Genomic DNA, 69,355 nt, shown 5'->3' on the forward strand with positions numbered 1-69,355 from the left:
TATGATTTCAATTTTGACTATACTTTAATAACAATAAAGTTATTTCCGTTATTTTTCGTACTCACTCATTTGAGTACATTTGATTCCGTTTTTTTTTTTAGTGCAGTGCTGTCGAGCACAACCAAGTTCAAAAGATTTTTTCAATCCAGCACGTTTACAAGTTTTAACGCCTGGGTGTATGCAACGTATTTCGCAAAAAGAATTGTTAGTGAACCGACTTGCATACAATAAAGCTGTGAATTCACCCATAGCAAGCTGTCGTTAGCAGGTGTTAGCCAAAGCTGTACCAAACGGCACACATACACACTTACATATAGTGGTAGAGGTACATATGTAAGTAGTATGTATGTATGTAAAATGCGCTGTTGCTTTGTAAGAATTGCTGTGCACTACATATTTCTTTATTGTTACTATTGGTGGCGAAAGCACGTGTATGCTAGCAATTGTTATTGGAAAAAAATCTTAACAATATGTATGAAAAAATCAGTTAAGCAAACCGCAAAACAGTTTGCAATTCGAATTAGTGGCAAAGCAAAGAAAAGCATGTAAACCGCATAAAAATTTACTCTTGCATGAAGAATATATGCGAGATGTGAGTGAAAAGTGTACAAAAAAAAAAAGAAACAAATGCAGAACGAATAAAAAAGTTGCTCTGGTGGGAGGTTGCGGGGCAGCCACATTTGCTTGGGAATATTTTGCATATAAAGTGAAGTTGTTGCTGTTGCTTTAGTGTTCTTTTTTCAGCGACGTTTAACCAAAAGTTGCTGATGTGCGTGCGTGTGTTTTTGTTGTTGTTTTTTTTGTCCATAAACATGTGCAGAGCGGAAGTACTAAACGGAAGTTGTTTGTGCACAGGAAAAGGAAGAAAAAACTTTGGTAGACCGCAAACACCGCGGTGTTACTGCACAGTTGAGCAGTCTAAGTGAGAATAACTGCATTTTTGTGCAAAATAAATAAAAACAAATTTTGGTATAATAGAAAAATAATTGAAAAAGTAAATAAATTAATTTTAAATTTGTATGAATTAAAAATGTCAAAAAAATATATTTGCATATATTTAATTTATAATATAACTCACGTATGCAGTGTTGCTATAAAAATTATATAATTATGCACATAATTTTTATTTATAAGAGAATCAAAAGGGTGTACAGCCAGTTTTTTTTAAATAAAATTCCGAAATATTAATTATGTTGCGAAAAATCTCCAAAACTTTTATAAAAGATTTAAAAATGTCAAATATTTTCCAAATGTCATTAACTCAGAAAATATTTTTTTCAAAACAATTTTTCCAAAAATCTTGCGAGCTTATATTTAACAATAAATAAATTCTTCATTCGCAAACACTTCGCTATCTAAGCACGTTTAATATATTTTTTTTAATTTTTATTTTGCATACACAAAAATATTTTGCCTTTTTTTTATAAAAGCAAAAGCATTCAAATTTCAGCTTGAAAGTGCCACAGTAATGGTAACAATGCCAAGAAAAGAAATGCTAGCAGCAACAGCATGTGCAACATTGTGGCAAGCTTGTCAAGTTGCAAATGAGTTTGAGCTGCAAAATTCCCATTTCTCCAAAGATTTGTGTAACAACTGATTTTTTTTTTTATTATTTGTTAGCATTTTTTCGCTCACTACATGTTTTTACCTCAAACACTTTTCTTTTTTACTTTTTCGTACAAGTGCAAATCTTTTCGTTGCAACCTCTTTTTTTAATCCTAACTGCTATTTTTCTTATTCTTCTTCTTATACCATCGCATTTTCGCAATTCTAACAAGCTTTTATATGGCTTTCCATTTCTTCTTTGTGTATCTCATGCTAACCATCCAATGTGTGCTGTCTGTTGGAAAAAAGCGCTGTCAGTCAGTCAAATTCAAATGTGCACACACACAAACACCCATATTTATGCCCATGTGTGCCCATATATTCGGTAGAATTCTTATCACATAGTTTTTTTTGTTTTTTTTTTTGCTAACCGAACATATTTTTCTAATTTGCTTGCCAACCATTTTGTGCACCTAAAATTTTATATGCAAAGGTGAATTGCAGTCGTGTGCATCTAAAATTCGTATTGAACGCTGGAGAATATGTTACAACACGATAGCTGGTTGTGGTTTATCAATCAGTGTGTATTTGGGTCTGTGATAATTTTCGAATTTTGCTTGACTCATATTTTATTTAATTTATGAAGGATTTTGGTTTGTTTACTTATTCTTATACTTAGAGAGATACTGAAGCACAGATAGTTGAAAATCTAATTCTTACAACGTAGAGATGTGACGGAAATGAGATGTCTCTGTCGAGGGTTTCGGATTTCGGTTGTTGTTGTTGTTGTTGTAACGATTATCTATTCCTGCCGGAACGGAAAGCATAAATCTAGTTGTAGAGGTCATCTAATGGGAGGCCCAGGAAACATGCTGTTTCGACGGGGTCGGATCAAAGGGAAAGGGGTGTTAGATGAGTAGGGTTCGTTGGGCATGCAAAAAGGTGGCTAGTGTCATGCGGGGATGTATTTTGTATGTCGGGGTTCAGTCCGGATAAGTTGGAGTTTAACCTACTACAATATCCAGATCGAAGTTGCGCAAGGGTCACTCTGGTTTCACGCGGCAACTCGACCTCTTCGTCTGCTAAAGGTGGTGGTTTGGTTCCAAGGACGCCATTCACTGGAAGGGAGTCAAGGAAGGTATTAATAGCTCCACTGTGAATGGCGTTTAGAGAGTGTCTGAAACTTTCTGCGTCCGCAGTTTCGTCGGTTATCGCGGTCGTGTGTGGATTGAAGAAGTGTAGACTGTCAAATGTGACACCCAAAATCTTGGGATTATTCACAGTCGGTATTGGTGTGCCATCGACTTGAATATTAAGATTTAGTCTGTACTCCTTCGTCCAGTTGGTAAAGAGGGTCGCCGTGGATTTAGCGGGTGCGAGTGCCAGGCTCCTCGCAGAGAAGAAGCGAGAAAGTTCGAGGAGCTAGTTGTTCACTTTCAAACACATGTCATCGATGCCAGTGCCCGACGTCATTATCGTACAATCATCTGCGTAGAGTTCGGACTTCGGTCAAAGAGAGTCATAGCATTATTGTTTTCTATATATTGAGCCACATAGAAATCATAGATTGAGAAAAAAAATTATGAATTCTATAAATTAGGTTTATTTGACTGACTTATAATTTCCCTCTTCTCCCAAGTATATCTGCTAAAAAGTTAGGTTATAACATTTCTTGATCAGAAAACGCCGTTTATTACCTATTATAATTTGCAGACCTTCCAATATTTGTCTTGCCTATGCTTCTCTTATAAAATTTTTGAAAATTCTAACCTCGAAATCCCATATGTGTGGAACGCTGGTATAGCTTAAATATAGTATCAAGTATTTAGAGTGGAATTATGATTGTAATTTACTTCGTGTTACGATCAAAATCAATGCGTTTTTAATGATTCATCAATCAAGCAACATGTGCGTGTTCCTAATTACATTCCCCGAACCAACTAAATATTTCCAATTGAAACAAAAAATATAAATAAATAAGAGCTAAATATATTTCACGCTTTATCTACCTAAATACATACATATGTATTTACATGAAAACATATGTACAAAAACAAATAAAACTGTTAGGTGTGCCATTTTCACTTCATTATCACTGTCACGCCATTGTTGTTAGCATGTTCAACCATAATGGGCAGGCACACTTGTTACCATAATTACTGGTTCTTTTATTTGTTATTATTGTTGGGATTATAATAGATCCGTGTTACTCGGAAATTCAACAATATCCTTATACTGTCATATATATGGATGAGTGCTTTGTAAGAAACAGGCACACTTCTTAATACGTAATTATATAGCAATTAATGCTAGAATTGACAATTATTAAAAGTGTTCCGTCAATTGGGCTAATGACAATAATTGTGTAACAGCTGGCTTTCATACGCGTTACCAGAACTTTTCTCTTGCGAATGACAGCACACATTTCAAATATTACAGTATCAGCTGTTATTTCTATGAGTGCTCTAATGGTTTGTTCTGTATATGGTAAAAGCAACTGGTTGCAAATACAAATGTGTACTCAAATGTTTGCAGAGTAGTGCCTGTGTCTTCTAAAGGGGTTTTAAAAAGAGCGCTTTTTTTAAATAAAACCAAAACGATATCAATGAAATTCTTTATTCCTGTGTAAGTACATTCGATGCCATTATGTATTGAACTCGATTTCTTTTGCATGGCTACTACGGACACGCTTGCAGAAGTCAACGGTTTTCAAGCATAAATATGCCGTTACTGCCGTAATTTCACGTTTGATATTTGTACGAAGTTCATCAATTGTCGCTGGCATGGACCACAGACTTGACGTAGCCCCCACAGGAAATAGTCTAACCGCGTCAAATCGCCGAGGCGATCAATTGACTGGGTTATTTCGTGAGATAAGACGTTCACCAAATTTGCTTTTCAATAGATCGCGTGTGACTTGTGGCGCCGTCCTGTCGGAACCACATATTGTCCAAGTCCAAAACATCCAATTCGGGCCAAAAATATTCGGTTATCATTGAGCGGTAGCGATTCCCATTCACAGTAAAGTGCCGGTCTTGATCAGCATGGAAGAAGTACGGCCCATAAACCGAACCAAATCATAATTTTTTCGGGATGCAATGGTGACTCATGGAGTACGTGTGGATTGCTGCTTGATCAATAGCGCATATTTTGCTTATTGACGTAGGCATTCAGCCTGAAATTAGTCTCATCGCTGAAGATGATTTTTCAATGAAAATCCTAATCATTTTCAAGTTGTTGCTCAGCCCAATTCACGAACATACAACGATTATGGTGGTCAAGCGGCTTCAGTACTTGCGTCAATCTGATCTTGTAAGGACGTAGGCCAAGATCTTTTCGCAAAAATCGCCACAGCGACGTTACAGAGATGCCCAACGCTTGAGAATGACGTGTGAGAGACTGATTTGGATCTTCCTCAATTAATGCGCTAGCGGCAGCAATATCGTCGACACTACGGGCACTCCTTAGTGTCACTGCCACGGGAACATTTTGTACTGTGCCTGTGGATTCAAATTTTTCCACTAGACGCTCAATTGTTGATCTGACAGCGCTCTAAAAGTTGAGGCCACTGACTCCGAATTTCGGTAGTAAATTTTCATAATTTCGACTCGTTGTTGGCTTGTATATGTTTCTATTATGAAATGGAGAGAAATGTCAAAATAGCGGGGAAAATATGGCATCGTTTTCTGTTCTTATTGGTCTACTTTTGTAGCGTACCTTTTGAAAAACCCTTAACTTCTTTAACTGCATTCATTTCTTTAACTCGAAAATTAGCTTCAGTTCGAAATATCGATATATTGTTATTAGAAAGTCACCATTTAGTAGTATTCCGCAATCTCTCTAAGTATAAGAATATACAGTATTGAAACGGTTAGGGAAATGAAGAGTTGAGACCTATTTGGGGTGCAATTATATATTCATAAGTGTTTCATAGACTCTTTCTCTTTAATTCTTTGAGAACAATTTCGTTGTGTGTTGTCGTCGTCGAAGATTAATAATTAGCTATTAATTTAAGACTGATATGTATAAAAAAAACAACTCTAACAGTCCCCAAGTACTTCCTCTAAGTAAAAATGCTTTAAAAGAAATCTGTGATAGTGCTCTCTGGTAATTAACGTATGATTTAACTGATTGTTGATAATGAGAACTGAATGAGAAAATAGGTATGTACTTCATGATTAGCATTAATTGACAAGTACAGAAACGAAATTCAGATAAAAATGTATTTATATGCAATCTCAAGTATACTACAGCGAGCCACTAATCCTTTCAAAGAAGAATGGAAAAAAAATTATGCTCATGATTTTCCGCTAATTACAGTGACAACAGACAACACAAGTACTAATGTTATATAGTTCATTTCACAGCCATTATCACGTACAAACCTTTAATTGTAATTAAATGGCTGCAATTATTTGTTTGCCAATTTACGTTAAATGCATGGTCAAGCAAATTTCATTCCCATTCAATTACGAATTCTCAAATAAATTACCAAGCAAATACACAAATGCTCACATACAAATGAGTACAAATCATATATTGAATTTTGCATTCAAAATCGAAATTGAAATTATTGCCTTATTAAAAGCTTATGTACCGATACAAGCTTACATATATAATATCGTCATACATGTATGTATGTGTGTTGTAGTTGAATATCACTGCCGGTAATAATCAATTCAATTGTGACAATATTCCTAAGCTTACTACAATTCAACAGTAGTAAATATAATGCGGATATATTTGAGTGTATTAATGTGCGTATTGAGACTTACATACATATATACGTAAGTATATACGTATATTTACATGTGCGACTGTGCAGTTGTAAACTGCAATATAGTAGTTACTAAGTAGCAATCATGGCTTTGAATGGCTCTAATGGTAATTGCCCAAAATGCTCTGATGATTTGCCCTACATGAAGCATTTGAACAAACATGTATGTATATATACATATTTACATCTATAAAGCACTATAAATGCAACTACATATATACATACATATATTTGCTATTACTTTTGCAACTGCTCATGGTGCTTGTGTATATGTATGTGTGCATACACCCTTTTATATTTCACTTGGCATCTGAGTTTTAATGCTCTTACCACTGCAGTCGTACGATTATATACTTGTATTTCCATTTGATAAGATTGAAGTTACAAATTGACAACAATCAAATAGAATACTTTCAATAACTTCAGAAATGTTACTTGTCTATAAGAAACAAAATGAAAAGAGAATTTAAAATAATTGAAAATTGAGTTTACGATACTGTTCCATAATGCGCATGATTGATGCATTTTATAAGAAGACAAGCCTGATGGAAAACAGCATTTTTTATTGCAAAAAAAAGTTTAACACCACTTGGGTCTTCATTCCTGAATTCCTAAAAAAGATAAACTCATTTTTCTTTCCCTGTCAAATTCTTTTAACATATGTATATATATATATAAATTTGGCGTAGAAACCGCTTAGTCGGCTATTGCCGAATCCACCAGAACTCCTTCAAACTTTTACGAGCCAGCCAACGGAGTGGAGGTCTTCCTCTTCCGAAGCTTCTACCAGAGAGTACTGCATTGAGCACTTTCAAAGCTTACGTGTTTTCGTTCATTCGGACAACATGATCTAACCAGCGCAGCCTCTCTCTGAACTATGTCCATGTCGTCGTATAACTCGTACTGCTGATCGCTCCATCGTCTGCGGTATTCGCCGTTGTCAATGTTCTGACGACCAGAAATCTTGCGCAATATTTTCCTCTCGAAAATTTCTAGTCTAATCGGATGTTGACATCGCCCATGTATGGGTTCCAATCCCGTCTGAGACTAAAATTTCAATTATAGGCTCGATAGATAATATCAAACCAGTGTAGCCGCTGTCTCTTTATTCGTACAGCTCATTCTATCTTTCCATCGTCTGCGGTATTCGCCGTTGCCAATGCTCCTAGAACCACAAATCTTTCGCAAAATCTTTGTTTCGAAAACTCCTAGGGTCAACTCATCGGATGTTGTCATCGTTCACGCTTCTGCGCCCTACATCAGGACGAGAATAATGAGCGACTTGTTGAGTTTGATTTTGGTTCGTCGAGAGAGGACTTTACTATTCAATTGCCTACTTAGTCCTGTTGGCAGGAGTGATTCTGCATTGGATTTTGAGGCTGACATTGTTTGTGTTGCTAATGTTCTTTTAATACGTCAAGAAAATCAAGAACAAGCAAATTTTGACAAACAAAAGTGCTTAACAGATTTGACAGATCTGCCGCTATGAAATTCTATAACTCGAAAAAATACAGTTTTTTTTTTCTAAACTAGCCATACTTACAATTTTGCTCTTCAATTTTCACCTTTAAACAGATGCTAACAAAACAATGTGAATTCCCTTGCTGTTGCCAATTTGTTGAACAACCGTTATTTTTCAATTGTGGGCTTCCTCATATTATTAGTGTACTACATGCCGAAACTTACAAACTGAATGCATGTACAGAGCTTAACATTGGCATGAACTCTGCGAATAACGCGAATTCCTGCCAACCGCAATAACGTCAGACATTCAACACATTGGTTGTGGCTGAAAATTTCCGCGATTTCTATATATCAACTACTCACAACGTTATATGTATATGCATACATATAAGTAAGTATATTTCCATACCTGTATGGATCTACATACTCGTATTTAAGCTGCGCTTCGTTATGCCGGTGTTAGCTAATAACTGAAATCCTGCACCCAAAGTTTGACTAACGGGATGTGGCAGGTGGCAGCAAACTCAAGGTGAAAACGCCACTCGACTTTGCAATGCAACAATGTTGGATACGTGAACACACGCACTTCCGGTTCACAAAGTCATCTTTCGCATATTAAACAAGTTATGAAATATATCAAGCCAGCGCTGCGAATGGTTCATGGCTTTAAATTCATTCAGGTGCGCGCATGTGCTTTTGGCGGTGAGAATGAATTTGAATTCAGGAATTTTAAAGGTATTTATATACTGTACATATGTAACGCGGTTTTTATCTCTTCTACAAATAACGCTTCATGCGTGAACTCTCACATGATGTTTTGTGAAACTTTTCAATTAGGGATTGATAAGTTATTCAAATCACATCGTGTGTGGGCAATCTTAAATAATTAGCTATTGTTTAGGGTTACAGAAAGGTGAAGGTAAGGAAAATTAACCGTTTAATCCGTATGCAACACGTAATCGAATCTATAAAAAGAAATTAACACTCATAGACGAGGAGCTATGTTTTATTGGAGCCGAAATCTTCAACTAAACCTCAAGTTCATGATTAGAAATAGTAAAAACTTACTTTCATCGCACCAATCCGAGAAAACTAAACTCTGCACAACTCTGTTATATACTCGTATCGAGACACATTAATATAGTAATTTAAAATGGAATCCAAACTGGTTGTTTACTGAATTTCGCACCAGACTTTCTAACGCTATTCAGTTTGCACTAACGTGGTATCAAAACACGGTATTGTACTTGTAAATCTTGTAACCTGCCTTCCTGGTGGTGAACGAGGATGAGACAAAATTTCCCCTGTCATCAAACAAACAGTTAACGCATTTGCGACTAAGCTCCCACGTCTCTGTGGACAGTCATAACTTTGTAGATACTTTCGTATACTTAGGAACCAGCATTAACAACACCAATAATAATGTCAACCTCGAAATCCAACGCCTTGCCAACAGGTGCTACTTTGGACTGAGTAGGCAATTGAAAAGTAAAGTCCTCTCTCCACGAACCAAAAACAAACTCTACAAGTCGCTTATTATTCCTGTCCTGATTTATGGTGCAGAAGCGTGGACGATGTCAACATCCGATGAGACGGCATTAGGAGTTTTCGAAAGAAAGGTTTTGTGGAAGATCAATGGTGCTTAGAACATTGCCAACGGCGAATACGATTGGTAGGTCATGTTGTCCGAATGGACGAATACACTCCAGCTTTGAAAGTGTTCGAGAAAGACCTCCACTCCGTTAGAAAGACCAGGTGGAGAAGGACCTTGCTTCACTTGGTATCACCAATTGGCGCCAAACTGCCAAAAGCAGTAACTACTGTGGCGCTGTTGTTAACTCGGCTATAACCGGTGTCTACGCCAGTTAAGAAGAAGAAAGCTGGTAACAAAACTATAAGTCATTACAACTCACTTCATCTACAAACACAAACTATGTCGCTGAATGGAAGAAAGCAAAACAAATCACGGATGAAACGGAAATTAATGCAGAGCTTTTGTATATATATTATATGTACATATATCTTGTGAAGACCTCTATTAAGATACAATTGATTTAAGTTGTCAAAACCAACGAATTTTCTCAGTCGTTGTGGGCGTGCTTTCTTTCAAACTATCTAGCATACCATCAATTAAGTTCTTTATACCATTCACATTCGTAAAATTGCCGGAAATTTCGGATTGAAAAAAAAATAAACAGTTGATTAATTGGACGTCATGCAAGGCAGACTGACACATTTCAAATCAGTAAAAGTGATGAATAAATCTTCAGCTAAACCGAGTCATCTCACAAAGGCTGGTGCAAGTCTGAAGGGATCACAAAAGCTAACAGGAAGCAAAGTGACAATGTTGTTTTGTAAGCCGATATATATGTATGTACGCTACACGTCAAATGATAGTAGTTCTACCGTTTTCTCGTAATAATTTCAGAACTTTTATGGCTGACGTTTCATATTTTTCTAAACCAGCTGACAGATCTATTAAATTGCTTTGTGACTATATATAAAAATATTTAAGAATTGCCGGTTATAGCCGAATCCACCAGAGCGCGCCATTCATTTCTCCGTTTTGCAGTTTGGCGCCATCTGGAAATCCCAAGTGCTGCCAAGTCACTTTCCACTTGGTCTTTCCAACGGAGCGGAGGTCGTTCTCTTCCGTGACTTCCATCAGCGGTACTGCAGCGAACACTTTCAAAGCTGGCGGAGAACATGTCCTAGCCAATGTAGCCGCTGTCTTTTTATTCGCTGAACTATGTCAACGTCGTACAACTCGTACAGCTCCTCGTTCCTTCGTCTGCGGTATTCGCCGTTGCCAATGTTCTGAGGACCATAAATCTTGCGCAATATTTTCCTCTCGAAAACTCCTAGTCTCATTGGATGTTGACATCGTCCACGCTTCTGCATCATAATTTTATTTGGAGACTTAAAATGGCATCGGAAGGAATATGGGTTCCAATCCCGTCTGAAACAAAAAAAATTAATTAAGGCTAAGATGGCTAAGATAAAATCAGAAACAAAATATATACAAATAGCAAAAAAAAACTATAAAAAACAGTATAATCTAAAATATATCTAGGACCTGAAGATTATACCAAACCTAACCCCAAAAAAAATTCGGCCACAATAACAACTAACACAGGGATAGGTACCAATTAATTATGAAATATAATATTTTTTTGATACATACTGTCAAACCTAACTGACATTATTTTCTTGTATTTTCTCATTAGAACATTCATTATCGCATTGTTATTGTGTCAACTATTGACGGCACTTCGAGCAATTGCTGATTACTCGAACAAACCGCAGTACAACCTCCACGCAAATACCCACACACACACGCGCCCACATTGAATCCGTTTTCACCGCAAAGGCGGTATGGATTTTCCAGGCATTTGTTGCCAAACTGGCATCCAGCTGTGCACAAGCTCAGCCATATGTTTGCCTCTGTGGTGAATGCAAATCCAACAGTTTCCGTCATTAGTAAGCGTATGTGTGTAGAGTGAAGTGGGTGCGGCGATGGAGGAAACTGGTGTGGCTGCGGAAGGAAACGGAAGCGTCATGCCACAAATGCACACATGCACGCCAAGCACGCACATTATGAAATTGTAGTGTGAGCGTTATGCGGTGTGAGCAAAGGTATGTTAGTTGTTTCATCTGCACAACTACTTACATATACATATATGTATTTACAATATACATACATATATGGTAGAGTGTATGGATGTGTAGTATGTATGTACATGCAGCGTAGATGTTTATGACAGCTTGAAAATTGTAACGACAGTTAAATGTTGTTATCTGCTCGTTGTTGGAAATTATCCAAGCGAAATTTTATTTTATTTGCACCATCTGTGGGAAGGAAGATTTGAAAAATAAGCAAATAATATAGTCAAGGTGAAATGGAATATAAATATAAAATGCACTTGATAAAATTTATAACTAAACAATTGTGAAGCTAATAATATCCACGAAAAGATCCGGCGACTAACAGAAGGTTTCAAGACCAGAGCACACTCTTATAGAACCCCCAATGTTGATCTAGTGGCTGATGCCCAGAGTACAATGAGTTTGTGGAGGGAACACTTCTCCGACCTACTGAATGGCAGTGAAAGTACAAGATCAGGAGAAGGCGAACCCGATTCTCCAATCGATGACGATGTAACAGATGTTCCATTACACGACCATGAAGAAATTCGAGTAGCAATTACCCGCTTGAAGAACAACAAAGCGGTGGGGGCCGATGGATTGCCAGCCGAGCTATCCAAATACGGCGGCGAAGAACTGATAAGGTGCATGCATCAACTTCTTTGCGAAATATGGTCGGAAGAAAGCATGCCCGACGATTGGAATCTAAGTGTACTCTGCCCAATCCACAAAAAGGGAGACCCCACAATCTGCGCCAACTACCGTGGGATAAGCTTCCTTAACATCGCTTATAAGGTTCTATCGAGCGTACTGTGTGCAAGACTAAAGCCCACCGTCAACAAACTGATTGGGCCTTATCAGTATGGCTTTAGACCTGGAAAATCAACAACTGATCAGATATTCATCATGCGCCAAACCTTAGAGAAGGCCCGTGAAAGAGAATCGAGCAACACCAAAAGCTGCGTCAGGATCGGGAAGGCCGTTCGATACCAAACGAGGTCTCAGACAAGGTGACTCGCTATGGTGTGACTTCTTTAACCTGATGCTGGAAAAAATAATACGAGCCGCAGAGCTAAACAGAGAAAGTACAATCTTCTATAAGAATGTTCAGCAACTGGCGTTCGCCGATGATATTGATATCATTGGAAACAAAACCCGCGAATGGGTCTGGTGGTGAACGAGGACAAGTTGAAATATCTCCTGTCATCAAACAAACAGTCAGCGCATTCGCGTCTTGGTTCCCACATCACTGTTTACAGTCATAACTTTGAAGTTGTAGATAGTTTCGTTTATCTGGGAACCAGCATTAACAGTAATAACAATGTCAGCCTGGAAATCCAACGCAGAATCATTCTTGGCAACAGGTGCTACTTTGGACTGAGTAGGCAATTGAAAAGTAAAGACCTCTCTCGACGAAAAAAACTAAACTCTACAAGTCTCGTCATTGACATAGATCAGCGAATAAAAAGACAGCCGCTACGCTGGCTAGGTCATGTTGTTCGAATGCACGAAAATGCTGAAGAACAAAATATTAGAAATATACAAGCTCGCATTAGGGCGTCGAGCTACTAGAGTTCCAAACGCCTTCATATTTAGAGAGGAAAACAACAGACACCAAAGACTAAAGGTCGTAATCAAGCTTTCGCTCATTGCATATAAAATATAATTTCATGTTCAAATTTTGTCGGCAATTGGAAATACCAAGCGAGACCTGGTCCTCCAATTCTGCTTCCACCAGCGGGTACTGCAACACTTTCAAAGCTGGAGTGTTTTCGTCCATTCTTCCTATTTGCTGTACTATGTTTATGTCGTCGTATAACTCGTACAGCTCATCATTCCATAGTCTGCGGTATTCGACGTTGCCAATATTTAAGGGACCGTAAATCTTCCGCAACAACCTTTATCTCGAAAACTCCTAGTGTCGTCTCATCGGATGTTGTCATCTTCCATGCTTCTGCACCATACATCAGGACGGGAATTATAAGCGACTTGCAGAGTTTGATTTTGGTGACGGTTTGAAATGTTTCAATAGTGATATAGGTTAGGTTAGGATGATAGGTTTGAATGGATCGTAAGTCAATTAAAATTACTGATGCTGTCTGTGAGTTAACAGTTAAACGATAAAATGGGGGAGTCAATCCCAAATTAAGACTGAATAGAACTTTTATCACAATATTTCCAAAAAAAAGTGCTTCACTTGTGCTTGTGCATTCTCTAGTTTCATATTTTTAGAAAAAAATAGGTAGCTCTAATAACCGCCTCTTTGTGTCATGCACTCAAATACGAGTACATATTTAACAAATCCGAAAGAAGTAGAATTCAATTACATTTTCTGTACTCCTAGAAAATATTGTCAAAAGTAAATCTAATTTGGGGTACTCTGCACTTAACCTATTCCCTTAAGTTGACGAATTTCATAACAATATATATTACACAACAAAAATATAAACCACTACTTTAATAGCGTTTGCTCCTCCTCTCTTTCCTACATCTCGTTAGTGGTATATCAATAGTTTTTATTGCAGATGTCTAAGGATGTGCTCTGCGAACAAATCTAGCTTCCTTTAAGGATCCCATCTTATTTCTAGTTAAGTTAAGTTCTTATTTCTAGTTTAAGTTAGCTCTAAAGTGTATGAAATAGCGTTCTTTTTAAACAATATGTTGCACACTAGAGACAACACATCATTATACTAGCATATCTTCATTTTATAGATTACCATTGCACATACATATGTATGTATATAACAACACCTGCTAACTCGGTGCCTTCATTAACACTCAGCAGCAATTAAGTATTTATAAGAGCTAAAGCTCTGTGAAATTTTCGGACTAACAAGATCATTTGGTCAACACTTGCTTAAAGCCTTATCCCTCTACATGCATAAGATTTAATTATTCATGGCGACACAGAGTTGCTGGTAAATACACACATACATACATGTATACATACTTTAATTCCATATGGCCATGGCCTTCAGTTGTGTGCAGAAATTTTGGTTGCCTAATTACTTTGTATATTTGTATGCATGTAGTGGTGTTGTTTTCTGTACATGACCGTTAAGTGTATTGTCAACTTAGGTGCATACTAGTATACTTGTATAATAAGTACTTTATGTTTGTATAAATGTATGTTTGTGATTCCAACTGCTGATTTTAAGTGGCGAACTGTTAATTACGCGAATTAACACATATCATTTTGTGCCATGCACATGTTATACATATGGATGGATGCCCAGAGCAAGTTCTAATTATGAAGCAAATATGATGCGCAGTATGTGTCCAGCAATTAAATGGGTAATAATTAAAACGCACCATGAAGAAACGTTCTGCATACATATAACTCATAAATTGATTGCTAAATTATTATTAGACAATTTCGAATAAAATATATGTATTTCATATAAAGATATGAATATGATTTAAATTCGTCTGAAATGGAGCTTTGCTTTGACTTATTGCTTACTTCAAAATATATATAGGTCTTCTGTGTCTTCAAAAGCAAAATATTTACTTCATAATATCGATAGCGATCTACCTTGGTAGATAAGCCTTCATACGATGTAAATAACAATTACTGTTTTTCTCTATGAGTGTGTGGCCTAGATATCCTTGAGTGTAAAAGCAAGTTGCCGAATTTTCAATAATTGCCTGACCAATACCCATTCAAACGTTAGATGATCCACCTGGACTGGTTTCGAATTCATCGGCTTCTCGCTCTAAGTGGATCTAAAAACGAAGCCAAATTACGAACTTTCATGTATGTACTCGTATTCTATCTGAAAAGGGGCAGCAAACGACGCCATATTTTACCAGCAGTATCCGTAGTATCGAGAATATTGCTGCCGCCAGCGCATCAATTGAGGAAGGTCCAAATCATAAGTCTCTCATACGTCGTTCTCAAACGTTGGACATCTCTGTGACGTCGTTGTGGCGCTTTTTGCGAAAAGATCTTGGCCAACATCCTTACAAGATAAAATTGACGCAAGAACTGAAGCAGCTTGACCACCAGAATCGTCGTATGTTCATGAATTGAACTGAGCAACAACTTAAAAATGATCCGAATTTTCATGAGTGAGCCCCTGACTGAATGGCTTCGTCAATAAGCAAAATATACGTTATTGATCAGGCAGCAATCCACACGTACTACATGAGTCACATTTGCAACATGAAATTACAGCAGTATCTTGAAATCCTTCGAAGACTGGCGGATTTCCGTGGGGCCGGTAACTGAAAGTTATAAGACAACTCATGTTGTTTAAAATATCGAATAAAAGACTAAAGAAGATAACAACGTGACGATTTTCACAACATGTTGAAACGTGGCTCAACTGTGTGTGCTGCAAAACTGCCTTGAAGCGAAAGAAATTAATTCGGTCACTCTACTCAAATGCCAGCAGCACTTTTCGTACATACTGTATAGATTTTACAGACCCTTCGTTACTTTATGTAATATATATATACATACAGTTACCGCTGCTGTGAAGCAGAAACACATGCGCACCTTTTACACGCACCACTTGCAATGCAAATTTTAAAGTGCTTCTCCATAGTTACCATGGCGAGGCAACAACTGTACATATGTACATATTTATGTAGCACTTGCCGTGGTAAGAGGTCAAACAAACGGAGCAAGATGCTCGGTGTATGAACAGAATGAAGTTGAAAGAGCAGAGCTTCTGGTTCAGTATATTTAGTGTCAGTTGAGGGGCACTCGAGTGTATTACTTGTATATGCATATGAGTAAGTGGAGTGATGTGAATATTTTTGCAGGGAACCTATAGCAGCACCAAGAATAATAACAACAAACAGTTCAACATCAATTTCCTTTCACTTTTTGGTAAAACAAAATTGTATGCGAACAAACGTAAATATAAAAATAGCAGAAATATATATATGTATATACATATATACACGCTTGTGTACTATTAATAATCCAAGTATATATATATACATATATGTATTATATGGATGATGGACATTTTCAATTTTTTTTATAACGGTTGGCTGTAAGTCCTAAAACTAAACGAGTTATATATAGGGTTATATAAAAAAATGATCAGGGTGACGAGAAAAGTTCAAATCCGGAAGTCTGTCTGTCCGTCCGTCCGTGCAAGCTGTAACTTGAGTAAAAATTGGGATATCTTGATGAAACTTGGAAGACGTATTTCTTGGCACCATAAGAAGGTTAAGTTCGAAAATGGGCGTAATCGGACCACTTCCACGCCCACAAAATGGCGAAAACCGAAAACACTTAAAGTGCAATAACTAAGCTATAAATAAAGCTATGGAAGTAAAATTTGGTATGAAGGATCGCACTATGAAGGGGCATATGTGGATGTAATTTTTTTGGGGAAGTGGGCGTGGCCCCGCCCCCTACTAAGTTTTTTGTACATATCTCGCAAATTACTAAAGCTATGTCAAGGAAACTTACTAGAGTGATTTCTTTTAGGTACTACCTTATACAGTCCAAAATTGGAGGAAATCGGATAATAACCACGCCCACTTCCCATACAAAGGTTATGTTGAAAACTACTAAAAGTGGGTTAACTCACTAACGAAAAACGCCAGAAACACTAAATTTCACTTAAGAAATGGCATAAGATTTTTTTACAAAATGGAAAATGGGCGTGGCATCGCCCACTTATGGGTCAAAAACCATATCTCAGGAACTACTCGACCGATTTCAATGAAACTTGGTTTGGTAATATATACCAGATCTTTGAAGACGATCTGAATCGTTTATTTTATAATACATAAAGTAAGCACTAGTGAAGATTTATAACATGAGGACCTCGGTGCTTCTAACCTAATATTAGGATTTCCAACTTTCAATGGACTTTATACAATATATATGACGCATATGTGGGTCAAATTGTGTATAACAGAGAGTATAAAATATATCGGTTACACCCGAACTTAGCCCTTCCTTACTTGTTCTTGTTTGTTTTTGTGACATCATCGCCTTAAGTCCTTAATTTCATACACTCTCTACGCTCTTACTGCACCTTCCGGTCGTTCATTCTTACACACACATACGCATATACATACATAGAGATACATAGAGTTTTCCATTTAGATGACACCTGCTGGTGTTCCTGCTGCTCGCTACGGCTTCTTTTCGACTACGCTCGTAAATATGCAACCAAATCTTGCGTCCATGAGTTGTCAGGCAAGTATAGAAGAGAAGACTGGCTTCATTGTTTACATTTTATGTTTATGCATATGTATATGTGTAAGTGTGTATGTGTGAAGCTTGCCGCTACATAGAAAATATTTTAATTCTCATATAAATTTCGCAATTTGCCACATATCTCTCCTTTGCAGGCGCTGTGACTCACCTGTGGCAGGCGCTTTAATTTGTTTAGCTAAATTGTGTAGTTGTTGTTACTATTGTTTCTTTTCTTTACGGTTTCATAATGAATTCGTGTTGTTTACTTGGCTTATCAGTGTGAATAGCTACATTTATGACAATGTTTCCAATTATTGGAAGATACTTTTGAGAGGAAAATAGGCTTTTTGTTCGCATTTATAAAGATAGACCTTGGGATCCATATTTGACTCTTCATTATTTGTAAGTTTTACCTTGAAGCTTTTATTAGGATTTAAAATATTATTGTGATATTAATATACCTGTATGTACTTATTTGTATGGAAAATACTGTATAATTTAATTTTTGGTAATACGCTTCTAGATGTTATGAGTTCTTTGATCCTGTTTTCATTGAAATATCTCTTATTACTTAAAATTTTCATATTAAAGTTAGTCGGTAGCATTCGTTAGAACGAGGAAATTGTGAGTTGAAAAATGTAGACGAAGTTGCAATAAGAAAGACAAACGTTTCCAGAGCAGGCGAACGGTCCAAAAAATTTTATAAATTTGTCTCGTCCATCTATTGTCATGGTAATTGTTAAACCAGATATCTAGTCGCTGTTGAATTTTGTCCGAGAAATTCTTCAGCTCATCACCGACGAAAATGTACGGTACGACGCCCATAGATAATTTTATGAACTGATCCCCACATATAAGTTTGTTTTATCAAATATATCGTCATTTGAATGTCCCTGACGTTATCCGTGAAAAAGTTCGACACATATAACATATCTTAAAGCTGCCTTCGATATCATGAAAGAAGCTGATTCTGTGCCGCTATGTCTGAATTTGGCATTCCCGCAAAACTAGTACGGCTGTGATCAAAAGTTCCGACAGAATGGGGAAGGACCTCTCCGCAGAGCTAAAAATAGAGGGTACAATCTTCTGAGAGTAGAGAGTATATCTCTACTGCTAACGTACGCGGTTGATATCGATATTATTGGACTTAACAACGGCACCGTTAATTCTTACTTTTCCAGACTGGATAAGGAAACGAAACGTATGGGTCTGATAGTGAATGAGAACAAAACCAAATATCTCCTTCCATCAAACGAACAGTCAGCGCATTCGCGTATTAGCCCCCCTCGTCACTGTTGACAGACATAACTTTGAAGTTGTAGATAATTTCGTCTACCTGGGAACCAGCATTAACACAAACAACAATGTGAGCCTTGATCTCCTACTCAGAATCGCCCTTGCCAACAGGTGCTACTGTGGTCTGAATAGGCTTTGAAAAGTAAAGACCTCTCTCGACGAGCAAAAACCAAACAGTCCTCCTACAACCTACAAGTCTCGCATCATTCTCGTTCTGCTTTATGGTGCAGAAGCATGGACGAAGTCAACATCCTATGGTCCGAAAACTTATCACCCCCTGGAAATATTATTTAAAGAAACTAAAATAGTGCAATTAATAAAAAGGAAGAATGAAGAGAAGATAGTCACCAATATTTCTTAAATTCAAAATGCTTTAAACATCCGAATCAGAACGCTGTAAAACACCAAGTTTATTTCTACAAGGTATTAAGTGTGAGTTTGTTTGAAATGATTTATTTTCTGAGGTGCCACATATGTGTTACGATAACATTCATGTGACAACACAAAGTATTACGAAAAGGATCATTAATATTGAACTACGGTCGTTTTTTCAATCACAATTTTGTGCAAAGAAAAAAGTAGAACATTTCCTACATATAGACGAATATGTATGTGTGTAGATTTATGGGTATAATAAGCGCACACCATCCTTCGCAACAGCAACGCCCCATCAACGTGCCTCCGCGCAATAATGCACTTAATGTTTATTCGACCCTCCCATCGAGTAACCCCATTTTTATCGCATTTACTTATGTATAGTACTCTATTTTTATACTTTTTATTTCGAATCATGTTTGACTTAAAGTACGTCCGTAGTGCGTGGTCAGTGTTGCAATGCACTCGGCACGCTCGCTGCACCGCACTTTGGGTTATGCTCATGAAAGTGCTCAAAAAGTGAAAAGAGCCACACTCATAAAACGCAATGGAGCCGCCTTTCACCTTTTTCAAGTGGAGTACTTGTGGCAGGTGCCGCGTTTCATTTGTGATGACCATCATTAGTAAGTACATGTTTACAGGGGGTCTCAATGGGAGAAGTTCGTTGAAGGTTACATAGCATTGTCGGACGTGAATGTTTGAAGGTGAAACTGAGACTGGCGATTCGGCGATGTGCACATTTTTAGTTGTTGAAAGGGTTCACATGAACTTTGTTCAAAGTTGATGGTTTTCTAGGTGTCTAGTACGTCAGGTTTGCGGTGATTCGATCATCCAATAAAGTATAAACATAGCTTTTTTGTTGTAGTAAACATATACCGGTCTTAGATCGGATACAAATACAAATGGCCTGTAAGGAGTCGATGAGTCACAGCGCATTGAGAATATCAACTAACACAAGTTTCTTCAGGTATCGCCGCTCATAGATGAGGTCATTATCATAAATTTCGCATTTCTGAATCTGAGAACTGACTGTAGTGAAAATGTTGCCATCTCGCTCTCAAAAATTCGCTCAGAGAAGTATCTCGTTCAATATATTATAATACTAGGAAAATAATTTTAAGGTGTTTCTTCCGAGTTGACAGTCTTGGACAGACATATATTCAGGGGTTTAAAAAATAACGGGAATTTCACTGGTTTGAAGAGCCAAAGGCTATACCAAAAATCAAGTTTGAGAAGTGTTTCGGCGATTGGAAGAAGCGCTGGCATTAGTACTAAATATCGAATAGGGCCTATTTGAAGGCCAAAATATTAATGTAGAGGATTAAGAAATATTTTTCTCAAAAAATTAAAATTAGTCTTATTTCTTACCACTATTGTTGTTGTGGTAGTGGCATAAAACATTCTCCAACTAATTTTGAGGAATGCTGCCAATTTGACAGTCCTTGCCCAGACTGGGGTTCGTTCTATTTACACACTAAGAACCGATTGTCTTGGGTACTCGACCTCGTACTTAGCTAAATTAGAACAAGAATGAAGCGGAAAATTATAAATAGGTTTACATATGAAAATTATAAATAGGTTTACATATCTTTGAAATGGTTTAGCAATAATATTGAACTATTTTTTTTATGATATTTTATTACATATACATTCATACATATTAATGTACGAGTATAATAAAAAAGGCAACTTTAGAAAAATCTTAACTTCTTTATACATGTGTTTATAAATAAATATTTTTGAAAAAAATTACGTGGAATAGGCATTTTCAAAATCCAAAAAAAAATTGACAAATATCAAACAATTAGTTCCTTGACTCGAGCAATCAAATCCTGTTTGTTCATTTTTGAAGGAACCTGCACATCAAAATGTGTTTTCAAAATATCACGGAGTTGAGCAACCGTACAACCACCCAACGTGTCATTATTGACCAACTGCTGCACATAGTTAAGTTGCTTCAAACTATCCGTATCCGCTTTAGGTACTTTGGGAGCACTTGCACCGGAAGCATCAGAGCCCGCACGCTTTTTCGCTACCTCGACATCATCACCGAATATTTCATTTAAGCGAGGTATGATTTTTGCAATGCGCTCATCCTGTCGCTTGGCATCCGGCATGCCACTAAGACCGGCATTGTCAGTTTTTATATTCAACGCCAAAGCCAGTATATTAGACTGCAATGCCTCCACTGTTGGATCAACAAGAACATTCGGCTGGAATGTTGTACGTAATTTACTGACAACTTTTTCAAAAGCTTTCACGCCTTCTTCAGGCGACTCATTCTGCATGCTATTCCAATTTTCAAAATCTATATTACGTATATGTTTGGCAAAAGGCAGATATACTATCTTAAATCCATCGCCATATAATAGCGGTTTTGATGTATCATCCGCGGCAGCAGCACCGTCAACGGGAATTAAAGCAACATAACGTGGAATTGATTTACGCTTACGCATAAATAAGCAAATAGCCATTTTATTGCGCTCCAAACATCGTTCCCAAAGTGCACGAAATAGACGTTTCGATCCACTGACACCCTTTTCATTGGGATACATAAAGTTTTGCGGTTTATAATACCAGTTTTCTGGCAACTCGGAAATCGGTTTAAAACCGAGTAACATCATGCCCGGTGCATGTAGATTTCGCACGCGATTTATTTGCTCAGGGGTAATGCGTATAGGCATGGCACCTAGATTAATCTCGTACCACCCACCGCTTTGTTTAACTTGATGCTCTTCAACAATATCCATAGTTTCTTCAGATTGCTTACGCACCATAATAACACGCTTTTGCTGTACGATTGAATTATCCTTACGAAGTAGTCGCACTTTACGTGGCATGAAACGAGCTTTGAAATATTTATAATAGAGCGCTGATAACGCCAAATCTGGACCCAACGATAGCTTGAAATGGCCCAAGGATCGTCTTAATACGTTTTGACGCAATTTGCGATCAGACAACAATGTACGCAATTCTTCAGGGTTTCTTGGTTCAAAATCAGCAATATTTCCATCTGTAATAAATTGTTCGTCAGAAATGAGATTTCAAAATAATTTACTAACAAACCTTCAACCAGCGTTAGAAATTCTTTGTAAAACGGCTCATAATCGAATTCATCAATCATAGGTATCACTTGAAATTCAATTTCTTTGCCTTCCAGATCTTTAGCTTTTTGTAAGGCCCTTTGATACAAATTTGAATTAACCGGATGAGGTGTCGCTTTATCAGTAAGGTAAACCAATGTGGATGAAACCAGATTATAACCGGCATTTTCAAACAAATTTATGGACAAACGTAACATAACAGAAAAATCAGCAGCACCACCATTTCCTGCGATCCCATAGTTTACGCCAAATTCCTGTTCAGCAGTTTCCATAAATCGTAGGTAATGTTCTACTATTGATTTGGATAGTTCTCGGAGCGGTAAGAAGACCGCGCAATTTTGTGGCACAACTATATTGTCCAAACTTCTGGCTTCGTAAGGATCAGGATTCATTTCTGTATTTGCAAACACAATACCAATTAAATCGTTACTGTTTACTAGCAATCCAGATATTAAAGCTTTGCGCACAATATCCAAAGCCTCTGAAAATCTCTCATATTCTTCATAGAGATTAGCGTCCACCACAAATATGAGCGCCTCCCGCCCTTTGTAATTCGGTTTGGCCTGATCGTCATCATCCTCACTGTCACTAATTAAAACATCGAAATTCGGATTCCAATCAACATTTGTACTGCAACTAGCCATTGGCTCTGTGGATTTGTAAACTTGTTAATAATTTTATGTTGATTGTTGTGAAATAATTTGAAACAAAGTGTGAATTTATCGACCAAAAGGAAAACAGCCGGTTCTTTCGATGACTATATTTACAGTGAAGAGAATTTCACAAAATATCGGAAAAATCGATTACTATGATTTTAAATATTTTTTTCTGGATCCAGTGCATGAGAAACATATAAACTATATGTATAGACATCGTAAAAGGAGTTGCTTCAAGTTTAAAATTATAAGCCACCTTTAACTTTAGAGATTTCTCTGATTTCAGCACTGTTAAGAATTATCATCGATTAAAAAAATTTAAAATCAACTTTCCCAATTTGAAATAAAAGTTTAATGGCAACATTGTGAAATAACGAACTCGGTTATCAAGATTGCAAATAACAAATCGATAAGTAGTTTTATTTTTACTTAACGGCTGTTAATTTGTAATATTTGTTTGTCTATTATTTTGTAGTTTCTTTTATTTTTATATTTGTAATAAAAAATGTTCCTTAGTATGAATTATGTATGAAATATATAATGAAGAATTGTTTTCCACCTCTAACAAAATACTTCGATACATATAAATAACCACCATTTGCATTCAATTCAATTGTTAATCGACCGTCGTCAAGAGCAGTAATCGTTCAGTCAGCGAGAAAGTTCGAAACATCTGAAAAGTGAAAAGTGTGCGAAAAAGCAAAATCTTTGCTAAATAAATTTGCTGTGTAATTTTTTTTTAAAAACACAAATACTAAATAAAAATGAGTACCAAGTCGTATTTTGAGGATGCACGCGACGAAAGCCAAGGTGGTAAACTGTCCAGAAAAATAAAGGATTCACCCTTCATGATTATTGGTACGTGGAAAGCCTGAATGTTTTATATAATTAATTGTAGTTATGCTACATACGCTATTACCTGCCACGACGACTGTGTGTGCGCACTATTTGACATGACATCAAGAAGATTTCTTTAGTGGATTTGAAGAATTGTATTCTTAATTCATATTAATAGGAAGTAGAGGATGTGACATGCGTGAACTTGACCTTGGCCATACTTTGTGTCATACACCCGTCAGAGAACGCCCGCAGCATATATGTTATTTTTTATATTACACAACAATAAATGTAGGAATGTGTGTGCGTTTGTTTAATTACTATTCTATTGCTAAATATTTAATTCAAAACATACATACATAATATATGTACTTCCTATCTAATTGCAATATTTTTTAAGCAGAATAATGTGCTCTCTTTACTTGCGCGCCACTCCGATCATTCATTGTATATCGACGATCAAAAATGCATTTGTTTGAGGTTTTTCATTTGATTTAATTTCCTTTTTAAAGTGTTTATATCGTTTATAACAATGTTTAAATTCATATTGGTCATCCATTAAATTATATATATGTATATATATATATAACACGATTAATATTTATTTAATCGCCTTCTAAATTCGCAAAAATTCATAATGATGATGTAATACTCTTGCTCGTGTTAGAGTAAGTATTAATACATATAAATTCTCAATAAAAGTGCATTGCTATTCAATATGCACTCATAAACAATATCATTTGATCTTTTAATACCACTTTTAAAAAGTTTATAAAAATTTGCAATTGTTGCTAGGCAATCATATTTATGTTGTCTGCTTCTTATCGTTTTGTCACTTCTTCTATTTTTTATAATAATTTGCGTAAGCACGTAGGAAACTAGTGCTTGAATGATTAGCAATTCACTTGCTTTTTTATAGGGAGCCCTAATATTCAATTCAAATATACAGTATACATATATCCTCATAGAAATTTCATATATTTTTAAAATGTGTGAATAATTCACGCTGCAACAGGAAAGGATGGTTACAAATTTACATGGAAATAAATTTTTTTTTTTTTTTTTTGAAAATTTCTTAACGCCACATGATCGCATTTATAGAGAGTGTCTCTAAATGTATGTGTGAATATGTTTATAGTGAAGACGGACTGGTTAGAAATACTCAAACGACAATTTGACGAAATCGCTCAGCTATGTGTGAGTGTCCATCAAATTGTATTAATAAAATGTTTGAGAGCACAAATTACTTGATTCTTGGACTGCTTTGTTTTCGTAGCAGTCTCTCTTTTACTAAAATTTGCTTTGGATTGAGCACGAAAATTGTAGATTAAAAGTAATTTCACTGTTGCGACAGAATTTATAGACATATGATTTAATTTTAAAGTGCACGTGTAGACACATTGCCTCACTGCCCACCTCTATCTACTTATGGTAGGTTCTAGTGGGGATATGTTAGCTTAATTAGCGCGCAAACAAGCTGTTAATGGAAAAATATTATGAAAAGCGCATAAATACATAGATATATTATCTTTTTTTAGCGTTATAACATATCATTGACAAAAGAATGCGAAAAACAACTATGAAAATTTCCACGAAATCAAAGCGCTTCCATTTGAAAACTTGTTTATCTTCACAGCTGTTTTTTTTTTTTTTTATAAAACTCTTACATACATTGCATTTGCCAATTACATCATATAATTACTGCACTTATTTCTGATTAACAACTGTTTTCCATGAATTCATTTGGCAGGTTTGGCTGGTTTCGTCGCTGCTGGCGTTATTGGCGCTTACAAATATAAGAACCGTGGCACAATGAGCACAAGTGTTTTCTTAATGCAACTGCGTGTTGCGGCGCAGGGAACCGTTGTCGGCGCGCTGACGCTGGGTCTCGGCTATAGCATGGCCAATGAATATTTATTCAACAAAACACCCAAAGAAAAGTAATGACAATTGATAATTATTGTCTATAAGAATTATGTAGAGATTAGTATTTGTTTTAATAAATTATAATAATTGGTTGTTATCATAAGTAAGAGCACAAGTAATGTAAATTTTGAAATGAAACTCAATTACAATTTTCATATTGATAAAAAATTGTAAATCAATTTACGAAACTTGCTTTTGTTTAATATATTATGTAACTCAGTTTTAGTCACTTATACAATTTTTACTTTATGTTTATTCATTTTTTTAATTTTATTTGTTTTCTTGTCTCATTTTTTTTATTTCAGTGCGAAACAGTCCCAATAAAAATAATACATCTACTTGTACGTATACATACACGTTAACAAGCTAAATGTGTGCATCAAAGTTTTGCTACAAATTCTTACCAAACTGAAATCCTCGTTAAGAGCTGCAACTCATACTTATAACTATTACATAACATAACATACATATTTTCATACATAATGTTTAGCATAATAATACGATATATGATAAATACTACAGTTTAAGGATAAAAAAAGTTGGTTATGATGAAATCACTTGACTTATAATGACGGCATTCTATTGCCTGTGATATGCAAACTAATGGTTATAAATGTTTTATGAACAGAGACGCTAAATAGCTAATATTGTAGTTTTGTAATGTTGAAATGAACTATTTATAAACAAACAAGCAAAAACAAGATACACAAATTTTACGTTAAACGTTATAAACAAACGCTTATTTTTATGTATGATTATTTAAGTTAAATTTAAACAAAAAATAAAAATAATAAAAAATAAATGAGAAAATAATTGATAAATGCAGCGTGTTTATTGTCATGTGTGAAACTACATATGTATATGTTTAAGAGTACGACTTGGTGTGATGAATTTGTTCAGCGATCATAGAGTCAATGTGATGTAGACGTTTACAGTGAATTATTACACAATGGTCAAGAAAGAAACTAGCGATGATATTTTTGTATTTCTATCCACAATATTAAATTGGATAACATAAAGTTTGAAAATCATTTATAAAAGTATAAATCACATTATTAAAATTAATTTCCCTCTAATGAGTACACAAATTTCATATATTTTAAACTTTTTGTTTTCGAAATCACATGTTCCCCTCGTGAAAAAAGAACACATTTTCTGCAGAAATCAATTTAAATTTGGCTGTTGTGAAAATGAAAAATTTTCGATTTCAATTCACCTTTTCTGACAAAATTTATCGATATACAGTTAGTAGTTAAAAAAGTACCGAACACTGAAACACGCCGTCGCTTATTAACAATTCAGTAAAGTCAACGCTGACTCATGTTGGAAATTACTAGAGAAGCGAGCATAGCAACAGCGCGACAATGTGCGCCTTGAGCAATACATATGCAGCAATTATCAAATATATGGCTGCGAAATCTGCTTCGTCATAATCTACACTGCGAAAAGGCAAGAAACCAATACTACTTAAAAATTCCACTGAAACGAACTCGCGACTTACGGAGTGTGATTTCGACCACCATTTACATAATGAAATCAAAAAAATATTTTGGTTTTTACTATTTATTTTACTTTATACCACAATCAATGTGGTTAGTTTAGTGTTAATACAATTAACGAACATAAATTTGCATTTATGCGGTGGCCGATGTAGCGGCAGCACCAGCGGCGGCGGCAGCCTCCTCCTTGATGCGATCCTTCTTGAGTGGACCCATGAATGCCAATTTGTCGGCTGGGGTCTGGAAACGACCATGACCCATCTTGGACGATGTGTCGATGAACTTGAGTTTGATTTGTTCCAACGCAGAGCGTTTGGTGTGCTTCAACAAAGACTTGCGAAGAGTGAGCACACGCTTCTTGGAGCCAATGCAACAACCCTTGAGCATGACGAAGTCATTGGTGACCTCACCATAATGGGGGAAACCACCCATGGGTGTAATGCTCTTATCGGTCAAATCGTACTCGGTGGAGGCGTTGTTCTTGATGACCTGTAATATTAAAAAGATTATAATTAGTTGGCGATCTATGGCATTTGTTCACATATTCTCCAATGTGTTATGCAATCAGTCCTATCATTTGATTATCATTTTGGTATCAATAAAAAGTTATGTTTGATGTCGGAACTTTATGAGTTTATCATCAATGCAGTCTTCTAATAAAACACAAGTTAATTGGAAATTTTGCCCTACCTTGCCATCCTTGGTGTGGATTCCGGCACCGATGCGGTAGATCTTCTTGTTGATTTCGGTACGGTGATGGTAGCCCTTTTGACCGGCACGTGCGACGGTGAAGGACACACGAGATGGATGCCAGGCTCCAATACAAGCAACCTTGCGCAGACCCTTGTGCGTCTTGCGTGGCAATTTCTTGGTGTGCCAACGAGCAGTGACACCCTTGAAACCTTTACCCTTGGTAACACCAACGCAATCAATCATCTCATCCTGTCCGAAGACATTGCTGACTTGCACTGGTTTCTCCAAGTTCTCACGCACCCATTTAACCTTATCCTCAATGGAACCACCGTTCAATTGGATTTCCATGATGTGGGCTTTCTTTTGGCGTTGCTTGATCAAACGGATCTAATAGAAGTAAAGAAATTGGAAATTAGTAACTTGTATATCGAAAAAAGTTACAAGTATTATAAAATTTGGATTGGTACTGTCCGTGATATGGTTTAACTGTGTGATAATCGCCTAAGTGGCTACGCACAGTTAGTGGAATATATCAAGGATCGCCACCCGAAGGGCAATTTGTTCTGCGACGTTGCGGTTATATAACAGTGCATTGAACATCACAGCAAGACCGCCTTTTAGGAACACTACATCAGACGCACTCATTCATCCGAAGATTGCAGTGTGCATCCGACGCCATGAACCAAGGACGTCGCGCATTTTTAGTAATAATGAATATTTGTTGTTAATAATTACCTGTGAGTGAGCAATAACGCGGATGACCTTGCAGTAACGAAGCATCTTGCGGAAGTCATTTTCAATGCTCTTCTTGCCCAAATCAACTTCCCATTTCTTGCTGGCTTTGGTGAAAGCCTTCTTCTTTGATTTGTACCTGAATCGAAGCAGATTGCATTCATAAAACACGTGTATCAATGCAGTTACAATGGACACCGTAAATCAGTGCATTTAGTGGAACGAATTTGCAGCCGGAAAGTTTGCTCTCAGCTCCATTGGGTGGGCGCAACACTCAACTTCTTTGCTAATGTGAATTTGACTGGCAAAAAAAAAGAAAAATGGAAGCCGACCTCATCGCAATTAAGAGCGAGCGGAGATCGATTCTTCCATGCCGTGCTCACGAAATTCCACACATATCAGTATACCAAAAACCGAATGTAATTTTCGGTAAACAATATGGCGCTCACACGACTTGTAAAGATTTTAAAAGCTCTCTCAGCAAGCTGATCCAAGAACTTTAGTTTTAAATTATCCTTTTAGTAATATTCTCATATGGAGCAAACAATGACTAAGAAATTAAAAAAATGTTGATTTCTTTAAACTTTGATCAGAAGGAAGGCAGACAGGGATGGTACAATATTGTATCTTCAAAGCAGTCAGTTACCATCTATCATCATTTAAAGCAAAAGCAACCAACATTTTTTTTTAAGTAATCTAATCCCACTTTAAAAAAAATCAATATTGAGGTTATAATGAAACTTAACATACCAGTTCTTGTAGAAACGACGACGGCATTCCTCAGACAAATGCTGTGCCCATACGTTGACAAGAGCACGGAGACCATATGGAGTTTCAATGTAACCGACAGCACCAACAACAATCATTGGTGGAGTTTCCAAAACGGTTACGGCTTCAACAACCTCCTTCTTATTGATCTCTGTAAAACAGAAAAGGAGACATGAAACACGTGCTCTTCAAATCTACTTAATATATTTGCGGTATATGAAATCAGTCCGCCCTAGTTATATTATAATCATGGATATCATTTGTGTTCTAACCATAAATTATTAACTTTTTATCATCATGAAAAATGAAATCTTATTAAAAATAAGAATTATCTCAAACTTACTGGATCCAGGACGGTCGGCCTCGCGAACAACGTGGGTCATACCAGCTTTGTAACCAATGAAGCATGTTAAATGCACTGGCTTGCTGGGATCATCCTTGGGGAAGGCCTTAACCTTACCACGATGGCGGCATGACCGCTTCTTGGGGTAGAATGCCATAGAGCCATGGCGAGGCGCAGAGAATTTACGATGAGACTAAAAATATAAAGATACATTACGTTAATATATTTATGCACGATTAAATTCTTCGAATCAATTAAAAACCACGTGTGCAAACATCTTTATAGGTTATTATCTTATTTACTTTTTAAATTATTTCAAATTTATTTATTTGAAACTCAAAGCCAAGATATTGATGATACTTGTATAGGCAAACACAAAACGAACACTTTTTCAATGTTAAAAATCAGCAATTAGAAATATTTACCATTTCTCAGAATAGTTTTCGACGCTTCTGTTCGGTTTGAGCGACGATGTCAGAAAGAAAGTTCGATCGACATATTCGAAGGAAATCATAGAAGCAAGATGCGGTTTGTTAAAATGAAAAAGGAACAGTACTAAGTGAAGAGCGACATCTATCATCTAACTTGGTGAACTTGTTAACCGTGTAGACCGATTCGTCGTATTTTCTTTTACTCATATTAATTATAATTATTTTAAAATTCTGATTTTAGAAGATATATATATATATCTTATATATAAGAATATAAAATATAAATGGAGAAATTAATTTGGATAAAAAAGTATTATGTTGAAACCTCGAGGTTCACATATACCTTTTAAAGGTCAAGGCTAATTTTCTGCTTCATCTTGAATTTTCTTGGAAATTTTATAATAGTGATAATCACTGATATATAAAAACACAAAATTATAAAAATTGTGTAAAATTTAAGTAAAATAATTTTATTGCTGAATTACACATGAATGTAGTTAAATTATGAACATCGGGCAAGGGTGGCTTGGAAGGTTAGCATTTAAACAGATATAATTAAAATTAATTTTCCATTTTTTTTATATTTACTAAAATATTTTCTATTTGCACCTTAAATTTTAAATGAATCAAGAAATACAACTCTGCAATCTATCAGCTGATTTTTGTTAGTATATGATATAACTAAAGAATAACTTTTAGTTGTAAAATAATAAATTAGTTCTTTGTATTAATATTAAAACGACAACAATACGATGTCGTCCAACAAGTATAATGAATTAATAAAATTGGGCACACAATATGCACGTCGGATGAATTTCCTTTCTAACCGCATTTTTGGGGAAGTTGCGCGCACCACCAATGATAAGTCTATGAAGGTAGTTCGCATGTTCGCAGAGGAGCCGGTGCAGAAGCGCGATTCATTGAATAACTGGTATCCCCGACACGTGGAGACACATATTTTAATGAAAAATCTGCGCGCTTACGGTTTATTCCGTGACGAACACGAGGATTTCAAAGAAGAAATGAAACGTTTGAGACGACTACGTGGTAAAGCTGCGCCAAAGAAGGGTGAGGGCAAGCGGGCGTCCAAGAAATAGCGAGTTTTGTGTTTATGGTTTAAAATAAAGATGTCTTTAGTTATAATTTAATCAGTGTTTTATTAAAAGTTTAGCTTCGCCAATGAAAACAATTTTTCCTTCCTGTCTACAATCATATTCCACCAAAGCAATTTTACGTGCATTGACTAAACGAACAGTAATGTTTACATCTTTATCAACACGACAAGCTTTAGGAAATTCAAACTTTTGACTTAAAACTATTGTTCCTGGTCCAGGAATTTGTGTACCAATTATTCCAGCCACAATGGCATTGAGAAAAGCACCATGCACCTTACGTTCGTCTATTGGTGTGTCTGTAGAATGTATAGGATTGTAATCTGCTGTGAGTGTAGAAAAATTATCTAATTCATCTTGACTGAAACGTTTAACTACAGTAATTTCTCTACATTTAGTTGTTAACTGACTTTGGAACCGTTTTAACAGTTGTAAGAACATTTTTCGAATCTACTACTTCCTCACTACGTGTTCCAAAATCTTCACAAAACAATGTCGCGATGTTCTTTACTCTCAGATCTGTGCTTTCGTTTCGCAGTTGTGTAATTTTTTTCAACAAGCACGGTGTGGCAATTAAGGATTTTTGTTCTTGTATACACGAATACGCCGAGAGTAACTGATATAACAGAGCGATGCAATTAAGTTGTATGTCCGTTGCTTCTGTTGCGTGTAGTAGTCGGCTTATTTGAGCAAATGCGTCTATGTTTGTAATAAACTTAAAGGCAACATGGTCTAAAAAAACAAAATTTTACTATATTTTGAAAATCTATTTTTCGAAAACGATGATTACCTAAACATATGTTACAGTAACCGGCAATTGCGTGTAGTTGCAATCGCTCATTTGGACTCTTCACACAGTCTTCAAATACGTCTAAGGCACCAGCTTCTTTCAGATATCTCCAATTTATTGGATCATAAGCAAAATTAGTTAAATTAGCTGTCACTTGTTCCTTGGCCTCTACAAATTCAAAGATTAATTATTTGAAGCATTCTACAGCAATTAAATGTAATCACCTAGGTCAGTTGTGGTGTAATATTCTTCTACAAGATGTTCAATATAATCAGGACGTGGTATTCCCCCCTCTGGTGTGCGTCTTTTCAGATGAGCATGGCTAGAGAACATGGTATGCAAGGCATATAACACTTTGCTTACAGCAGCACGAACAGCATCTATAAAATTTTGAGTTGATAATGATTAAATACTGCTCAAGAACTTTAAGGTCGCGTTAAAGTCGGCGACATAATTTGGGGAGATATGAAGATGTACTGAAAAGTTGCTCCTAATTAAGAATTATAAATTGTGTACCCTTCAAATAATCTGATATTATTCTAATAACAAAAAAATATTTATTGTTTACTTTTTGATGTGGATTTGCTTAATTTTTAACGTTGCCACGTATTTATTAATATAAAATAATGTATACTCTGTGTTCAATTTTTGTTCCGACTTCCGACTACTATTATGTATAATTACAAGCATTCTAAGTAAATATTAACAAATCTTTAATTTAAGTCTTTCCGACTTACATTGAACTTTATTTTTTTTTCAAAAAGTAACATTTTACCATCGCCGACCGAATTTTCAACGCCGTCACAATTGATTTCACGGTCATATGTTACTGACAGGTTATGACAACAGCAGCAGCCAATATTTTGTTCAGCTGTCAACGTAGAAATAAAAAGTGCATTTTTTCTTTGCGTATTAAATGAAGCAATTACAGGCTAAAGTAAAAACGTAATTAATGACAAAATTATAAAAAAATACCTGTGTATAAGAAGAAGAAACAAAAATTCAGGATTAACGCCACTAATTTGATATTTTACTAAGAATAAAAGGGAAAAGAAACAAAAATGTTTCGTAGTCGAAGTTGGTTTGGTGGAAACTGGAACCGCCCAAAGAATCGTCTTTCATTGGAACACCTTAAGTACCTGTACAGTATATTGGAGAAGAATACTACTGTTTCCGAAAGCAATCGTGGACTTTTAGTGGAATCACTACGCTGTATAGCGGAAATACTCATCTGGGGTGATCAGCATGACTCTTCTGTGTTTGAGTGCGTAACCAAATCATTTTACATATGTATATACATATAGTATATATTTGTATACAATGCTGATAAATAATAATTTTGTTTTATTTGCAGTTTCTTTCTTGAGAAAAATATGCTGTCCTACTTTTTACATATAATGCGCCAAAAAAGCGGAGGCTCGAGTTTTGTCTGTGTGCAACTATTGCAAACATTAAATATTTTATTTGAAAACATACGAAATGAGACATCATTGTGTAAGTAGTAACACTTGAGCAAGCATAACATGCATAAGTGGGTCAATTACAAACATTATAATTATTTGTTTATATAGATTATCTCTTGAGCAACAATCATGTCAATTCAATAATTGTGCACAAGTTTGATTTCTCTGATGAAGATGTAATGGGCTATTACATTTTATTTCTAAAGACGCTGAGCCTTAAACTGAATACGCATACCATACATTTCTTTTATAATGAAGTAAGATTACCGTTTTGATTAATATGTATTTAATTTATATAACATTTAAAATTTTATTACTAATTTTATTGTTTATATTACATTTTAGCACACCAATGACTTTCCACTATATACAGAGGCTATTAAATTCTTCAATCACCCAGAATCTATGGTGCGAATAGCAGTCCGCACAATTTCCTTAAATGTATATAAAGTACAGAATGCCAGCATGTTGCGGTTTATTAGAGACAAGTATGCTTTTAAAATACGAAAAATAAATGGAACAATATTAATCATGATTTTCTGCTTTTACAGAACCGCTGCGCCTTACTTCAGCAACTTAGTATGGTTTATAGGCAAGCATATTTTGGAATTGGATACCTGCGTAAGAACTGACATTGAGTAAGTCATTGCTATCAAATTTCTCTGAATAAATAAATAAGTAAATTCTTTTTATGCGCAGTCACCAGTCCAACCAGAGGCTTTCAAATTTAGTCGCCGAACATCTTGATCATTTACATTACCTGAACGATATTTTATTACTCGAAATAGATGATTTAAATGCTGTACTTACCGAGCATCTGTTACACAAACTATTCGTACCGTTATATATATTCTCACTGACGCCTGCGCCACCGCCAACCTCACTAGCAGTAGTCACACAAAATTTAGCCGCAGTCCTAAATCGTCCGGTCGATATTGATATACAAGAAATTAATAATCCACGCGTTTCATCGATTGTCGCATTGTACCTGCTATCGCTGGTATTCTTGGTTATTACGCATGCGCCGTTGGTGCATGCGCTTGCCTGGGTCATACTCAACGGAGATCACAGTGTGTTCAAAGAGGGCGCTGCTGAAGTATTAAATGCTTATGTGGAGCATCGTTTAGCAGTGGTGCCGGGTTTTGGTGAGCCACGCGAAAGTCTCGAGCAAGCCTTAGAGACAGTCGGTGCCAACTCTACAAGCCATAGCTATGATACTGACAACTTGAATATATCTCAAGCCAGTCAAGCCAGTAGCGGCATAGATGTGGCTGCCGAAAATGCAACAGGATCCACAAATGAGGAATTTCCGGAAAGCGAATTGTGTAGTATTTCTGTAGAGACTGCTAGTGCAGCTGCGCAGGTTGTTTTAAATAACGCCAAATTGGCCAATATCACCGATGAGGAGAAGGAAAAGATACAGAAACTAGTGCAACCCACGCGTGCATTTACCGAATTGAATCGTCCATTCTTGGAAATGGTTTTATCAGCGTTGGATTGTACAGAAAACGATTATCTGGCACTTTTGTCCTTATGCCTCATATACGCAATGGCTTACAATCGGGGTGAGTGTTTTTGAAATTTATTTCGTGTTAACAGAAATAATAACTCAGCGCATATTGTTAAGTGTTTAAATAGTAGTTTGCATTCATCTAATCGTCTTTTAACAAACGCTAAATCAACTTACTAATGCACTTATTGTTCATCCATATTTTCTACTTTTCATTTGTAATGCTATCCATTTCAAAACAAAAACTCGAATGGTGATGTGTTTCTCACTACTACTATATGCTTCATAAAACGACACTGTAGATGGTATGTAATATGCTCAGTTCGATTTTATGTACATATATATATGCATCTGTATATTTCATCAAAATATTCAATATTGTTGTATTAAATTAAATTTGCACTCCATTTTTACTAAAATTACTCAAACTACTGTTTTTTCACCCGTATGTATGTAGGTGTGAAAAACGATTGGTTCGAACAAGTACTCTCCCAATCTGCCAAAGGACCGCATAGCTATAAGACGGAGCTAATCGAGCGCTTGCTGCACATAATCACATTATCGAATCAGCCTTGTAAGGAACTCATAAAATTATTTTGTTAAAATTTAAATTTCTTTAATAAAATAATTTTATTTCAATCCCTTAGCCTGCCGCATACGTCTCATAACCATTGAGATTGCGTTGCAATTGCTTGTTACCTTTACGAAACCCTGTACGGACGATGCTTGTATAACAGAGGCGCAGCGTGATGCCTTGTTTTCCGCACATAACCAGTCCATGGTGGTTTTGCGTAATTTCTATAAATCTGAAGATATCTTTCTCGATCTGTTCGAGGATGAATTCAATGAGATGCGCAAAACCAATTTGAATGTGGAATTCTTGTGTATGGATTCGACGATACTGCTGCCGCCCACCGGCACTCCGTTGACGGGTATTAATTTCACACGTCGCCTACCCTGCGGCGAAGTGGAGAAGGCACGTCGCGCCATACGCGACTTCTTTCTGCTACGCAAGACATGTCAGCAATTTTTGAATGAAAAGGAAACGCTGCTGCCGCTAACGAACACTATGAATCTGGTGCAGGTGGATAATGTGCTAGATTTGAGTAAGTGCTATATAATATTACTACTTTGTTTCGCCTTTATCATAAAAAAAATTAAATTAACATTTTTTTAAATCCAGACAATAGCGATTTAATTGCCTGCACCGTTATCACCAAGGAGAGCACCAAACAGCGTCGCTTTCTTGTCATAGACTCACTGCAACTAATACTCGTTGAACCAGATGCCAAACTCTTGGGTTGGGGTGTTGCAAAATTCGTTGGCTTCCTGCAGGATGTCGAGGTAGTGGGTGATAAGGACGATTCGCGCTGCTTGCACATCACGGTACACCGTGGCGGCGCGACGCACAATCGTACGCCATTGCTGTCGGCGAAATTTCTCTTTGACGATCACATACGTTGCATGGCCGCAAAGCAAAGGCTGACGAAAGGGCGCAGCAAGGCGCGCCAGAAGAAAATGTATCAAATTGCGCAGCTAATTGAAATTCCCGGGCAAGTGATTGACTCACCCGTGTACGCGGTGGCTGGTCTACGCGCTGGCAGCGTTGCAAGCAGCAGTTCACGTTCATCGCGCGAACATCGTCCGATATTGTCGACGACAAGCCGTGTGCCTGGCTTTGCTGCGGCTTTAAAGCGCGACACCAATAACAGCGGTGGTGTGTGTCGCATGCAAATGGCGCAGAATCGTTCAATTGAGGGGTTGGTAGCTTAATTTATTCCTTTGTGTTTACATAAAATAAAATTTTTTATTTCTGACAACAGCATACGAAATGAGAGCGCTGGCCGTCCGCGGCGCCGCAACTCAAATTCCAGTTCACATTCGTCGACATCGCAAAATCGCGATGCGAACTCATCACCAGCACGTGAACATTCGGCGAGCAGCTCGCGTGATAATTCACAAAGTCGTGGCGCAACACGTTCGCGTGATAACAGTCCGCGCATGCCCCGACCGCGGTAGATAATACTCGCGATTTTAATGTATTTAATTTATTAAACTCTTATTTTTTCTTTAATTACAGTTCTGAGGAGATTCCACTCGAGGACTTTCAACATTCGCGCACTAACAGTCCACACTCGCGTGCCAATTCTTCACATCTTAGTACACCGACGCGTGCACATACGCCGTCACGTGCGTTGAATTATGAGCCCATTACGATAACGGTACATAATGGTACACCGCATGAAACGCATTCCGCAGCACCGCATCATGCAACTCAGCTGAATGGTGTGCCAATAGCCAAAGAAGTCTTAGTTCCCGTCGCCAGATCCGAAGAAACATCGTTCATTGGCAACGAGGATGCCTCCACGAGTGAGCAGCGACGCCGTGGCATTATCGAAACCGTATAAAGCGTTGCACAGTGTTTTTATGCTGTTTATATAACTGATTAATAATAGACGTTGTTTGTTTGCAAGTTTGAAATTTAGCACTTGTACATACATACATACATAAAAATGGTAAAGAAAATATTAAAGAAATTTATGAAGTTTGTATTATCAACAAAATTGAAAAATTGCTTTCCGTGTAATTTGGTTTTAGTTAATAAGCTCCTCATGTTATATATGAAAATTGTGACTAATATTAATGGTATTTGATGACATAAAGATTAATTAAAATTTTTGGTTTGTTTAGTCTTATAAGCTGAGTTTTATCAAAATAGAGTGAAAAACTAATAATGTAGATTATGAATATAAGAAATAAATTTAAAAAGTTAAATTACTTGTTTAAACGAAAATTCGTAAATTTTGTAGTTTTTGTGATTTTCTTAAATATTTACTGCGACGTTTAAAAAAAATTCCGTTAAAATGTTGCTGTTGTTTTTGAACAAGTATTAAAAATATTCTCTACAAAATTTTGTAGAATGTTGCCGAGTTGTCAGTACACAATCCAATCTCGAGCCGTACCGATTGTACTGTAGGATTGTTAACTCTATTCGGTTCTAATTATGTCTTATACCGATTGAGTGCATTGAATTCGATAAATTATTCAATTATAGAGGATATTTCAATTACGGGTTCTATATAAAGGGTTTTTCAAAAAGAACGCTACAAAAGTAGACCGATAGGGACAGCAAAGGACGCCATTTTTTTCTCGCTATTTTGACATTTTTCTTCAGTAAGGTCATTGCCATTTCACCAAGGAAAGATATACGATCCAAAAACGAGTCGAAATTATTAAAATTTACTACCGAAATTCGGAGTCAGCGGCCTCAACTTTAAGAGCGCTACGTCCACTTTATGGTTGTCATAACCGTCCTGTCAGATCAGCAAATGAGCGTCTAGTGGAAAATTTTGTACAAAATGTTTCCGTGCCAGTGAGACAAAGAAGGCCCGTAGTGTCCTGCCGCTAGCGTATCAATTGAAGAAGACCCAAACCAGTTTCTCACACGTTGTTCTCAAGCTTTGGGCATCTCTATGACGTCGTTTTGGCAAATTTTGCGAAAAGATCTTGGCCTACAGCCTTACAAGATCAAATTGACGCAAGAACTAAAGCTGTTTGATCACCAGTATCGTCATATGTTCGTGAATTGGGCTGAGCAACAACTTGAAAACTATTCGGACTTTAAACAAAAAATCATCTTCAGCGATGAGGCTCATTTCTGGCTGAATTTATGAATTTATTGAAAACCAAGTTTGGTGAACGTGTTATCTCACGAAATGGCCCCGTTAATTGGCAGCGTCGGTTGTGCGATTTGACGCCGTTAGGCTATTTCCTGTGTGGCTACGTTAACTCTATGGTTTATGCCAACAAGCCAGCGACGACTGTTGAACTTCGTACGAATTTAAATGTAAATTAACATTTTATAATGCACGTGAAGTCTTAATTTCATTAATAATTTTTCTTGTAAATTTTAAAGGTTTTTTAATTTTATTTTTTTATAATATAATTTTTTTTTTATTATATTTATTATAATTTTTAAATTTTATTTATTCATGTTTAACTTTCAATATTGCAAAATATTTAATTTTCTATATGTATGTATGTGTGTGTACATATGTATTGTAAGTAAACTTTCGCACAAGCCGAAATGAAATTATTGCAAGCTTCATGTAGGTGTACTAGTATACATACATATGTACATTTGTATGTATGTACAAATTTGTTACCGTACTTAGGCAATTTCTTCAATGTAAATATAGTTATATAACTAGATTAAGGTTTTAAAAAGTCTCTTCAATTAAGCTATAACAATTAATATGGTAAATTGGAAATAGAAACAAATTCTTGAATTGTATATTCGTTTTGCTTTCACGCCTTTCGATATTTTTTTGTAGAAATTCAAAATTAATATATATTTAAAATAATAATAGTCTGAATTAGAAATATGTAATAATAATTGCTTTGTTTTTTTACTTTTAAATCAACAACTTCAAGTTTTTTAACTGCGACTAGACGCTAGAGCGCAAGAATGATACAGCCACGCACAATATGTGAGTAAATAATTAAAAAAATGCAATGAATTTCCAACATTCAAGTAGTAATATAACAAAAAGTAACTGGGACACGTGTGAGGGATTACATTTTGACTCCCTCATCCTCGACCTATTCTGACCTCAACCTTCTCCGACCGCGACTTGCTCAGCGTTTTCACAGCTAATTTGCATTGTTATTTTCGGTTATCTGTATGGGCGGCAGCCAGGTGTAGAAGAGTATGTAGGCAGCGCTGGAAACGACATTCGAGGTGTCTAACGCTGTAACGACTTGGTCATCGAACTTAAACCACCTGTTAGATAAGTAGATATATTATTATATTACATACATACACATTTATGTTTTTTATAGTTATGTATAGTTTTTGCAGTTATGTATAAAATACTCAGCGGGACACATCAACACACCTGCCATAATTGCCGCTCTTGCAAAATGCCGTATAGTGACCGCTCTCCATGGAGCCATAATGATTAGAGACACCGTACAGTTGATAGGTTTTCGGTGTCACTGAACGCGATTCGGACTTCGCAATGTAAGGCGTCATATCGAGATTTTCCAAGGGAAAGCGCACATAATTTTGCTTCTTTTTATACGAATTGCCTACAGCTTCGGTATCGGCGTAAAATCTGAAAATGTGTGTGTGATTATTTCGGGAATATTTTATGCCGCTACAAGAATAACAAATAGAACTCTTCATATTTACTCTACGAAAAAGAAGTTTGATTTTGCTAGTATTTGGTACAGAGGATCAGAGACAAAAATGGTTAAAATCGGGTCGTAACTTCCCCTAGCTCCCATATACCTAATTATATGTTTTCCAAAACCACAGTGGGTTTTATACTTCATAAATCGGTTATTATGTGAGTTATCTTAGCCAAATTAAGTAAGCCTATAGTCTTGGTGGTGAAAATTAGTGAAATCGGTTCAGGAATTACCTTAACCCTCATATCTATATATTGTGATTTTCGTTATTCTGGTGGACTTTGTGCCGAATATATGGGTCTAATGTTCGGTTGCACCTTACTTCTTTTCATATAACTTGTATAAATTCCTGCAAAGCTACCCGCGCAACTAGTTACCAATAAAAACCTAATTATTTATCAAATTCCATTACCTCTTGAGATGTATCACCAGCACCGGTGGCAGCTTTGAGATATCCAGCTTTTTCACCGCATCACGTTTCGTCTTACAATTCGGACAATTCCAGCCGTGTATGCGTTCGCCGCTAAAATACATATCCATACATTGGCTGAGATAGCAAACATTTGCATTTGAAGGCAACTCTAGACTTAAATTCGAAAAACATTCGTAGGTAGCGGACTCTTTGTTGCAGTCGACACATTTAACGGTACTTTTTATTTGGCCATAGAATAAATGCAAGATGAGACTCTCTTTGGCTTTGGTAAATTCGAGCCACGCCTTTTCGGAGGGTGTTATATTATCACGTGGCTTTTCGGGTACATATAATGTTTGTAAATCGGAATGTAACCAATCCATGAGTATGGTAAGAAACTCGTGAGAATCTTGTTGTTCAATGCCACGGAATATCTGCTGGTACTGACCCATGACATACTGAAAAGTGAAAGCATGAGGATTTTAAATACATACGTACAAAAATATAAACAAATATATAAGCTAATACAATTTCTTTTACAAACCTACGTATATATATGAGTATATGTATGCATGCGTACTATTTACTGTATATGTTTAATATGTACGTATCATATATGACAACACATACATATGTACAGTCATGCGTAATATTTTCAACTTTATTATACACTTACACGCAAGTCCTTGCTGGCTACACACTTGTAGTTGCCATTCCATAAAACTTTAATGAGCGCCGCCATTTCCTCGACAATGTGTCCCTTCGTCTTATTGCTGCGACTAATGTAGTTCTTATATTTGTCCGTTATGCAGTATTCGGTGAGTTGTGGCGTATTGCTGAGGCACTGTATTATACTGTTCATGTAGCAGGTGTTGCCCAGGTTCTTTAAGCCGGTCAAACCGCGACCCTAAAAGAGTAGTAAAAATAAATATGATTAACCTTGAATTTAATGGTATATCAAAAGAAAAAAACTATGATAAATTAATGAAGACAAACTTACATACATACATATGTATATACACAAACACAGAGAGACAACGGACATTAATTAAAGAAATATGCGTCTTTTGGGTTTAATTAACTACTTAACGTGCAAACGCGGACCATGAATGAGTGTCTATTTGACAGAGAAAAGCAGTAAGAGCTGGCGGGTTACCAAATTTTTCAAATACAGTTAATTTTGGAAAAAGTTTTATGTAATATATATATGTATATATAGAGAGAGATACACGCCCATACACAAATTTATATCTGTGAGACCTCTGTCAGAGGTTGGACTGAGCTTCTTCTACCAAGCTTCTTCTGCCGATCTTGTTATGTGTCTGGTAAAAAATATCTGAAATTCTTAAGACTCTGCCAAACGGTTGATAAAGTAACGGTTTCTAGGCGGAAAGAATATTAGCTATTTGAGATCCTAATAAATCAACAAGTATGGAAGGGCCAACTTCGGGTGTAACCGAACATTTTACACTCTCGCAATTTATTTATTTAATTTTATTAATATAACACACAATTTGATCCACATATTCGTCATATATATGGTACCAAGTTCATTGAAAGTTTTAAACCCTAATATTAGGTGAAGTTATGACCCGTAAAATATTATTAGAAGTACTGAGGTCCTCATGTTCGATATATATAACATTAGTGCTTACTTTATATATTGTAAAGTAGATGATTCAGATTGACTTCACAGTTCTGATATCTAGGAAGTAGGCGTTGTTGAGAACCTGTTTCGACTATTTTCATCCCATATAGTTATAAAGCATCTTTAGTAGTTTTCAACAGAACCTTTGTACGGAAGGTGGCCGTGGTCTTAATCGGATTTCCTCCATTTTTGGACTGTATCGACTATACAGAGTTTTCTTGCTATAGCTCTAGTAGTTTACGAGATACCCATTACATCCAAATATACCCGTTCTCTTAGCAACTTTGTTGAAAGAGTATAAAAATTTCTCACAAAACACTTTAGCATATTCACCGAAGCGCCTTTATGTATGCTACAAAAACGATTTAAGCTTTGCAGATGTTGAAACTATATCTGTTACAAAACACTTTCAGAACCATATTAAATAACAACATACAATATGCGAGTTGTTGCACGATGTTATGAAAAATACGCCAATAAAATTCAGTGCAAAATTTCATACCATAAACATTGCGAACACACATACATATATACATATGTACATATATTATTTATTATTATGTTTTTACCTACACGTTTGAGTGGAAAGAATGATGTGTAAATTAGTATATGCGTCGCTGGTATATGCAATTTAACGCCCGCGACCACGATCATCTCGAATTATTTTGCGTAATACTAATTTGGTTGCTTATAAAATGTGTAAACGATTGTACAATATTTGGCTTTAAGTTGGCAATAGCTGGCGTTTTGTATAGCGCGCACAACAACATGCTTTGAGTAGAGACAACGACAGACTAAGACTATACTGTATTGGTCAAAAGACAAAGGTGCTTACAGTTGTTGAATAGGCAGAAGACACATTGTCCCATTAAACGCGTGCAAATAGAGAAACAGCTGAGCATATGCACATGTGTATGCATAAAAGAATATGAAATTACATGGATGATGACAAAAAATATTTAACATGCACGCACACAAGTACAAAGCAAATGTCTAGTTTTGTGTTAGCCTACATTAAGGCGCGGAGACTTGTACTTGCATACGCAAGCTTGTGTGTTTGCGTGCATGTCGTTAGCTTGTAGTGTGTGAAGAAAGTGCACACACCGAACACACATTGATTTTCTTAGTTTCTTAGATGGTTGTTGAAAATTGGCGCATTCCACAGCTTTTTTAAGTGGCTAAACACAGTGCTTGTGGCAGACGGGCATATAGTTGAGTATGTATGTGTGACAGCTGTGTGTCGGGTCACGTTAATGAAAATAACATTCGGTCATTAACACATTCAACGCAGACTGCCTGTGAACTGCTGACATGGCCGTTAGAAGACGCGTGTATAATGTTATAAAACGTGACTAAGAAGAGTAGAGAATGATGAATGTGCTCTAATCGATTTAATAAATACTATAATATACATACATTTATGAATACAAATGTTTGCTGGCAGTTTTGAATTTTCTATGAAACCAAAATATTTTGTTGCTTTTAAAAAATGAATTGAAAAAGAAAAGATATACAGTTAATTTTCAATTTACTTAAGTTTCTTGCATGAATAAGTTCATCCATCCTAAAAGAACCAAGATAATCTGGTAAACACTGGCTGTCAAATCAGATTAAAACTAATCTCCGAATGGTTCATACCACTACAATAACAACAATAACCGAAACATTTTGCATACTAGTTTAGTAAATAATAAAAATGACGATGACGTCGTTGGCGCAAATGCGTCTGTTACAGTCATTTGTGAAATACCACACTTCCACGTGATTCAACAACATAACATTCGAATAAGCACATGTAAACAAAAACATTGGCATAAAATGTGCACTAATACTCACCATTGCGCCGGGTACTGGTGAGAAATCGCGTTGTCTATCTATTATAGTGGCAGCTGCACTGCTATGTGTAGCTGCAGACAAGTGTGGTTTTACGGATCGATCGAATTGTGGTATTTTCGGTTTGGCTATATCATCTTCGTTGTCGATTGACGTACGCGGAAAACGCGAGATGGTCATGGCTAACTGTTGGTCACGTTGTTGTTTCTCACGTTCCAGTTGCGCGTCGAGCCTTTGGCGTTCTTGTATTTTATGCTCAATTTGACGTGCAGTCTTTTCGAGATTCTCTTTTTCGTTGGGTGTTAACTCAGTTTCTTCTTCTTTCTTGATGCTTTTATATTTTTCAATTTCATCTAAGAGACGATTATTTTCGGTTTTCTGTAATAAAAAAAAATTACATTAAGCGAGAAAATATATCAAGAGTCAAACCTACATAGTCTGCAGCTGCACTCTCCAATTGCATAATGTAGTATAGCAGTTCGGTTTCCTTTGCCGTTATTTGTTTTTTATCCGGACTTTGTTTACTCTTTTCAAATATGGTGTCCAATTTTTCAGACGCTTTCTTCAATTGCTCATCGTTAGCTTGTGCTTTCTCCAATAGTTCTTCCTGTTCCTTAGCTAACTCTACAATTGGTTTTTGTTTTTGTTCGTACGTTTTCACAGCAGCCATTTTACTAGTACGATCTATGCTGGGTGGTGACTGTGACATAGTGAATGTAAGTGGTCGTGACATGCTACTACCTGGCCTGGGCGTGTAGCTATGACCACTTATTTCTTCTTTCATTGTAATATCATTTATTGAGGGATATTCAATTTCGTCAATTAAATTCAAATCGTTGTTGTTCTGTTGGGGAGCCTGTACACTGGGATTGGTACAAAGTGTTGGATACATCATGATAAAGAATTCGTAGCCACCTTGTAGTATTTTGATGGGTGAACGGTAAATTACATCAGGGTCCCACTGCACATAATAATAGATAATATAATTCAGATTTTTTAGCACAAAAAGTTTCCAAAACTTACATTCTGTAGTATTTCCTGTAGTTTACCGATAGGTGAAGATGGTGTAGGATTAGCATCTTTGGTATTCCAATCTATTAAGACGACCTGCTCTTTGATTGAGCGAGCTGACCACATAATTTTAGTACTACTATCTAATTTATCTTGCAATTTACCAGCGGACATGCTATAAAATAAAATATAACTGGTTATGCGAATGGACACAAGGATAGCGTACTTCACTTACCCCGTTGAAATAATTTCTTCAGGCACATTCATTGTATAATTATATGTGAGATGCGACATCTCATAATCATTACGAGGCCTGCAATCCATTATCAACACATTATGCTGCTTCATACGTTCAAATAACTCTTCACATTTTATAACATTTAGCGATTGCAATGTATGGTAACTATTATTTGAATTTGTAGTTGTTGTGAAAACCGTATCACCTTTCAAAATATCGAATTTCTCTGAAGCGCTAAGCTCATTGTACTCACGAACACGTTCATTTTGTTTTAATGGGGGAGTCGCTATTACTGGCGACTGCAGCGCTGTATTGGCTAGCTGTTTTGCTTCATAACGTCGGGTAAGCGAGGAGCTAAGTTCCTCCAGTTTATTCATGGTTAGTTTATTATTCGAATTTCCACCAAGCGCCTGGCGTACAGTTTGTTTATGTTCTGCATAGTCAGGTTTTCTGTGTATGCAGTGTAGTAAATTGAAATACTTCATGTATAATACGTAAGCCAATTCTTCGTCGCCTTCCCTGTAATACTTGTCTGCTTCACGTAGTAATTTTCGTGCGGATTCTACCAGTCTGAAATGAAGTTATTAAATGTTATTTCATAATTTTTTACTTTGGGCAGATCGCCAATTATATACTGTACAGGTTGCATGTATATATGCATATGTATATGCACTTACATTTGAGTTTTCTTCGTGCGAGCATCTGGTATCTCGGAATGTTTTTCCAGATCATTTAATGTTTTACCTAAATGCAATTCTTTAACTTTCGCCATTTTCAGCTTTACTACGAATGGTAAAATGCTGTAGAATTATCTTTCAAGCGGTTGCTATTGCAATTTTTGCTGATCGGTGCAAGTTTTATGACTTCTCATCCGTTTTCTTTGCCAGCAAATACAAACGGTTAGATATTATTAAACACTTTTTCACATATATTTATACTTCTTTCAGCCTATCTTTCTATTATTAACTATTTTCTTTATTATGTTGCAATATCAATGGAATAATTATGCTCAAAACAAATATAAAACCAATTTATCTAATACGCGTAAAAAATTATATTTCGCGTCAACGAACAAGTGACAGTTCTATGTTTATCGATAACTAAGCGCTCAGCTGATTGCAGTGCTGGGTATATAAGATGTAATCGATTATTATAAGTAAATTTATTATTTTTGCATAAAACATATATTTTGCAAACCGCATAAAGTTAATAAAATTAAAATAATGTTACACATCTAAAATATTAGGTAGTTTTGCAAGGAAATGTATATTTATACAAAAATTATACTCATCGATTGTTTTTTGCCAGCAATACTAACGCTTACTGACATCTGGATATTTGCGCTAATTTCCTTTTCCGTTGTCATCTGACACTTTGCATTAGTGAATAAGAATTTGCCTTCTTTCCGGTGATTTAGAAATTTTAAATTAACTTAAGTAATACTGTAATAATGGCAAATTAATTAGTTTTAAGTGTTGTACTTTCGGCTTCTTTTGAAATGCATAAAAAAAGATTATGCATATATTTATGCGATTTGTTTAAATGGACTAGATATTATTACAAGTAGACGCTGCAGCTATTACTTCAGCAGCAAGCGATTGGAGGCACTTATTAACCCAAACTACATAAAACAGGAAGTACAAAAACAGGTAACATATAATATATTAAAATCTGCCCACAAATAATTATTGGAAAATCAAATCTAAGTAGAGGAAAGCTTTGAACTGCTTAGCAGTAATCATGTCGTTTATATGAATGTATTTCAAAAGCAAAAGTTATTTATATATATATTTATTCAGCATTTTGCATTTTTAAACACTTATAACACATTTTTCTTTTAGTTAATTGTATTTAATTGGGTTTAGCTCCACTTCAAAGGGTTGTTTGGATTTTGGTTGTTTGGCGGTGCATTTTGTATGTATTCTCAATTTAATAACTATAAAAAGTGTAATTATAAGAATTTTCTAGGATATTAATGCAATCCGTTTGTTCGTTATATTAAAAGTCTTACAAAATTATTAGCCATTTATAAAAGTCTTAGTTGCTTTAAGTTATATATATATTTGTTTGTAGTTTCTTTCAAAAAGAAAAAATTCTGAAAATTTCAATTTAACATTTAGCACGAACAGACATTTTAACTGTTTTCAGTGAGTATTCTGGACCATTGAAAGTTTTCCAGTACACGCCCTCCTTGAATTTATCCGTATCGCCATGCAAATAGTTGCCGAAAAGATTACTAGACAGTGTCACAAAGAAAAGAAATAAAGTATAAATTAAAAAATGTATTAGCAATAAATAAATAAAATAAAATCATTATTAAACCCACGCTTCCATGCAATTCTTAAACCAGCCAGCGCTATTGTACTCCTCACTGCAGCTACCTTGCGCTTTGGCGTCATTATCGCGATCGATCGCGCTAAACTGCTGACCTTCATGATACATAAACGAATCACCGGCTGTGCCATGATAAACACCTAATATGCCCATTTTATAATTGGCATGCTCATTAAATACGCTAAAGTCACTGTAATGTGCATACTTTTCGACAACCTTAAAATCTACCAAATCGATGCGTAGTTCGAAGAAACCGCTATAGGTCAGTTCATGCAAATGTTGCAAACCCAAAAAGAATTCGCTGTTTACGCCTACATTGCCGAAACCTTGCTTGTACGTTGCCCAGGTGCGATTGTGAAAGGCGACCGAGCCATCTAAGCGCTGCAAAACAACAATCCAACGTTCGGCATCGCAAAGCACTTTGAAGGGTGACACTTTGTCATCATCCAACTGTATCTCACTAACACCGGCATTTTGACAAATCGTGGCTAAACGTTCGGCACATTTGTGGTTGCTCCCGCTGCCAACCGAGGCAGTGGCGTGTCTTGAGTGCAAGTTTTGTGCGTGATGGCGACGCTGGTGATGCGACTCGACTTCCTGTTGACTATGTGTTATAAAGCATAGCAGTTAGTAATTAAAAACAATAATTAAAGACTGCAGTACTTACTCTTCTGTTACATGCTGCCTGCGATGTGCATGCGGATGATGTGTACAACCTGCGGCTGGTTCAATTTCCGGATGCGTTGCAAGTGATTCCACTTTGCCATTTAACGTTTTTAGTCTGAAAACAAATTAAGTTCAATATTTAATATAAAGTAAAATAAAAAAAAAACTAAATTAATTAAAAAATATAAATATTTGCTTTTCTCACTTTGACAATATTTCATCTAATTTGTCTTCTAAGCAATCGCCGTCACAACCTGGTGCTGCCTGCACTGTTATCTGCTGATGGCAGAGAAATGCGAATGAAACTAGGAAAATTGCTAGCGAGAATTTTACTTGACTGCGTAACATGTTTGCACAGCTCAAAGCTCGTTTTAACAATGAGACTTGAAGTATTTATTTTCATAGTTGTACCAGTAAATATACGAAAAATATATACATACATATGTGTATACACATATTGACAAATATGTCATAAGTTATAGCATAAGTCAATTATTTTTGGTAAACAAATAATCAGTGTTTGGGTGCAAGGTTTATCAATAGAGCGGCAGATGTATTCAAATATATAGACATTAACCCTCTAATACTCAAAATTTTATAATTCTATTTTTTACGTGTAATCGCGTTCATATAATAATTTAGTAGTGAAGTACAATGTAATTGTGCTTAAAACTGTGATCTAAAACTAAGAATTCGCAAAATTTCCGAAGTTGGCATCCAAAATTGGCATCTTTACTTTCGATGTTCGAAAATAGGTTACATTATATAGTTACTGAGAAATTCAAAATATGAATTTTAATGCTGTATAACGTTTTTTCGAGCAAGTTATAAGGGGTCAAAGTTGGATGTTTGAAAAAAATAAAAACTTTATTTTTCGAAAAATAAAATATTTGAATTATGAAGTGGTATACTCGTACTAATGAGTTCAATTTTATCTAGCTCGAATTTTTCCTACAACAATTTGACTCAACTGCTCTGAGAAGCTAATCAAGTGAAAATAAAGGTACAAAAATAAAAAAAAAAATGTATCTAACTGCTGGTCAGTGAGGATGTCTGGCAAGTTCTCAATGTTATGCAATAACATAAACACGCCCATTTCATGTACAAAATACTTACAACTTACAAACATATATAATAACTGCATCTGAATGGTAATGACAGTGATTTAGTAGTTAATATTAGTAAATCAAGAGCAAGTAGAAAAGCCGAATAGAATGGTACTGTCAGGAGAGAGATGCCTAAAGTAATATGAAGATTGTTGCATTTTCAACAAGACTATGTATCAATGAGATTGAAATGAAGTTTAGCAGAACGTGCAATGGACATGGCTGAAATTGATTTTGAAATTTTGCTGGATATTGATATATAGAAAATAAATATTTGGAAATTTAGACCTGTGCCAACAGAAAACGGCAAAGCACACGTATGCCCATACACTCCTCGTCAAGGTTAAACGCACCCGTACTTGCAATAGTATTCAGCTTAGAACTTTTATTTTGAATTCAATTGAATAAAAGTTGATTTTCAAAAATCTTGTTTCTTAAATGATATTTAAGGGATCATATTTAAAAGGTAAAAAAAAATAACGAAATTGTGTTTCTCAAACATGTTCTTAGATCAATTTAAAATAAGGACATATTTTTTTGGTCACTAGAATAGACGCACTTAAAGTAATTAATTTTTGGAAGAAAAATAGCTTTTCTCCTTCGTAAACTCTACATGAAGGTCAACTCCAAACGTTGTCAAATATGTAAAGATCCAGAGAATGTGGTGGCCAAAGTTTTGACTCGAAATAAATGACCTAACTAATCGAGCGTTATGAATCGGGGCATTATCTTTTTGAAAAATCAATGTGATAGATCTGCAGAGATCTTTGAATGATAGAAAAACTGACTCTAATGTTGTTTTGAAGCGCTCATTGTTCATCTCTGATCAATGAAAATAAAATCACTTGTTCTATAAAACGTGATGGCATTCCGTACCATTGCCCACTTATGATGGCGGCTTAAACACACTTCTTCTTTGCGTAAATCATGAACATAGTATTGAAAAATAAATAAAAGCGTTTTTCATAAATAACACAACTGAATACCGATAATAAGTTGAGTGTCAGAATGAACACTCTAAGTTATGTACTTTTCCGCAAATTGAAGCTGTTTTTCTTTGTGTATGGCATTCAAAAGTGGATTTTTTCATAATATCAATAACGCTAATAATGTTGCATTTCTGATTGTGCGCGGGACAGTTGAAAAGGTAGTGTTTACTCCGGCTAATTCACTGATCTTAGATGCCGACTTAGTAGAATTGTAACCAATTCTAACAATTTCACGATCCAATCGTGTTGTTTTTCGCTGTTTAAAGTTTTTTTTCATATTTCTCTGGATATTTTAAATATCTATCAACAGTTCTGGAACGGCACTTCATTAGTTTGATTATATTTCGATTCAATAGCCCATGTGGGTGGAAGTCAGAGGAATGAAGTCTATTTTTAGACGTTTCAATAGGCTCAAAACATTAGCTATTCCTATATTATTTTCAAATATTGCTAAAAAACAATTGATTCCTTAATATTAAGTTTTTTATTAATGAAAACAATTGTTCCTTGTTACACAAGACAAAAAAAAGTTAAGTGCGTCTAATTCAATGACCGACTGAAAGCGCATGTGGATTCATCGAAGTTTCTCAAGTTTTCCAATGCACAGTTATGCTTTACCCCCCTCGTATAAGCCACCCTCCTTATTTGCGAAGAACTCGGACAGCCACTTTTCACAAGTCTCTTTTGTGTTCAACTTTACACCACCAAGCGCGTTCGCCATGGACAGGAACAGGTGGTAATCACTTGGCGCTATGTCCGGGCTATATGGTGGATGACGATAAAACCTCCCATCCGAGCTCCCGTAGCTTCTGACGAGTCATCAACGAAGTGTGTGGTCTGGCGTTGTCCTGGTGGAACACTACACTCTTCCTGTTGGCCAATTCAAGACGCTTCTGGTCGATCGCCTGCTCCATGCGGTCCAGTTGTTCGCAGTAGATGGTAGAATTAAGTGTCTGGCCATATGGGAGCAGCTCATAGTGGATCACGGCTCGGCCACTGTTTGGGACGATTCACCGGCCTTCGACCACGACCGTTTTCGCTTAATATTATCGTATGTGATCCATTTTTCGTCGCCAGTCACAATCCGTTTCAAAAATGGGTCGAGTTCGTTCCGTTTCAGCAGCATATCGCAGGCGTTGATTCGGTCCAGAAGGTTTTTTTGCGTCAAATCATGCGGCACCCAAACTTCAAGCTTTTGTGTGTACCCAGCCTTCTGCAGATGGTTTAAAATGATTTGATGACTAACTCCCATCTCCTGGGCGATGTCACGAGATGACACAAGCCGGTCTAACTCGATGTTTTCAATGATTTGATCGGTATTCATCGTCACAGATCTTCCGCCGGCTGGCTTATCCATGGTGTCGTTTTCACCCGCTCTGAATCGTCGAAACCATTCCTCCGCAGTTCAAAGTGATAGAGTACCATCACCACAAACACCATAGATTTCACGGAACGTTTCTCTAGCGGATATGCCTTTAACAAAGGAAAACTTTAAAATAGCGCGAATTTCGGCGTTAGTGAACTCCATGTTTACACGTCTATAACTATTTAACGCAATATCCAAACTAATCGACGCTACGCATGATTGGTAGGTTATGTTCCTTTCAGAGAGCTGCAACGGGTATATCATTTTCGTGCACACTCGAATGTCCACTCTGATTTTGTTTGATCAAACTTTTCGGTATGAATACACGTATTGATCGCTTGGAGACATGTTCAAAACGAACGAGCCTTTCGCGACACTCGAACCTCAAGCATATATGCTTATTTTAACAGAGTGCCGAGTTGACACTCGTTTGTGAACGAGCTGGAACTCTAACCCGATCGTATTGAATGTGATCGAGTCACACACGAGTGTGCACAAAATTTCAGAATATGTATGTATGTAATTGGCAGTCATGCTATTATTGCGTAGTGATTGTCAACGATTATTGGTTTTGTTTGTTTTTTTTTTTACTTTTTATAATTCATAATGACAACGATAGAAAATTCGGGTTGTGAGAACATTTCCAATGGCACAAACACCTTATCTGGTCTACACCTGAAATTTGTGATTTAAAAAAATTAAAATATTTAAGTGCAATGAAATGTTTTTTATTTATGATTTATGATTAATAAATAAAATAAGTTTTGAGTGAATTCTATTCTTAAATTGAATTATTCTTTTATAATATGTACTATGTACGTCTAATATTCAAATTATTCAACCAAAAAAGCTAAGATAGAACGCGTCATCCCGACGCCAACATACATACATATGTGTGTACGTATGTTTATCTATTATTTTTTGGTCTTCGAGTGCCACTCGAGTGTGTCGATCACAATCAACACGTGCACGACACACCCGAAAATATAATATACATAAAATCCTGCTTTGCTGCTTGCACTCGAAGATAGGACCGTCGTGATTGTTCGTTTGCGTTATTTTCGCTTCGGGTTCCAAACTCGATCGAACACGTGTTTGAAGAGTGTTACGACACACTCGTACCGAATTTAAGCTAGTGTGATTGAACACACTCGAACATACCCGAAGCTGCTCTCTGGTTCCTTTCAAAGATGTATAGTATTGCCAGATACGTGCTCAGTAGCGTTTTATACATAGCCACGAAATTCAAAGACAAAAAGGCGGAAGGGGCAACTTAATACTATAGAATTTGCATCTGTGTTCATTACTTACTTTGTCTGTAGCAGCCGTTCAGGTTATGTTTTTATGAGTATGCTTATGATACTCGTTTGTTAAAATCTCACACTTCGCCGCTTGTTCGTGAATTCTTGGCCAAAAACTATACTGTAACGATGTCCTAGACTCAAATTTATTTATTTCCAAAAATAAAACGAACTGTGAAGGGTCGTCAACAAACAAAAACAGTTCATTTCACCCGATTCGTGATTTAGGGTTCTATCTTAATGGGGTTAGAACCACACCTTAAGTTATATTTGGCTCAAAACGAAGCTAATTTGATATATTTTATGTAATTAATGTAGTAATTAGAATATATTCTTCTACTGTGTCTGCATTTCAAACTATTTCGTATATTCGGTTCAGTTGATTGGGTCCAACTTGTTTACATCCGTTTTTATAAGCCAATTGTGATTCAGGATTCGGGATTCAGAGATACATATTGGTCTACTTTGCTACCGCCGTTTTTTTGTAAATTTAAGGCTTTATTGTATGAAAACGGTTACAAAAATGTTATTAAAAATATTGGCCGTCGCTAGCTACTACTTTTGACCATACATATTTCTGGCAGCATGCGTATTCCATGACGAAAGAACTCCTCATCTTTCGAGTCGATCCAAGTATCAATCCAATTTTTGACTTCTTCATAACTGAAGTGCTCGTTAGCTAGACCGTGTGCCATCGATCGGAACAAGTGGTAGTCAGATGGAACAACGTTTGGAGAATACGGCGGGTGGGGTAAGATCTCCCATTTCAGCGTCTCCAAATATTTTTTGACCACCTTTGTGAAGTGAGACCGAGCATTGTCATGCTGGAGAATGACTTTATCGTGTCTTTCATCGTACTGTGGCCGTTTTTCTTTTAGTGCTCGGCTCAAACGCATCAATTGCGTTTGGTATCGATCTCCTGTGATGGTTTCAGTCGAGTAATGCTTCCAATTCAGCATCTTCGAAAATCTTCTCCTTTCTACCACCATGTCGGTCTTTGACTTCATAATCACCATTCTTAAAACGTTGAAACCATTGGCGACATGTTCTTTCACTTCGGACAGCCTCACCGTACGTATCCGAAAGCATTCGATGAGCCTCAGCCGCACTTTTCTTGGAATTAAAAAAGAAAAGCAAAATTTCCCGCAAATGTCGAGAATTCGGCTCAAAGAGTGACATTTTCAGTTGAGAATAAGTTTGGAATGCAAACAGATTTCTACAAATATTTTGCTGGGTTAAATCAAACTCTATAAGTCGCTTATCATTCCCGTCCTGCTTTATGGTGCAAGCTTGGACGATGTCAACATCCGATGAGACGACACTAGGAGTTTTCGAGAGGAAAATTTTGCGCAAGATTTATGGTCCATTGGCAACGCTAGTTAGGTCATGTTGTCCGAATGGACGAAAACACTCCAGCCCTGAAAGTGCAGTCGATGCAGTACCCGCCGGAGGAAGCTGAGGAGGCCTCCACTCTGTTGGAGGGACCAGGTGGAGAGCGACCTGGTTACACTTGGGATCTCCAACTGGCGCCGAACTGCGAATGAAATAGAGGAGTGGCGCGCTCTCATGGATTCGGCTATAACCGGCTAAATGGTTGAACGCCAATTACATACATACAATGTTGACACAAATGTCCAAGATCGATATAAAACGATTTAATCGATCAGTGCTTGATCCTATCTAGAAATCTATTGGAAAACGGCGGAAGCTAACTTGTAGACCTAATACATACATACTTTTATACTCCAAATGCGTATTTTGAACACACTGTGCATTCATTGTAATTTTAGCTGAGCTCACATTTTGTACCATAAAATAAGCGTTTGCTTTGAAAAATTTTTTTATTGTATTATTCCTACAAATTGGTAGGAATTTATGCACTTTTCAAAGCTTGCTTTTGTCGCGTAAGCCATATAAATTCAACTGGCTAAGCGAAAGCTTTTGCTGCAAGTGTGCGCTGGCTTCATGTTAAAATTGCGCGACAGTACAGAAAACGGTAAAAAATACAAAAAAAAAATTGGAAACATAATTTTTTACCAAAGCTAATTTTTTTTTATTATACATACATACCTACAAACATACACAAACGCCACAATATTAAAAGGCGCTGCCGTTATGCAAAGCCGTATGCGCTGCTTTCTAACGAAAAATGTCCTTTGATTTGTGCGACACCGCTGTTGTTGACTAGCCACGGCACAACGTCCATGTAGTTGTGTTCGAAAATAGTTTCAGCATAAAAACGTCTACATTATTGGAATTCCTCGCAAAATTTTCGCAAATAACCAAATGACTACATACATACATACATACATTTGCATATAGTACAGACATGCATTTAAGGACATGCTTCTTTGCACATTTGTATGTACGTGTGTGTGTGCTGCCAGCAATTTGCAGGCATACTTTTCTTTTCCTGCGCTAGTATGCTATGTTAAGTTTGTATGTCTATGCATGTATGTGTGTGTTTATTTGCAAGAATTAAAAGGATATTAGCGTTGAACAATTGAACAATAGGCGTAACATTACAATTAGTGCAATTTGCATGTGATTTATTGGCGTTAAATATTTGTGCGACAAATAAACGAACACACACACATATATATATATAATCGTCTACATGCATATATTTGCATTTCTTCAAATCTACTCACTCGCTCAAAGTGAACAAGTTTAGTTCGTGCAACATGTGTACATACATATATGTTTATGCTCGTTCAGGCGTTTGCAACAAATATTTTACTTGCAGAAATGTAGTATATAAGCCATAAATTTTGCATTGAGCCGAAATTGTTTGTTGGTATGGCGGCAGTTTGTTGAATTCCTTTAGGTGCCATTGCACAAATCTACACTCGAGTGTGCATATTTATTGCAAGTGTATGCTGCAGACAGGCGTACAGACAAAAGGACTAGCTTGTTGAAATGCAACCATATTTTGTGGTAATTTATGTGGCTGCTACACTCACAACTATTCAATACAAATATCCACACATCCCGGCTGTCTGTCTGTTTGGTGTCTGCAAGTGATATGCATATTAGTGTAATCTTATATATATTTGGCTAATAAGAAAATTTAATTACTGCACTCATTGTGGTGTGTGAAAAAATTATTGCAGGTGCAACTATCTAAGGGGTGTATAGAGTAGGTGAAAAGCAAGATATAAAACTAAATAATACGAGACTGAATAACTTCATTATGACGCACTCGCCGAAAAGACAGACCACACCATTATATATTATCACATCCTTTAATTTCACATATATAAATACATGGTGCGTCATAAAATGAATCTTTGGTCACATCATTCTACTCTTGCGTCGGACCATGGGCGCAAATCAGCGATATGTCGAAGAACTTCGCTTTGATGCGGATTTATGGCTAAATGTTCATCCATCGTAGTGAACGCCAATACTCGACGACTGATTCTTTCACTCACCACGAATCCCACAGCGAATTTGCACTCCTTTACAGGGCCGCTGTAGTATATATTACAAGAACCTACAATTCTCGGCGGCGATGCCAGTCATTACTCTTACAAGGGCATCAACCAGCTGAGCAACGCCACTTTCTCAATTAAGGGACCGGACATTCAAGGTGTATGCCCTTAAAACATAGTCCTTAATAAGTTTACAGTGGTCGTCATCAACATGCGGTCTCTCATCCGAGGCTGTTGTTTCCTTTCATTGGGGTAGACAAATGTATGTTGTAATGTCCAGAGGATGTCTGGTCTAAGACCGGAAGTCGTAAGCACAAAGCAAAAATCGTTCTTGTCCACTATCAAGTGAATGACAGTCAGAAACTTTTCTCACTTACATGAACTTCCACATATGACCCCTTCCCCTTGTGCTCATTAATGACCGAAAATATAAGTGTGGAGTCACCGGCTTTGTTATGAAAAATTGACATACTGCGAGTACTTTGAACGTTTTTTAAGCGACGATGGTCTGTATTTTGAAGGCCTTTTATGTTAAGCTCTTATGTCTATATCCTCAAACTTTTATATATTTGTTATCATATTTGTTATAGTGGATGTCAAATGACGCAATTAGACCTTATGAGGTCCATTGTGTTACCTCCGGGACTGGAACCCCTCACACTACCATGTCCTCTTTGAACCACTCGGTGGTCTTAAAGAAATTAAATATGTAAGTCAAAAAGTTTTGACTGTGCAACTTCCGTTATATCGTCGAGGAAACCCCGGCCAATAATTGCCATTCTTTTCATATATAAAGCCAAAAGTGGGCGGATGCAAATTCGCATAGAACATCTTTTACAGTTTCTTCCTCTTCTATTTCTTGATAGTTTCTGCAGTAATCATTGTATGGTGTCCCCAATCTGCAGGCATGTCTACCTATCAAACAATGTCCCGTTAGAACTCCTACCAGAGTTCTCATATCGTCCCTTTTGAATTTTAACAATCGGCAAGTGCGGCCCATATTCTATTCTTCTGTTTACAAAACAAGTCTATAGGCAGTAAGTGTAGAATAATATTTCGCGCCTTACTTGGCATTGTTCTAAGAGCTTCACTGCTGCTCTGCTATTTGAGTAATTTCCATTTGCCTTACTGCGTATTTCTTTTCTATTATTGGCCACCAGACCAGTACTCCATATGTCATAATTGGCCTGACTACTGCCGTATAGTGCCAATGAGTTACTTGAGGTGATAGACCCCATTTTGGCCCCACCATTCTTTTGCAGGTATAAAGAGAGAGATATAAAGGATAGGTCATGTTGTTCGAATGGACGAAAATGCTCCAGCTCTCAAAGTGTTCGATGCTGTACCCACCAGAGGAAGCCGAGGAAGAGGGAGACCTCCACTCTGATGGAAGGACCAGGTGGAGTAGGACCTGGCTTCACTTGGTGTTACCAATTGGCGCCAAACTGCCAAAAGGAGAGATGCGTGACCCAGAGAAGGGGGGATAACACGCTTACTTGAGGTGCAACATCGTTGAAGTTCCCAACGTTGAAATTATAAACTTGCTTAGAGCATCTGTTTATTAAATTTCACAAGAGACTCTGAGATGTCTAGATCTTTAAGCGCGTCTACGATGGCTTTAGGCTGAGTATTATTGAATGGGTCTTTTAAGCTATGAAGGTGTATTCCTTAATTTCCAGAGATATTTCAATACCAACTAATATCGAGTTGAGAGCTGTTTCAGTGGATTTACCTTTACAGTCTGTTATGTTCATATTAGAAACATATTTGTTTTAATCTCTGTTAAGTCAATGTTAACAACATATTTTAAACTCTGTTAAGTTGTTAGTTAAAATCTGTGCTAAGTTGACGTTAATGAACATTTTCATAACAGTCTGTTTTGTACTTAAGTGCTGTAATCTCTGTTTTTAGAAACTGGCATGTTTTAATTTGTGTTAATTGTATTTAAATGTATAATTTTGAATATCATATACATTGATCCCAGATCCCTTTCGAATACCATACAGTTCTCACACACTAAAGAAAAAAAAAATTTTGTTGGACAACCCATATTTTTTTTATCATTTTCACGCTTCCACAAGCAATTAGTTGCACGCAACCACAAACAAACTGCCAAGCGGGGGAAGGAGGGGCGAAAGTTAATTCAATGCGCCGCACTAAAGTGGACATTAAAAACAGAAGCCACAGACGATTGAACAGCAGAAGCAGCAACATAAAAACAAAAAAAAAAAAGACACACGAGTACAACAATAACAACAACAACATGTGCCGCAGCTTCAATTGTTGCAGACAAATCAACCAAGAGCACAACGCCAAACAACAACGTCCGCCTGCTGACCTCTGACTGCTGCACGTAGAGAGGGTAGTTGTGCTTCACCTAGGAAGCCATGGCACTTCCATGGCTGATATATGCAATGCCATGTCGGCAATGTCGCGTGTGCTAACGACAGTTACAAGCAACTGTCTGGCAAGTAGCTGGCTGCTTGGTGTGGCAGCAGTATCGCGCACTTAAATGTGGTATGCGGTATGTTGGGACAAATGGCTTGCTTGGTGGTTGGCGTTAGCTACATACATATACATATATATGTACATACAATCATACATATCTCTTCCGCTTCGTTCAATTGGCTTTTTAATGATGTTTAATGTTTGTGGTTTGGTGTTTGCTGACGATTTTTCCGCACCGTTTTATTTCCTTCCTTTGGCATTGTTTTTGTTTTTCGGTATTGCTCTTGAGATTTGTTGTTTTCTACTAGCTGGTTTCCGTTTTCAACGTTTTTGCACTGGATAAGGATAGACAATATCTCTGGTTTTGCGTTGTTGCTCTTATAGTTGTTGTTGTTAGTATAAGAGTACCAAATCATGCTGCTATCATGTGCCGCGTCGCTGCTGATAGCTACTGATGACAATGAACAATTTTGATGTGACATCGTTAATGTTGATGACAGTCTGAATTATGCGTGGATGATGACGAATGTTGTAAGCAGACAACTATTTGCCGTTATTTATATGTACTAAATGCACGGTATTGCTGACGATGATCCGCCTAATAATGTTCTTATCAACTGTGTTTCCACTCAATAACACACAATTTGTTACAAGCTACCGGTTTGCTGCGTGAATTAGCAAAATTACTGTAAATGAGGTGTGTACTGCCTACTTGCTACCTCGCTTGGACAGGCATAACGGAAATGATGTTTAATGATTTAGCATTAGCATTCAGCACATTAAGAGCTGTAGGTCGTCCCTTTTCGTGTTTCGCTTCCACTTTTCACGCTAAAAAAGTAAGCCAGTTTGAAAAAAAAAAAAAACGTTAAGGTACTTAGGAAAATTTTGGCAGAGAAAATACTTGTTTCTAAGTATTTTCAGTGGAAACACTCAAAAAAGCGCACTTGCATTTGCGCGTGCAACATTTAGTTAATTAGGCGACATTTTGCCGCGCAACGCATTCATTTAGTTAACACGCCCACAAGCTGAAGCTCCAGCTACATGCCGCTGGCAACACGCCAACTGGGCGATGAAAAGTAAGTGCTGCAAATAAGCTCTTACATTTTTTCCAAAGTATACAAAAAAAGACGACACTAAAGAAATGCTGATTTTAAAATGTGATAGTTATTCGCGACACACCTTCGCACAGTTTTCTTTAAAATTACAATTACAATGGCACTTAGTTTGATTAAGTCTGATTTATGTTGCCTGCAGCAAATTTATCGAATATTACTTTTGTGCGTTTTGGGTAAATGGGAGCTGGAATTTCTCTTTGTTTCAAAATATTTAATCACTATCTTTGGTAACTTATAGCAGAGTTCATATAATTTATTGCAAAGTTGTATGTGTCCACAGTTGCAACACGCGTTTTGAAATACACAAAATTTAATTTTGACTCTTGAAGACGATCTATTCAGTAAAGTCAACTTGGTTTGATCAAATTAATTGAGAGCTTTTTTTAGGTTATGTCACAAAATCCAGCTGGGATAGGCTAATGTCAATTCTACATTTCGCTAGGTTAGCCGAAAGTTAGCATTCCAAGGTGTTTTCACCACATTCTGGCTAAAGGACAGTGGAGGAAAAAATGCTGAGATGATTCCACCTCGACTTCCTCCAAATATGTAGCTTTGGCAACTAGCATCTGCCAGGATCGCTAGTCTCAACGCAATAATGTGTCCGGTAAACACATCAATAATCGGGCTGAGAAGAAGGATAAGTGCTAAAAGAAAGCAATTCAAAGGGCCTTTTACGCTCCACAGCGGGCCAAAAGGACTTCGCAACTGCACAGGTTCTGGTTGTTGACCAGCGTTGTAAGCAAGTGGACCATGGATTGCCAACCCGCTCCCGCTCCCACTCCGACGTCAAAGTTGCCCTCTTGCAAGCTTGTCCGCTTTACAGTTACCAAAGTTTCCGCGGTCAGCGGGTACCCACACGAGCGTACTGTCATCAATTTCAATGCTAGTATTGCCGCTTTGCTCTCGGAGTGAATACACACCTCTCTAAGGAAATCCACCATACGAAGCAGTGTGTCCACTGCAACTTTAATCGCAGCGATCTCTACTTGGAAGATAATGCTGTGGTAGCCTATGTTTTGGTAGCCACCTTCCCCCTTAGCTTCGATCCATCCGTGAAGAAACTAACTGCACCTCTTCTCCATCGACTTTTCCCTTCCCACATAGCCCTCGTAGGTTCGTAAGACAACGCTAGGTGACGGTTCCGCGGTCTAGTTGTTCAAGTTATCAGGGTTGCAATCGAACCGACGGAGAATTTCAAGAGCCCCTGTTTGGTACCCCTTCATGTACCCAGCGTCTCTGAGTCCGACAGCGAGCTTTGCCGCATTGCACCTGGCGGTAATATGAATTGACGTATGAAATGGCATTTAGTGCAATTGTTGGCGTTATCCTTAGCGCGCTACTGATTCCAATGAGAGCCGCTCTTTAGACACGCTCCAGCTGCTTAGCGAGTGTGACTTTTTCGAGTGCCCTCCACCAGATGACAACGCCATAGAACATTATGGGCTTAATTATGGATTCGTACAGCCATAAAACCACTTTCTATGAAAGACCCTACCTTTTTCCAATAGTGCCTCTACAGCAGTAAAGAGTTACCGAAGCCTTTCTCACTCTCTCCTCAATGTTTGGCTTCCAAGAGAGCTTCCTATCAAGGATAAGTTCCAGGTATTTCATCTTGTCCGCAGATTGCAGTTTGGAGCCTCCCAACGAGGGCAAAGTGGCATTTGGTATTTTATACAGAGGTAGTCAAAATTATTTACACATCGGACGTTTTTTTACAAGTTTCACACAAAAAGCTCTCGCTTGTTGTTGTTGTTGTCGCAGGGTAACAATGCTATGTTGTTGTAAACCTTGATCTATTCCTGAGCGAATGAAGTCAGTTTGGCTAGAATAGCTAGAAATATGGCGGAGATATAAGCAAATGAACTGAAGACTCGCAGTAGTCAAAAGTATTTACACACAACTTGAACTCTATTATCCTGTTCTTATTTAATGATAACTTTAAAATTTTAATGTTCAGTATAAGTTCCTATTCTAAGGCGGGAAATTCATAATTGGTTACATTACCATTGGCATCAATAACAGCCTGCTTTATGGTCCGAATTGATTCAAACCAGTTGTTCGCTAAGTTAACTGTTAATTTAGACCAAATGTCGGTAGTTTCTCCGTTTTCGGTTATTATATCAATTGTCCTCTGATATTTAACGAAAGACCAAACATTTTGACTATAGTTTTGGTCAGGGTCAACTTGATTTGCTTCATTTAAAATTTTTGTAGGTAAAGATCCTTCATGAAATGGAGCATTATCCTGTTGAAAAATGTAGTCAATAGTTGGAAAAGGCCGACGGACCACTACAATGGCATGGTCATGTGAATTTTGATATATCCGGATGATGTAGGGTCCCCAAATTAGTAGCAAATCTCCAAAACTTAAGTAAGGAAAACTTCCCCAAAAAATCACAATGTCACCTCCGACTCTATTTAGCGTCTAAACTGCATTATTCTTCTTCTCACGTGGTAAATGGATAAAGGGTTTACTAAAGAAATCCTGGAACTGATAATTAATAATAATTAATAGTTTATTTGCCCACTACAGGCTTTAGGATGCAATTTAAGGCAAATGGCTTTTTTGGTTTCGGAAATATTGACCACTTTATGCACAACGTAGTCATTTGTGTTAACTTCTTTTAATGTCCTAAGCAGTGTAGCATCATTGACTGTTCATGCAATGTGCTGATTCGATGCTGCTGCAATATTAACAGGACTAATTGTGGGATTTTGTATGACAGTTCCTACTAATCTTCTGCATTCTCTTTGAGTTATCACAGGTTTCCGCCCAATTATCTTTAATTTGCCCTTGTAATATTTCGTGTCCTTCTTTTTAATAACATTATAAACAGCATTCCATCAAATTCTCTAAATTTTAATCAACTCCGAAGCCGAAATCCGAGCCTTAAACTTAGTAACAGTCTCCAATCTAGTTATAATCGATAATTCCTTTGTTTTCGGCATTTTATTTACCAATTTTTATATTTTAAGGCTGAGTTAGTTGGTTTTAAATGCCATAGAATCCAATTACTACTTTTGCTCAAACCAAATCCAAGGATAAAGGCTAAATCGCCGTGTGTAAATACTTTTGACGCAAAAAAAATGTGTGTAAATACTTTTGACTACTGCGAGTCTTCAGTTCATTTGCTTATATCTCCGCCATATTTCTAGTTATTCTAGCAAAACTGACTTCATTCGCTCAGGAATAGATCAAGGTTTACAACAACATAGCATTTTGTTACCCTGCGACAACAACAACAACAAGCGAGAGCTTTTTGTGTGAAACTTGTAAAAAAGCGTCCGATGTGTAAATAATTTTGACTACCTCTGTATCTTCTTGTGAATCGGGATAACGATTTCCATTGCCAAATTTATATTGGCAGGTTTTATGAAATTATAAATCAAAATTTTATATAACTTTTAAATTTTGAAGAATTTTTCTAACAAAAAACATATCGAAAATGACCAAAATTTACAAACCCGAATAAAATTGACCTCTAATTCGCGAATTCTTCAAAAGTTATTTAGGGACGTAAGTGAGGCACTTCATTTTCCACCAACAGCAGATCTTCATTTTCTATGGATATTTAAGAAGAATTCCATTGAATTGTTAAGAATCTTAGGTCAAATTTCTTTAAACTAAATAAATAAAATAGTTTACAAATATTTATGCAAACATAATCTGATCTGTACTAATGTTAACTGCTTTAAAGTATTTTAACCCCAAATTGAATATTTCAGAAAAGGTTCCCGTTGATATCTGACCACAAAACTTTGTGTTTGAAATGTTACTGTTGGCGTTTTTGTATTGTTCATCAAATATATTTGGAAGGTAATAGTTTTTGGTTATCTTAAATCTATAGCTATACTAAATTCGGTTCCGTTATGGATTTTCGTTTGGAATAGTTACCCTTGGATCAACATCAAAAACTCTTCTTTCAAAACTCTTCCTCTGAATCTATGATCATCATCTTTTTTTAGTCTAAATGTACCAAGCTTCAATTTTTTTTTTCTAAAAAATAAATATACTACATATAAAATCTTAATTTTTCCTAATTTCCACTATACATATGTCTTATCATAACTATAAATGTATATATGTATCTATGTTCACATGTTCCCTTGCAATGTTGCATTTGTTAGAAATTCATTCATTCGTAGCTCACATGAAAAAGCTCATATCACCACTAAATGACTGCACATCAATGTTTATTTACATGACCGCGCATGGGTTTCCTGCGGGCACTTTCCACTATTTTTAGTTGCATTTAATCACATGCATACATATGTATAAGTTTATATGCAAGTTTGCACTTTGAGCAGTGACGTAGTTGAGAGCTTTGATTGGAAATATCATACAAAATTAATTACAAGGAATTGTGAAATAAATTATATTCTTTACTATTAGCATTAATGAATTAGTTTTTTTATTGATTTAGACTTAAAGGTATACTATTTTTATGGGATCTTTATATATTTTAAATTCTTCATACAATAATTCTTCACTCGTTAATTCCTATAAATTATATAGCCAACTCTTTTTCATTCATCACATCCCTATTAAATAAAAATTCCCATCATCACTGTCCATGTACACTTCTCTGCGCTAGATGAAGTCGTGAACTTCGCCCGGCAACAAACATTGCAACAAATAAACAAACTCTTAATGTCCATACCCACATGCAGTTGCGTTGTATGCCTTTACTCCATGTAGTTTTTAACACTTTGTTTCATGGTTTTGCATTTTTTAATTTGTTAGTTTTGCTGGCACTTCTCGTCAGCAATCCTTTAGGTTGCTATTTGTTGTACATAGTTTTGTATTCAGTGGGTGCAACGGCGTGTAAAGATATGTAGCACGGATTACACATGTAAATTAAAAAAAAAAACTTTGTGGAAATAAAAGTTAGTGGCTTCCGCAAAGTTACCACTAAACACTTAACGAATCCTACCTGGTACACATCAGCGCCTAAATGTAGGCAAGCTGAATTAGTGGCGCATAGAAGTGGTGGTGTGGGGAATTAATATTTTTATTATGTCTAGCGCAATGTTGCTCTTTGTGCCTTTTATGGCGGATACACCTACGCTGCTGATATATTAGGAATATTAGAAAAATAGTAACATTTTACTATGAAGTAATTAAAATACAAGGAATATGTAAATATAGGAATAAAATAAAAAAATATAGGAAAGTCGTATGTAACAGTAGTAGTTTATCAGTTTGCTACAACATATTTTTCTTATATTTTTTTTTTACACTTATATCTTCGAGCTGTTTATATATTTTTAAATTTTCTTCCACAAATATCTTGACATTTTTATCATCCTTTCGTTCTATACATCAATAGCAGGTAAATGCTGTTTCCTAATACTTTCGACTGAAGTTGCTATTTTATTGCAAATTGAAAAACTCAAACGCTGTCACCGGCTTGCCATCACAGCCAACGACAAACCGTTGGCAGCTGCGGCATTTTTACATTTGTTCTTTATCTCAGACATTAACTTTGATGACGTCGGCGGTTTAGACTGGTGGCAAATAGAAGCTCAAACTGCATGCAAAGTTAGCATCGATTTAGTTGTTGTTTTTCTTCTTTTCTACAAATTGGAAAAGTGCAGTTTTCTCTATGCTACTTATGAGATCTCGGGAATGTATTGAAAGTAGAAATTGACTAATGGCTGTACTAGTAAGCTGTGATGCATTTTTGCTTGATAGTTTCGCAAGACATTGGCTTTCGATGGACTGTATAACCAAAATGTAAGCAGGTAATATCTTGGAACCTTCGAAAAATGTCAAATGAAAAAGTCTTTCGCAGAACACTGATTTTCGTTCGTCCAATCATTTTTACGACGATTGGAATCTCAGTGTGCTGTGCCCAATCCATAAAAAGGGAGACCCGACAATCTGCGCCAATTACCGTTGTATAAGTCTCCTCAATATCGCATATAAGGTTTTGTCGAGCGTATTGTGTGAAAGACTAAAGCCCACCGTCAACGAACTGATTGGACCTTATAAGTGTGGATTTAGACCTGAAAAATCGACAATGGACCAGATATTCACCATGCGCCAAATCTTGGAAAAGACCCGTGAGAGAAGAATCGATACTCACCATCTTTTCATCGATTTTAAAGCTGCCTTCGATAACACGAAAAGAAGCTGCCTCTATGCTTAGATGTCTGAATTTGGTGTCTCTTCAAAACTAATACGGCTATATAAACTGGCGTTGAGCAACACCAAAAGCTCCGTCAGGATCGGGAAGGACCTCTCCGAGCCGTTCGATACCAAACGAGGTTTCAGACAAGGTGACTCACTATCGTGCGACTTCTTCAATCTATTGCTGGAAAAAATAATACGAGCTGCAGAGCTAAATAGAGTTTCTATTTATTCTTCTATAAGAGTGTACAGCTGCTGGCGTACGCCGATGATATTGATATCATTCGAAGCAACAACCGCGACGTTTGTTCTGTTTTTTCCAGACTAGATAAGGAAGCGAAGCGTATGGGTCTGGTGGTGAATGAGGAAAAGACGAAATATCTCCTGTCATCACACAAACAGTCAGCGCAATCGCGTCTTGGCTCCCACGTCACTGTTGACTGTCATTACTTTGAAGTTGTAGATAATTTTGTTTACCTGGGAACCAGCATTAACAGCACCAACAATGTCCACCTCGAAATCCAACGCAGAATCACTCTTGCCAACAGGTGCTATTTTGGACTGAGTAGGCAATTGAAAAGTAAAGTCCTCTCTCGACGAACCAAAATCAAACTCTATAAGCCGCTCATTATTCCCGTCCTGATGTATGGCGCTAAAGCGTGGACGATGACAACATCCGATGAGACGACTCTTGAGGTTTTCGAGAGAAATGTTTTGCGCAAGATTTATGGTCCTCTAAACATTGGCAACGGCGAATATCGCAGACGATGCAACGATGAGCTGTACGATTTATACGACGAGATTGACATAGTTCAGCGAATTAAGAGACAGCAACTACGCTAGCTAGGTCATGTTGTACGTATGGATGGAAAACCCTCCAGCTGTGAAAGTGTTCGATGAAGTACCCACTGGAGGAAGCCGCGGAAGAGGACGACCTCCACTCCGATGGAAGGATTAAGTGGAAAGTGACCTGGCTTCATTTGGTGTTTCCAGTTGGCTCCAAAAAGCTAAAAGGAGAACGAGTAGTGCGCTCTGGTGGATTCGGCTATAATCGCTTAAAGCGGTTCCTACGCCAAATATATTAGGTCTACAACTTTGCTTCCGTTTTCCAATAGATGTCTCTAAGGTCAAGCACTGGTCGATTAAATCGTTTTATATCGATTTTGGACATTTGTGTCAACATTAACCCAACAAAATATTTGTAGAGATCTGTTTGCATCCCAAACTTATTCTCAACTGAAAATGTCACTTTTTGAGCCGAATTCTCGACATTTGCGGGAAATTTTGCTTTTCTTTTTTAATTCCAAGAAAAGTGCGGCTGAGGCTCATCGAATGCTTTCGGATACGTACGGTGAGGCTGTCCTAAGTGAAAGAACATGTCGCGAATGGTTTCAACGTTTTAAGAATGGTGGTTATGAGGTCCAAGACGAAGATGCTGAATTGGAAGCATTACTCGACTGAAACCATCACAGTAGATTGATACTGAACGCAATTGATGCGTTTGAGAGAGCACTAAAAGAAGAACGGTACGATGAAAGACACGATAAAGTCATTCTCCAGCATGACAATGCTCGGCCTCACGTCGCAAAGGTGGGCAAAAAAGAGACGCTGAAATGGGAGATCTTACCCCAGCCGCCGTATTCTCCAGACGTTGCTCCATCTGACTACCACTTGTTCCGATCGATGGCACACGGTCTAGGTAACGAGCACTTCAGTTCTTATGAAGAAGTCAAAAATTGAATTGATATTTGGATCGACACGAAAGATGAGGAGTTCTTTCGTCACGGAATACGCATGCTGCCAGAAAGATGGTCCAAAGTAGTAGCTAGCGACGGCTAATATTTTGAATAACATTTTTGTAACCGTTTTTATACAATAAAGCCTTAAATTAAAAAAAAACAGCGGAAGCAAAGTAGACCTAATATATATAAGATATAATTTTGAAAAAAAAAAAAAAACGCCTGGGAATCGGAGGGTCTTATATCACGTTACAAATCTAACGCGACTAGTTTAACGCAAATAGGTTTAAATGCGAAGTTATAGTTCGATACCACTCCCATTAAAGTAAAAGTATTTAGCATTGTTCCATCGTTCAATATTTTAATGATCGGGAGTCCTAACAGTGTAGTTCCTTAGAAAATTTGGTTACTTTTTATATCAAAATATTAGTTTGAAAGTTTATGAATACAGAAGGGATATATATCGACTTGAAAGTCACAGATTTTGGCTAGATAATTGCTCTATTTGAAATAGACTATTTCATTCCTAGGGAATTAACATGAAAGCCATTTTTTGACATCACAGTACATTTGAGTCTAAAATGTTCTTCTTTTATCTTAAAACGAACTTCATTCTATACAATTGCTTTAAGTTTAACTGAAACTCACTACAAAACATATATGTATTAACAGCTTTCTTATTAATATGAATCAAGAATAAGACTAAGATTGTGAAATATAGTTACTTCTTTTGTTGACAGGAAAGCCTTTAACTAAGCTTTTTGTACAGTTTGTATTATGATTAGGCCTCATGTTAATTGAAAATTTTAAAATTGTGAAACAGTCAGTCATTATGATGGAAAGAACGACTCTTCTTATTTACCGATCGTGGTGATTAATTGAAGGTATGCTTCTATATAAACACTTACTACGTTGTTGAAATAACGGCAGCCAGAAAATTCTATTCTAAAAATAATTGTTCCCACACAGTGATATTGTCATATGCCCATTCATATCGCTGCATTTACAGCCACATGCTTCTATCACTGTTGACTTGTGTCGATATGCCACAGAGTCAAACCGAATATGAGCAATCATCGCAAACGTTTACACTTCAACGCACAATGGGCCAATCAAATGTCCAGCACAATTTGTTGAATGCCACAGCTTGATGGCACTAACGACACACAGTGTACAATTTTGCGACATCATTAATCTTGTTACAATGTAAAATTCATCAGCGAATGGTTTTGACAATACGACTTTTTTGCGGCC

General features: G+C 36.6%; 8 protein-coding genes and 1 non-coding gene across 11 annotated transcripts; 3 read left to right on the top strand and 6 right to left on the bottom strand.

Annotated features, from left to right (window-relative positions):
- Positions 1–20,856: 20,856 nt before the first annotated feature.
- Positions 20,857–23,149, bottom strand: LOC105216634 (ATP-dependent DNA helicase 2 subunit 1). Its single transcript, XM_011191232.3, has 2 exons — positions 22,338–23,149; positions 20,857–22,284 (listed from the first exon to the last, which is right to left on the bottom strand). The coding sequence occupies exons 1-2, from the start codon at positions 23,017–23,019 to the stop codon at positions 21,068–21,070; spliced, it is 1,899 nt and encodes a 632-aa protein (XP_011189534.2). The 5' UTR covers positions 23,020–23,149; the 3' UTR covers positions 20,857–21,067.
- Positions 23,150–23,635: 486 nt separating this feature from the next.
- LOC105216633 (HIG1 domain family member 1A, mitochondrial) lies at positions 23,636–26,615 on the top strand. Its single transcript, XM_011191231.3, has 3 exons — positions 23,636–23,889; positions 25,619–25,808; positions 26,100–26,615. The coding sequence occupies exons 1-3, from the start codon at positions 23,796–23,798 to the stop codon at positions 26,116–26,118; spliced, it is 303 nt and encodes a 100-aa protein (XP_011189533.1). The 5' UTR covers positions 23,636–23,795; the 3' UTR covers positions 26,119–26,615.
- A 726-nt stretch (positions 26,616–27,341) lies between these two features.
- On the bottom strand, positions 27,342–30,272 carry LOC105216632 (60S ribosomal protein L3). Of its 2 annotated transcripts, XM_011191228.3 has the most exons (6): positions 30,255–30,272; positions 29,830–30,022; positions 29,469–29,637; positions 28,722–28,857; positions 27,984–28,373; positions 27,342–27,782 (listed from the first exon to the last, which is right to left on the bottom strand). In XM_011191228.3, the coding sequence occupies exons 1-6, from the start codon at positions 30,255–30,257 to the stop codon at positions 27,429–27,431; spliced, it is 1,245 nt and encodes a 414-aa protein (XP_011189530.1). In that variant the 5' UTR covers positions 30,258–30,272; the 3' UTR covers positions 27,342–27,428. The 2 variants fall into 2 exon arrangements, with proteins under 2 accessions (XP_011189530.1, XP_011189531.1); XM_011191229.3 differs by lacking the exons at positions 27,342–27,782; positions 27,984–28,373 and having other exon boundaries at positions 28,772–29,215.
- Positions 29,705–29,785, bottom strand: LOC114804497 (small nucleolar RNA U43). The gene has a single exon (XR_003752682.1). It is a non-coding gene; the product is annotated as a small nucleolar RNA U43 (small nucleolar RNA).
- A 624-nt stretch (positions 30,273–30,896) lies between the features above and the next one.
- LOC105216630 (28S ribosomal protein S33, mitochondrial) lies at positions 30,897–31,408 on the top strand. Its single transcript, XM_011191226.3, has one exon. It carries the CDS (start codon positions 31,013–31,015, stop codon positions 31,355–31,357), a length of 345 nt encoding a protein of 114 aa, XP_011189528.1. The 5' UTR covers positions 30,897–31,012; the 3' UTR covers positions 31,358–31,408.
- On the bottom strand, positions 31,393–32,719 carry LOC105216631 (armadillo repeat-containing protein 7). Its single transcript, XM_011191227.3, is given in 4 exon segments — positions 31,393–31,793; positions 31,795–32,104; positions 32,163–32,330; positions 32,387–32,719. Coding segments are annotated over 4 exon segments (972 nt in total). The 5' UTR covers positions 32,496–32,719; the 3' UTR covers positions 31,393–31,408.
- Positions 32,720–33,010: 291 nt separating this feature from the next.
- On the top strand, positions 33,011–37,936 carry LOC105216629 (protein CLEC16A homolog). The gene is made up of 11 exons (XM_011191225.3): positions 33,011–33,426; positions 33,517–33,656; positions 33,734–33,882; positions 33,971–34,113; positions 34,177–34,263; positions 34,325–35,190; positions 35,593–35,709; positions 35,783–36,241; positions 36,319–36,895; positions 36,959–37,150; positions 37,216–37,936. Exons 1-11 carry the CDS (start codon positions 33,224–33,226, stop codon positions 37,541–37,543), a joined length of 3,261 nt encoding a protein of 1,086 aa, XP_011189527.2. The 5' UTR covers positions 33,011–33,223; the 3' UTR covers positions 37,544–37,936.
- Positions 37,937–39,507: 1,571 nt separating this feature from the next.
- LOC105216628 (ubiquitin carboxyl-terminal hydrolase 15) lies at positions 39,508–46,552 on the bottom strand. 2 transcript variants are annotated; one of them, XM_011191223.3, is made up of 9 exons: positions 46,148–46,552; positions 45,468–46,040; positions 45,245–45,407; positions 44,655–45,182; positions 44,225–44,599; positions 41,417–41,647; positions 40,741–41,198; positions 40,034–40,252; positions 39,508–39,918 (listed from the first exon to the last, which is right to left on the bottom strand). In XM_011191223.3, the coding sequence occupies exons 1-9, from the start codon at positions 46,240–46,242 to the stop codon at positions 39,789–39,791; spliced, it is 2,772 nt and encodes a 923-aa protein (XP_011189525.2). In that variant the 5' UTR covers positions 46,243–46,552; the 3' UTR covers positions 39,508–39,788. The 2 variants fall into 2 exon arrangements, with proteins under 2 accessions (XP_011189525.2, XP_028898947.1); XM_029043114.2 differs by lacking the exons at positions 44,225–44,599; positions 44,655–45,182; positions 45,245–45,407; positions 45,468–46,040; positions 46,148–46,552 and adding an exon at positions 42,962–43,177.
- Positions 46,553–47,507: 955 nt separating this feature from the next.
- On the bottom strand, positions 47,508–48,862 carry LOC105216627 (microfibril-associated glycoprotein 4). Its single transcript, XM_011191221.3, has 4 exons — positions 48,676–48,862; positions 48,472–48,585; positions 47,797–48,408; positions 47,508–47,706 (listed from the first exon to the last, which is right to left on the bottom strand). The coding sequence occupies exons 1-4, from the start codon at positions 48,816–48,818 to the stop codon at positions 47,580–47,582; spliced, it is 996 nt and encodes a 331-aa protein (XP_011189523.2). The 5' UTR covers positions 48,819–48,862; the 3' UTR covers positions 47,508–47,579.
- Positions 48,863–69,355: the final 20,493 nt, after the last annotated feature.

Source organism: Zeugodacus cucurbitae, chromosome 2, assembly GCF_028554725.1.
Source record: "Zeugodacus cucurbitae isolate PBARC_wt_2022May chromosome 2, idZeuCucr1.2, whole genome shotgun sequence".
Lineage (NCBI taxonomy): Eukaryota > Metazoa > Arthropoda > Insecta > Diptera > Tephritidae > Zeugodacus > Zeugodacus cucurbitae.

What these genes read in the sequence shown, in the direction of transcription:
- LOC105216627 (XM_011191221.3), bottom strand. Translation starts at nt 48,818, where the DNA reads ATGTTACGCAGTCAAGTAAAATTCTCGCTAGCAATTTTCCTAGTTTCA. An exon ending in TTAGATGAAATATTGTCAAA is followed by an intron (nt 48,586 to 48,675) that starts GTGAGAAAAGCA and finishes ATTTGTTTTCAG; the next exon opens with ACTAAAAACGTTAAATGGCA. An exon ending in AGGCAGCATGTAACAGAAGA is followed by an intron (nt 48,409 to 48,471) that starts GTAAGTACTGCA and finishes TATAACACATAG; the next exon opens with TCAACAGGAAGTCGAGTCGC.
- LOC105216628 (XM_011191223.3), bottom strand. Translation starts at nt 46,242, where the DNA reads ATGGCGAAAGTTAAAGAATTGCATTTAGGTAAAACATTAAATGATCTG. An exon ending in CGCACGAAGAAAACTCAAAT is followed by an intron (nt 46,041 to 46,147) that starts GTAAGTGCATAT and finishes ACTTCATTTCAG; the next exon opens with ACTGGTAGAATCCGCACGAA. An exon ending in AAGAGCGGCAATTATGGCAG is followed by an intron (nt 39,919 to 40,033) that starts GTGTGTTGATGT and finishes CTTATCTAACAG; the next exon opens with GTGGTTTAAGTTCGATGACC.
- LOC105216634 (XM_011191232.3), bottom strand. Translation starts at nt 23,019, where the DNA reads ATGGCTAGTTGCAGTACAAATGTTGATTGGAATCCGAATTTCGATGTT. An exon ending in ATTTCTAACGCTGGTTGAAG is followed by an intron (nt 22,285 to 22,337) that starts GTTTGTTAGTAA and finishes AATTTATTACAG; the next exon opens with ATGGAAATATTGCTGATTTT.
- LOC105216632 (XM_011191228.3), bottom strand. An exon ending in GCGTTATTGCTCACTCACAG is followed by an intron (nt 28,374 to 28,721) that starts GTAATTATTAAC and finishes TACTTCTATTAG; the next exon opens with ATCCGTTTGATCAAGCAACG. An exon ending in TCCACACCAAGGATGGCAAG is followed by an intron (nt 27,783 to 27,983) that starts GTAGGGCAAAAT and finishes TTAATATTACAG; the next exon opens with GTCATCAAGAACAACGCCTC.
- LOC105216630 (XM_011191226.3), top strand. Translation starts at nt 31,013, where the DNA reads ATGTCGTCCAACAAGTATAATGAATTAATAAAATTGGGCACACAATAT.
- LOC105216629 (XM_011191225.3), top strand. Translation starts at nt 33,224, where the DNA reads ATGTTTCGTAGTCGAAGTTGGTTTGGTGGAAACTGGAACCGCCCAAAG. An exon ending in TTGCGGTTTATTAGAGACAA is followed by an intron (nt 34,114 to 34,176) that starts GTATGCTTTTAA and finishes CTGCTTTTACAG; the next exon opens with AACCGCTGCGCCTTACTTCA. An exon ending in CCGCGCATGCCCCGACCGCG is followed by an intron (nt 37,151 to 37,215) that starts GTAGATAATACT and finishes CTTTAATTACAG; the next exon opens with TTCTGAGGAGATTCCACTCG.
- LOC105216633 (XM_011191231.3), top strand. Translation starts at nt 23,796, where the DNA reads ATGAGTACCAAGTCGTATTTTGAGGATGCACGCGACGAAAGCCAAGGT. An exon ending in TTCACCCTTCATGATTATTG is followed by an intron (nt 23,890 to 25,618) that starts GTACGTGGAAAG and finishes TTCATTTGGCAG; the next exon opens with GTTTGGCTGGTTTCGTCGCT.